Source organism: Aristolochia californica, unplaced genomic scaffold, assembly GCF_029961685.1.
Source record: "Aristolochia californica isolate CCGP_79_NKW_82.1479 unplaced genomic scaffold, dmAriCali1.0.hap1 SCAF_9, whole genome shotgun sequence".
Lineage (NCBI taxonomy): Eukaryota > Viridiplantae > Streptophyta > Magnoliopsida > Piperales > Aristolochiaceae > Aristolochia > Aristolochia californica.
The window spans coordinates 23,542,344-23,614,432 of record NW_027182290.1 but is presented as its reverse complement, the minus strand read 5'-3'; the positions used below and the strand labels follow the sequence as shown (position 1 = coordinate 23,614,432).

At 37.1% G+C, this 72,089-nt stretch overlaps 1 protein-coding gene across 3 annotated transcripts; it reads left to right on the top strand.

Moving 5' to 3' along the window:
• The first annotated feature begins 13,762 nt into the window (after window positions 1-13,762).
• LOC137941404 (uncharacterized) lies at window positions 13,763-42,059 on the top strand. Of its 3 annotated transcripts, none has more exons than XM_068786795.1 (15): window positions 13,763-14,104; window positions 30,323-30,457; window positions 30,590-30,663; window positions 30,791-30,874; window positions 31,162-31,249; window positions 31,408-31,571; window positions 32,377-34,324; window positions 34,581-34,891; window positions 35,061-35,370; window positions 35,478-35,633; window positions 35,710-35,851; window positions 35,975-36,051; window positions 36,815-36,954; window positions 40,342-40,450; window positions 41,575-42,059. In XM_068786795.1, exons 1-15 carry the CDS (start codon window positions 13,967-13,969, stop codon window positions 41,758-41,760), a joined length of 4,062 nt encoding a protein of 1,353 aa, XP_068642896.1. In that variant the 5' UTR covers window positions 13,763-13,966; the 3' UTR covers window positions 41,761-42,059. The 3 variants fall into 3 exon arrangements, with proteins under 3 accessions (XP_068642896.1, XP_068642895.1, XP_068642897.1); XM_068786794.1 differs by having other exon boundaries at window positions 30,584-30,663; XM_068786796.1 differs by lacking the exon at window positions 30,323-30,457 and having other exon boundaries at window positions 30,584-30,663.
• The last annotated feature ends 30,030 nt before the right edge of the window (window positions 42,060-72,089 follow it).

The window sequence follows — 72,089 nt, the reverse complement described above, 5'->3', positions numbered from 1 at the left end:
CTTCCATTGGAATTTTAGTGGAATTGTCTGCAATTGAGAGGCATCTCGCTGCCGCCGCAGAAAAGAAGGTCATAAGACCTAAAATCTTCGAGCACAAAAATTTCACAGAACAAAAGACAGCAGGCGCTGTCTCGGACTGGAAGCAAGGTAACGGGCCTGAAAAATTACCAATTTCAGCGCAGGGAATTCCAAAGCCAAACAGCAGGAACCCTGCACATCAGAAATTGGAGCCAAAGACATCAAATCCAAAATTGAACTCAAAACTTCCGAAAGCAAACGGCGGGAACCCAGATTTTGGGAAATCGAAGGGTTATTCTACCAAAACCTCGTCGGTAATGGCTGATTTGGGATCGACCTAAAAAAATCTCTTCTCACGGCTAGCAGATTGTTTCCCAGAGCAGAAGACAGAAAAATTCCAATCTGACTCTATCTCAATGAATTAGTTCGATCGTTCCTCCTCTGTCTTGGAAAATCTACAAGCAGCGAAGCCCTAAAGGGCTGTTATTCGCCACCGAAAAAGAGGAGGTGCCGACGGAAACAAATCCGGTGGGTTTTGGCTTCTAGATTCTCACTCTCAGTCTCAATCTCTCTCTCGGCGGTCCAGTGGAGAACCAACTTCAACGCATTCAAGGGTAAGCTTCTGAAACTCCATCGAATTTTAGGTCAAATTGGGTGTTCCATGGGGTTGATGGGGGCTCCAAGGGCCTGAGCAACAACAACACTGCTCAAAAATTGGGGATGGATGTTCTCTGTTCCATGAAGCAGAGAAACAGTGCACAATTGTTGGAATTCTGGCTTGTGTGTATGAATTCCGAGATGGAATTTTTCTGGGGATGCCAGGATTGATAGAAAAATTTTTATGGGGGCTGTTTTATTTTTCTATTACCGAGAATAGCAGCAGTATGAATGTCCCTTATCAATTTGGCAACCTTGCGTTTAATCTTTTGGATGATTTGTATGCTGCTCTACCACTGTTTGTCAAAATTCTTCAACCAGGTGTGACGTTTGGTGATGAAATTTTGTTGGGTATTCAGGGCAGGGTTGAGATAATTCTGTGGATGAATGATTTTTCTATTAATGGAACCAGCAACAGTGAGTTTGTTCTTGGTCAAATTGACAACGTTGTGCTGAAATTTTTGGGTCTCATGTATGATGCTCAGGCCATGTTCGTGCTTAATGGGATGCTTCTGAATGATAAGCAAGTTTTTGTTGGTCCATTCATTCGTAAACAAGAGCGAGAGACTTCTGTAAACAAGACAAAATTTAATAATGTTTATGTCAAGAATCTGTCAGAATCGACAACTGATGAAGATTTGAAGAAAATATTTGGCGAGTATGGAAACATTACAAGCGCTGTAAATTTGAGAGAAGGAGATGGGAAATCCATATGTTTTGGATTTGTTAACTTTGAGAATGCAAAAGATGTTTCTCTAGCTGTTGAGGAGCTTCATGGAAAAAAAATTGATGACAATGAGTTTGGTATGATTACTTCATACAAGGGTTATGTGGGATCCAAGTGGCATAAGTCAGAGTTCGAGATTTGTTGCTTTCTCGACTCCTGAGGAAGCATCTCGAGCACTGGCAGAAATGAATGGGAATATTGTTGTCAACAAACCACTATATGTGGCACTTGCACAGCGTAAACAAGATAGGAGAGCTAGATTGCAAGCACAATTCTTCCAAATGAGGCTAGTTGCAATGCCACCTGCAATTGCTGCTCCTGTTCCATTTTATCCCCCAGGTGCTCCAGATTTGAGACAACAACTATTTTATGGCCAAGGTCCTTCCGCTAATGCAGTTCTTAATGGTTTGTGCCATGCGGGATGTCTGGTGCAAGCATTTAGGCTGTTTGATTCATTAGAGAAAATTAATGTTCTTGCCTCTGTTGCTACATATGCAATTTTGATAGATGTTGTATGTAAAGGACTCCTACAAGATGTAGATGTTGGAGCTTCTGGCTTAGATGGAAGGATTTGGGAGAGGAGACAGGAGGAAGCTGCTGATTTTGCATCACTTAGGTTCTTCCACAAATTGTTTTGTGTTGCTACTGTGGCACTACAGCAACCAGTTTTGCCACCAGTGGCACTGCTGAAATCAATGCTGCCAGCCAGCAAGCAAACAATGTTGTTGTGGCAGTGCTATTGTAGCAGTGCAGAAATGTTTGTTTCTAGACAGCCAGTAACCACTGTTGCATTCGATGATTTTTATGCTTAGCAGTTTGGTTTTTCTGGAAATGGTGGAGAATCTATTGTGGAGAATGATTTTTATGACTATTGAAGGGAAAAAATTTAAATTCTGGGCGCTGGACAACATATAGGTGTTTCAATTTTGGATACTATTCTACATGAATACAACAAGGAGTCAAAGGGTGGGGACACTATTTCCTGTGAACTTCAATTCAAGGTTGTTGCAAACAGCACACAGTTGGCAGATTGTGATATTAGGGAGTCTTCCGTGGTCACCCCACAAAGTGCTATCAACACAAGCCTACACCATTTTGGTCTGTGGCTGCAGCAAAGACCTCAATAGCAGAAATATGTTGTTGTTTGTGCGACTTCATCAAGTATGGGAGCTTTGGGCACGATTTTATTAAGTTAAGCCGCATGCATGTTAATGAATCCATTGTAATGGATCATAAGGGATTCATAGATGAAGCTGCTAGTTCTGCAGCAGATGGGTTATGCACAATATTCCTAGAATTGTTTGGTACAATGGAACATCATGACGTTGGACTAGATGAGGTCATTTACTGACATATGCTTAGTGCTTACGGCATGGTACTTTCGTCGAGAATGTTGGGCAATTTCCTAAACATGGACTAGGTCCAAAGACTAAGGTTACTGGGGACATGCTGCATTTTTCCAATGAGGCAACGGTTGGGGCAGATCCCACAAAAGCTATTAATGTCGAAGCAGAAGTTACCAATTTGGTGCAGGTGATAGTTCAACTTGTTGTTAGGTTGCTTATCCATATTAGGGTACGCTACAGCAAGTGATGTAGGAAAAAATATATATATATATTTTGCTTATCTGGTTGGATGCTCCAATTTTGTAGTCCAGAGGGCTGACACAGATACCGCAGTTGATACTTGAGAACAAGTGGAGGCGTCGGCATGGGCAAGCAAACCCTAGCTTTGAGCTTGAAGATAAGCTCTTTCTCCCAGGGGGTGTAATGTTATGTACACAATAACATTATTATTTTAATTTTTTTAATTTACTTTATTTTATGTCAGTTAAAGAATTAATAGGCCATAGGGGCATTTTTGGAATATTTTATTTATAAGGATATTTTTGTAATATTTTATATTAAACCTTGTATGGGAGAACCCTATTTAAGGGGTAAGGGTAATAAAAAAGGCAAGCATTGATTTAGAGTAAACAAGGGTTTTGAGTTCTACTCAACGAGCTCAGGGGTGTGCGTTATCCTTAATGAATGTAGGGTTTTCAAGCTTCCCTTTGGCTTCATTTTTGTCTTTCTCTTCTTCCTCCCTACAAATCTATGTGTCAGATCCGGGACCATAACACTTAGCATCATATCTTTCTCTTTACCCATTACCCATTTGGCAGTCTTTCTCCTGCCATCCTATATTTGACTCCCACTTACCCTTATTGGCCAACCCTTTTTAAAGCATTGCTTTGGTTCTCTCTTTTATTCATATGGGTGTTTTAAGTCTATTGAGACTTTTTATTGGTACCCATGGGTCTTTTATCTTCGTCTTGTGAATGACAGACATTACCCACTTTAGTGATTATTGTCACTATAGTCGTTCGAAATCCTTGGAATTTGTTTTGACTTATGTTTTATCACCCATTTTTACCTTCTGAGAGTTTGTGTCCAGTTTTGTACTTATCCTTGGGACACTGTGATGTAGGAGATTATTATTACATTTACGATATTTGGTTCAAGCTGGGATCAATGCCATTACCTCCCAACTTGAGAGGGGGGGGGGGGTTGGAATATATGATGTAATTAGGGTGGCACTGATGTAATTAGTTTATGTTTTCTGTCTCTTCTTCACTTTTGTTAGGGTGAAGGGTATACTTGTAATATTGGTAATTTTGATACCTATAAATTTACCTTATGGGGAAGGGTTTGGATTAAGTCCACAACTTCTTTCTTCCTCGTGTTTTCTTTCTATGTCTTTTTCTCCATGACCTAAATTCATGGAGTTCTTAAAATCAACATGGTATCAAAGCAAGGAGTTTAAGATCCCACTTGATGAAGTAGTTATGAAATTTGTCAAAGAAGTTGGTAAAAGAAGGAGTTCAGCCATGAAGAGATAAGTTAATTCTCTTCTTCTTTACATTTTTTTTCTTCTTATTTACATACTCCTTTACATTTTTTTCTTCTTCTTGAACTTTGAATCACATGAAGTCAAGATAATCTTCATATGTTGTGAAGATTTATTTTTATGACTAAAATGATGTTATAATCTTGATCTTCTTGTAGATCAATTAAAAGCTTGATCAAGATCAATTGTTACTTGTGACTTATCAAGATTGATGTTTGAGATTCAGTTACCTTTATGTAACTTGGATCAATTTTATTTGAGGTGGAATTCTTGGACATGTTGCTGTAAATTCTCCCACTTGATGTTGCTCATGGGATTGTGTTATGTTGTTGTATGCCCGTTACATGTTTGATGAAATTACATAACTCACTTATCCTTATTATTTTTGTTGCTCTTGAACTTCAACAATTGCATTTTTTTACGTTGAAGTATTCCCATGAGTTGAAGATAAATTTCCTTCCGAGTGTCTTGATTTGCCTCTAAGTTTTTTCTAAATATTTTTTTGCACTTGGTTTGTGTTGGAGTTTGGATTAAGGCCTAAACAGTTGCATCTACCTTCTCCTCTCTTTTTTTCTTTAAAAATATAAGAAGAATTGAGTGATGGTTGGATCTTATTCTCACTTGCCAAAAGCACAAATTTGTTGATAATTTGGTGCTTACTTTCATGAAGAAATTCCCATGACCTCCACATTTGCCTTATCTCATCATGGAGAGTGGACACACCAGTAATAAGAGTGACATACTCCGCATTACTATGATTCTACTAAGAGGTCTGTCCAATTACCTTAGCTGGTCACAATAGGTACGGAGGGTTCTCATTACTTGTGATCTTCTAAATCATGTTATCAAAATCCCTCCTCCGATTGATGAAGAAAATGAAGTCTACTACAAGTGGGTTAAAAATGATAACATGGTTATTAGTTGGGTCATTAATAGCATGGAAGAGCATGTAGCTAACAATGTGGTCCACTTGGAAACAACCAAAGACATTTGGGACACTTGTGCTAAGCTTTACTTGAGTACTGCCTCATTACAAAGAGTATATGATGTCTTACAAAGTATGTTGCATACTAAACACAAAGATAACATTCAAGAATTTTTGGCCCAGTTTTGGGGCCTTCTCCAAGAATGGAAAATAACTCAGCCATACTCCATTGACATTGATTTTCAAGAACGACAATGAGAGGCCTTGGCAACAGCAATTTGCTTGTCAAATATTAAGCCTTACCTTGAGGTTATGAAGACCCAGCTTCTAAGTTCCTCCACTCTTTCATCCTTCGATTACATCAGTGGCACCCTAATTACATCATATATTCCAACAAAAAGGAAAAGAAGAAAAAATGGACTTTACAAATATGCAAAATGGTTGTGTGATGAACCAACATGGACACAACACAACATTGTAGGAAAATAGAAGTTGTGAGACAAGAAATGAAATACTTGCAAGGGAAGGGCATTCTTGATTCCACCCACACACCGAATCAATATCAATCATCAAGGCAGCTCACTTCTAAGGTGCTGAAAACATGGTGTGGATAATATCTTATTAATTCACCGGCTTGGACCATATGGAGATACATGAATGAGTATGGTTATATTTACTTGAGCCTGCTTTTTCCAATGAAAGGGAATCACATGCTTGATGGTTTCTTTGAATTTTGGGTACTAGATGGGTCCAACTCTTTTTTTGTAATGTTTAACCACTTGTCTATTTGTATTCCAAAGTTTTGTTACTAGCTTACTTTTTAAATAGAGCAAGTCTAATAATAAATTGCATGTAGGCAATTTTGCTTGTGCTTTTATATAGCTCAAAGGAAACCATATCAAATATGAGACTCATCCTAAAAATTTGGATGATTTTTTCCTGCCTCTCTTTTAGATATGTGTTTTAATTACAATCATGTAGATGTCCTATCTCCACCCCCAAATTTTTAGTACGTAGAAAATATTAACTTTACTAAAAAAAGTGGTATTATAATTTTTTAATCATGTATTTATTTTGTTAATTATACACAAGTACAAAGCCACGTTTAACTAATGATAGTGTGTTATAAAGCTATATCCAAGAATGCTAAATTGATGGTTGTTAAATTCTAGGCGTTTACCTCATAAATACTTCGGTAAGAGAAGAAGAAGAGTAAGAGTGGAGGAGGAGAAGAGAAGAGAAGAGGAAAGAAGGAAAATGAGAGCTAGGAGACGGTAGACATGTGGAAGAAAAGTAAGAGAAAGAGAGCTCCCCTCTGGAGCATACAAGAGCTCCTCTCTTTATTTTTGTTTATAATAAAATTTTAATATAATTATAGTTCTTCCCTTGGGTTGTAACTAATGAGATAAACTAAATAATCAAAGGTAAATCCATGGCTACTTCACTTTATGAAATTTCGGTTATGCAAACACATAATTATGCTAATGAAATTATTTTTATTGTAAGAAAGACCTCTGTGTTGAGAACTCAATAGCTCACCGAGTCACCCAAAGGTGGCGACAATGACTCACTGAGTTAATTACTTTTAAATTTCATATTTTATATTGCTTTAAGTATATTTTTTTATTAAGTATGTAACGATCCAGGTCACAGGGGCAGAATTATCAATTTCAGCCTCTAATGACGTCAAACCCTATTTAGTGGGTAGAGAAATAGAAGAAAGACGAGCATTGAATTAGATTAAATAGGGTTTGGGGTTCTCCTTGAAAAGCTCTAGGATTTTGGAGGTCTCCTTGACGAGCTCCAGGTACAGTTTCTCTCTTGATTTGGGTTATTTCTCTTCCCTTTTGAATTCTGTTTTGCATTGATTTTACCGAATCAAAGAGGAAAAGATTGTTGATGTTTCTAAGTTCACTCAAAGGTTGTAGCCTCCCCTTCATCCACAGCAGCAAGAGGGGGCTTCCCTCCTTCATTCCCAACCCGAGAGCAAGGGTATGGGTTTCCCCAATTCCCAACCCGAGAGCAACCTCTAAAGAGGTGCTTTAGCCTATAATCGAGCATAACAGGATTAGGAACTCCTAATCCCTCATACGTGAACATCAGCAACTTGCCAAGAGGGTCCTTACCCTATCAGCAGTGAGCACCCAAGGGTTCAACCCCTTCCTGGCTGAGAGCAGCAAGGGTTATCAACCCTTACCGAGAAAAATCTAGAAAGGAGGCTCCTTTTTAGTCTTACCGAGAACAGCCAAGAAAAGATCCTCCTTTGCATCCTTACCGAGAGCAGTAGCTCTATTACAGTGCTAGATTCACAAATCCCACACCAAGTTACTCGATCCATGGCGAGGGACTATAACAACTTGGTATTAGAGCAGGGTAACATGGGGGAGATCAGTAATGGTGAGTTAAAAGAGTTGATGATCAGAGGGCAGCAGGCACAGGAAGTAAAACAAGTAGAGAATGAAAGTTGGAACCGATACCAAATATTAATTTCCAGATTGATAGATTTTGAGGACTCTATAGCACACCGATTCACCCAAAGGAGGCGACAATGACTCACTGAGTTAATTACTTTTAAAGTTCATATTTTATATTTCTTTACGTATATTTTTTTATTAATTATGTTAGGATCCAGGTCGTAGGGGTAGAATAATCAATTTAATCCCTAAAACTCTAAGGATGTCAAACCCTATTTAGAGGGTAGAGAAATAGAAGAAAGACAAGCTCCAGCTATAGTTCTCTCTTGAATATGGGTTTATTCTTTCTCTTTTGAATTCTAGTTTGCATTGATCTTATTGAAGCCAAGGGAGAAGGGTTGATTTACTATTTATGAGTTCAATTAGAGGTTGTAGCCTCTCCTATGTTCACATCAACAAGAGGGAGCTTCTCTCCTTCATTCCGAGCAAGAGATTGGGGTTCCCCAATTCCCAAACCAAGCAGCAACCTCTAAAAGAGGTGCCTTTAGCCTCTAATCGAGCAAGGCAGAATTAGGAACTTCTAATCCCCCCTACGTGAACAGCAACACCTTGTCAAGAGGGTCCTTACCCTCGAAGCCATGAGCAGCCAAGGGTTGAACCCCATCCTGGCCGAGAACAACAAGGGTTCTCATCCCTTACCCGAGAAAATCAAGAAAAGGAAACTCCTTTTCAATCTTACAGAGAATAGCTAAGAAAAGGAAACTCCTTTTCATCCTTACCAAAAGCAGCAACTCTATTACAGTGCTGGATTCACAAATCCCACGCCGAGTTATTCGATCCATGGCTAGGGACCATAACAATTTGGTATCAAAGTAGGATAACACGGGAGCGCCAAGAAATGGTGAGTTAAAAGAGTTGATGATTAGAGGGCAGCAGACACATGAAGAAAAACAAGCAGAGAATGAAAGAATGTTTGCCATAATCATGGAGAAGTTGGAAAAGATTCCAAATATTAATCTCTAGATTGATAGACTTTCTGGAATGATGGAAAATATTATAGTTGAAAGAAATTCAACACTGGAGCAAAGAGGAGAGGACAACTCGTTCAACAGAGGGGGAGACCAGTTTACAAGGCGCACTACCTTTCCTGGCCTGACGGGAAATTTCAAACAAGGAGGTGGCACCGTACCAAGATAATCGTTCAAATAAAGAAAAAATTAGCATTATGATTACTTTTATGCAATTATACTTGTTCTTACAAGATATTACTTACATCATTGTAAAGAACAAATGCAATGCTCTTTTGGTATGGATGACCCTATATATTAAAAAAAACATTAGAAAGACCACTCGTTAGATTTCAAAAGGTCTATAAAATTAATTAGGTTATTTTTCTCAAAGTGGCTAGATTTTGAAGAATATAAGATTGTTATTTGATATGAGGACTATTTCAATGAAAGAACAACTTGCCTTTTTTCTTATTGTTGGTAAAAAACAATCAGAAAGTGTTGCCTCAGAAATGTTTAATAGATCAAATTGGACCATCAATACATATATTAATAGAGCATTAGATGCTATTATTACATTACAATTTGATTACATTAAATGACCTTCAAGACGTATTCTTTTGAATATTTTTGAACAATAACCTATACTATCTTTCTATCTTAGTTGAATATCAAATATATGTTTATATTGATTAAATTTGTGATATTATGATTTTATAGGTGTTATTGATGACACTCGTATTAAAGCACATATTCCATTAGACCAACAAAAAAGATATTGGAATATAAAATGGTTTTCTCTCACAAAATGCTATGAGAGTTATTTGACATGTAATTTACTTATATACTTCCTAGATGGGAGAGAACATTAATTGATTCATGTGTAAATGAGACGATATAAACTCTAAGTTCTTGAAGGTAAATGATATTTCATACTTTATTTAGGCCCTGTTACTGCGTAACATAAGTGAAATGTATATCACTTACACTGGGTAAAAGTAGCCAAAATTCGTTAGTGCCCAACGTAAGTAACGGGGGAAAGTGAATTCAGAGCGGTCGCGCTTTGAATTCATTTTCCCTCCCTCAGTTACATCTGGCTCAGGCTGTCAGGAAGGAAGGCTCTGTCGAACGAAAGTTTTGGAGATTTTTTTTTTCTCTCGCTCGCTCGCGACCTTCGGCGATTTCAATCGCCCTCTGTGCGACCTGTCTCTGGTGCTCGACTCCCATCCTCTTGCCGTCCCCAACGCCGCCAACCTTTGGCGACATCTCTCCCCTCTCTGCAACCTCTCCAGATCCTCCCTCGCTCATGACCGTTGACGATTTCAATCGCCCCCTTTGCGACCTCTCCCCGGCGCTTGACTCTCTTCCTCTCGCCATCCCCAGCACTGATGACCTTCGACGACATCTCTCCCCTCTCTGGAACCTCTCAGGCTCCTCCCTCGCTCGCGACCATCTGTGATTTCAATTGCCCCCTCTATGACCTCTCCCCGACACTTGACTCTCTTCCTCTCGCCATCCCCAGCACCGACGACCGTCGACGACTTCCCTCTCTGCAACCTCTCCGGCTTGATTCAGAAGAAAGTAGGATAAAAATTTCTTCCTGTTCATCGATGGTTAATTGGTCTTGTAGGTGTTTGTTTAGAGCATTAGCTATTAAAAATCATTATTAGTATTTAATAAAAGCAATATATTTTACATAGTTAAGAATGTATGGGGGTATGTCTCTAATTTGCAATAACCTGGTCCTCGTCCATGGTTGGCTTGACTGAACTGGGAATAAGGAGTTACGCTATGGTAACTTTTGTTTACTATATAAGTACTGATGCTTCATTTGCAGTGAAAATGAGTGTGTTTGTGGTGGAGAACATTGTGAAGATAACAATGGAAGTGAAAATGAAGACAATGATAGTAGTGATGATGTTGTGGATGATGTGGATACTCAAAGAAGTACTTAGAGGGAGTTCACAGTACAATCTGCATGAGCATCATATTATCGAGATGTTTTAGCAATTCAGATGTGGCAAAATTATTGACTATTAAGTTTTAATGCCACTAAATATTTCTTGTGTTGTACTTTTGTATGAACATATATAATTTTTTATATTAAAAACGTGATTGAGTTATATTTATATTATTTTTATTTTTATTATTAAGATGTTTGTGTAGTACGCTATGTAATACGATATTTGTATAATTATTTCATATTTAGATATTAAAAAATTAAAATTTGATTACAATTTTAATAATATAAAAATAAAAAATTAATTAATTATTATATTTAATATATTTTATTTATTAACTAATATTAATTTAATTTTCTGAAAGTCAGATATATCAAAATATTTTATTTAATAAATAATTTATCTGCATTTTACACCACACTTTACATTGTGCACACTAACACAAACAAGTACTTTACACTGTACTTTCCATTGCGCACATTAACACAAACAAATACTTTACATTCCATCTCACTTTCCCCTTGCACTTACATTGTGCACTAACCCCCCCTTAGTTTATTTTATCTATTATTATTTCAATTATTACATGTAGAATATATTTTTTTATTGCAGGTAAGTATTACTTAGTAGCTGTAAGATATGCAATTCTTCTAGGGTTTTGGACTCCGTATCGAGGGACTCGTTACCATTTATAAAAATTTGGAGGTAAGCCTCTTACAAATCGAAGAGAATTGTTCAATTGAAGGCACTTATATTTAAGGACAATCATTGAGCGTATTTTTAGAGCTTTAAAAACTTATTTTAAAATACTAAAATATGTCCCTTTTTTATTTTTGATATTCAAATAAAAATTGTAATTGTTTGTTGTGTCTAGTATAACTATATATTGCAAGAATGATTATATGGATATATGAAAATGAAGATGATGATTCCAACTATAAGTTTAGTAGAGAAGGTAATCAGGGTAATGATGTAACTGAAGATGAAGATAGAAATAATGGTGATAATTTTGACGATGACGAGGATCAAGAAATAAATACTCAAAGAGAGTATCTAGATGAAACCCCAAGAGGAAATTATTTTCGAAATTTATTTGCATGTCAAATGTGATACAATTATTGATTATTATATCTTAATAAAATTAAACATTTTGGTTGCATTTCACAATACTAACCTGTGGCATTTTATATAAAATATTTAAATGTGTTAGACTTGTGCTCTTTCATTGTTATTGTTTTGCTATGTTGAAAACATATAGGACAATGAATATAATATAATGAGAATTTTTTTTATAAGTTCTATCAACACTCATATAATTGAAATTGACTTTATATTAAATTCCCAAGATAAATAGTAAATATATTAATAGTGACAATAAAAATATTTTGGTGAATTTATTAGAGATAATATGTAAATGTTACATCAACAATTAATTAAAATTTCAACACGGGGTTATTCATTGTAATTTTATGTAATAAAATTGTGTTTTTGTCTTAATATGATGTCAAAATTTTTAATATTATATTTAATTAATAACTTAGAGTGATAATGTAAATGTTATAAAAGTAAACATTTGATTAAACATTTAGATATTATAAAAGTAAGCATTTGAATAAGTATTTTATTTATATATATATATATATATATATTTTAATTAAATAAATAACCTTAGTTTAAAGTCAAAATCCATCTTAATTTAAAGTATTTTATTAATAACTTTGTTCTCTAGTTTATATTATACCTTCTAATAAGTACACTAACAAGAAAAAAAAAATTCACTATACTTTGTATTGTATTTTCTAATGGGGAGGGGGGTTGTGAACTTTGAAAGTAAATTACCTCATAAAAGTGAAAGTGAAAGTAAAAGTGAATTATTTTTTTGTGTGAGTGTGGGCAATGGAAAGTATTGTGGAAAGTAATTTTTTGTGTTAGTGTATAGTAAAAAGTATAGTGGAAAACATATAAGAAATTTATTAATAAAATAACTTTTGACTATATAAATAAATAATAACTTTTGACTATATAAATAAAATAACTTTTATAAGATAGTTTTATTTAAATTTTCTATTAATAAGTTAAGATAGAGTTTAACTTGTCTAAATTAATAAATAATTTAAAAAATTAAATTAACTTTATTTATTAAATTAACATAAAAATAAATAAAATGATTAAACATATCCTTACTTTTATAATATCCAGAGGCTTAATCTAATTGTTACATTTGACTATGTAAATTATCACTCTTAAAATAGTAATTAGATAAATAAAAATAATTATTAAACAAATCCTTACTTTTATAATATCTAAATGCTTAATCAAATTCTTACATTTGACTATATAAATTATCACTCTTAAAATAGTAATTAAATATATAAAAATAAAATAATTAAACAAATCCTTACTTTTATAATATCCAAATATTAATCAAATTGTTATTTTTACAATATCTAAATTATCACTCTTAAAATAGTCATTAAATATAATATTAAAATAAATAATTTATGTAAATAGAAAAGATGATATTTTATTATATACAATTAGTTCAATAGATTTAAATTTTATTTTAGATAGTTTTATTTGACTAAAATAATTTTTTTAAATTAATAAATAATTCTTAAAAATAATTTATAAGTATTTAATTAAATATATGAAACTTAAATAATTAAACAAATACTTATTTTACAATAGTCAAATGCTTAATCAAAGTGTAACTTTTGTAATATCTAAATTCTCATTCTTAAATTAGAGATCAAATATAATATTAAAATCATGAATTTATATAAATAAAAAAAGAGAGTATTTCATATAAAATTACTATGATAGATTTAATTTTTATGAGATAATTTTTTTTATATTTTTAATAAATAAGAGAAATTTTAAAGGGTTTAAATTTATAAACAATAAAAAATAAATTTAATTTTTTAATTTAATTAAATATATAAAATAAAATACTTATACAAATACTTAATTTTATAATACTCAAATACAATAGTCCGGGCAGAGATCACACGAGTGAAGAGTGGAGTCACTAGACGAGAGTGATTTCACTTTTTTGGGTAATTCATTTTTACCGGCCACGCAAGTACAGTAACACAAAATTTACATATTTTAGAGAAATTAGATTAGTCATACGTGTACTTTCCCTTTGCTAGATGAGATGATCTGATTTCCGGCTGCACTCACCTATCGGTGTTCGTCGGAAGATTGGCTAATTGTGTACTCTCCCCAGTTTGTCTGTAAATGAACTATTATTGAAGCTTATCATCTGGGATAATCTCTTCCACCGACTTCTGGACAGCGAGCAAATCTAGTTATTGCTTAAAAAGCCCTAGACATTTTAAGTTTTTTCTTTCACTGAAGACAGGGAAATGGCGATGTCGGACGAGGATTCGAAACCAAAGAACGTCCATTACCTTGCCAAATGTGTTCTCAGGGGAAGCGTCGTTCTTCAGGCCGTTTACGGACACTTTCGATCCCCTTCCTCTCTAGATGTTGTCTTCGGAAAGGTAGGAGAACACTTGATGTCTTTGATGGTTTATTTTTCTATTTACTTGTAAATTAGGTAAAATTGTGTGAGCACATTGTGCTGGAAAAGCTTGGTTTATGTGACCTCAGAATCTGATTTTTACCCTTTTCTCATATTTGCATACGTTCTGAGGCCGTGTCTACCTAGTTACCTTAGTTGAATCCCTTACAATAAGCAAACCAGTGAAAGATCGAATAATCTTCATTCCACATAGAAGAGCACAGAGCTCCACCTCAGTGGAATCACATTGCCCAAATAGTTTGAGTACATATGTAGAAAATCACCTTATGATCTTGGAAAATCCCTACCTCCTATGTGTCCTAGATTTTCTCTTGAACTACCAGAAAATAATTAATTAAGGGAGGAAGCCACTGAAACTTAGAAAAATATTTTGGAGGAAGACAAAGCACCCATATCCATCCAATGCCTTGGCAAAACTACACTTTCGACATGCTTGAACGAAGGGTATTTACTTCTCCAAAACTACGTACAATGAATTATAAAACTTTACAACCCCTCCAATAGAACGAGCTTTATTTTTAAGGTTCCGTCATTTTTATTCTAAAGGGCTCAAATTCTTGCATCAATAAAAATCCTTCATAGAATCTTCCTTGGATTTGGCAAATGCTTTTAAAAAAATGAAAAGGAGGTTTAGAAAAGATGTGGGGAAACAACATTTGTAACCAATTTTCCATAGCATGACACCTCAAATGGCAAAAGCACAGAAAAAGGTGATCTTCAGAATCAGAAACACCACTGCAGAAAATATAATTGGCATTTTCTTTGATTTGATCCCTTCAAAGCAGCTGGTTCACAATTTTTCATTTTAGATGCACACCGTAATAAATGTATAATCTTTGGAGGAGCCATAACAGTGTTAAACTAGTGAGGACACCAGGTGATGAAGACAATATCAGTCTCTAAAAATGTGAATAAAATGACAAAACAGAGAAAATTCTCAAGGAATCAATTCCAATCTAATTAACATCCCTATTTGAATAACCTATTCTTTAAACGAGAGATCAACTGAGCCACATACTTGATCTTGCCATTCCTAAGACCTCTCCTAAAATTGAAGTCCCAATTTCATGAATGGGAAGCATCAGAAATCAAGACATTCTCAACATTATAGGCATTGTGAATTTAATAGATAATAGTGAATCTCGAACCCATTCATCAAGCCAAAATTTATGCTTTGGAACAAACTGAAAATGGAGTCAATGCCTTGAGAAAGCAATGACTTGAGGTGATTAATTAATAGCATTCCAGAGATTGGGTGTGGAATGCAGTGGTGTGCTGGTTGGACAAACAATCAGGAGAGAGATCCTACCTGATAGTAGCAAGTCTTCTCCATAGAGCATCTATCTCAGTGGCAAATCTCCACAGTCACCGGACAAGGAGGGCTTGATTTGTAACCAGCTCAGATTTGATGCCTAGCTTGCTTTTATCTTTAGGCAGGGAAACCTCCTTCCAATTAATCAAGTGATATTTGTTTGGAGTGCCCTTGCACTGAAAACATCTTCATGATTGATTCAGTTCCAGAGAGCAAACGATAATAGGAGGGATACTTGCTAGCATGGTTTTATGAGAGTAGTTTTGCTAGCAAGACTAAGAAATTTACCATTTCATGTACTTGAATGCCTCGGAAGACATTCGATGATAGGTGTCCATAGATTCTCATGAGGAGTGGCCCAAGATAATAGGAAGGAACAGGAAGATAAAATACTCTTAAAGTCTAGAATCTCTTCATCTGAGATTGACAAGAAAATGACAAATTTTAGCCCTGTGATTACAGTTACATGTTACACATCCTCTCCCCCCCCCCCCCCCCCCCCCGCCCAAAAGTAACCAAACCGTGCAGCCATTGAGTGAAAGACCCAGTCCACAAATTTTACCCCTAAAAATTGTGGATTTTGACAAATTCATTTTTAGAATAGATGTAATCTCATAGATTGACAATAAAAAATAGATAGTACCTGGTCAATTGAATTGCAACAAAGAGTTACTAAAATGGACCAAAGGAGTCAGATAAAGCTGTAGCCATCCCGGAGATCGGGCAGTATGGAAGTTGACTGCCAAAGCTTCACCTGCTATATTAAATAGCACCGGTGAAAGTGAACAATATTTTTTAGTACCCAAGTACTGCTAAAAAACCTAGAGTAGAACAATTGACATGAACTGAGAAGGAGCTGATGACAAATAACTTTTATCTAAAACATCGTTTTGAAGGAAAACACTATCTTTTACAAAACTAAATCCAATAAAGATCAACTGACTCAGTCAAAAGCTTTTTCTAGTGTAATCATAGATTCCAGAGTTGCTCATGAGTAGGTAGCTCATGAGTTGGGAAAGCTGAACCAAAATTTGCTTCCCATGGACAAAAGTATTCTGATTGAGACTAATTACTGAATGGAAAAATCTCTTTAACCTATTTGTCAAGACTTTTGCAAGTAATTTGTAGGCATTAGACAATGAACTAATGGGTCAAAGTGGGGACTCTTGATGCCCTCCTATTAGGTTTGAGGGCTGTAAAAGACGCAATCATTATTTTGCTAGAGGATACTCATAAAAACCAGTGAAATAACTAATAGATATCATGTTGCAAAAGGTCCATTTTTTTTTTTTTTAAATTCAGAAACGAAGTTATAGGGTCTAGGAGCCTTACTAATGGGCATGAAAAGTTTGCTACTTCAATTTTCTCTTGGCTGAATGGTTGTTCAAGAGATTCTTCCTTCACATGTGATAGAGTATTAAAGCTGAGATTATTCTCGAAGATATGTTTGGGAGATCATCATTCTATTACTTTGGAAAAAAATCAACCAGGGTGGTGGCAGTAATATTTCTGTTTGTTGACAAGTTACGACCGCTTCTTGAGGGAAGAGATGCAATTGTGTCTTCTGCATGTTGAAGCAACTGAATAAAAGAACTTTGATTCACTTGAACAAGGTCTGGATTGAAGAAATTATATTGTCCTTGTTCTGTTTGATGCTATGGAATGAAGTTTTGGGCCCAGTTTAATCTTCTCTTTCAACTTCTTAAGCTTGAAAAAGAATTTGAAAGAAGGTGAACCAACTACCATGATGCTCCTCCTCCAGGTTTATATATGGTTTTGGAAGTCCTGAATTTCAAACCAAGCTCGCTTGAACAAAAAAGGAACAAGACTATTGAGAATCACAATCAAGAAAAATGGGCCTATGATTCAAGACTAATCTACACAAATTGAATTGGGAAAAACCACCAACCATTCAGAAGGGACCAGAAAATGACCTACTCTAACAAAATAGGTTGCTGTTGCCCATTCGCCCAAGTATATTTGTTACCCGAGAGAGAATCCAAGTTAGACAAATTAAATTACAAAACCAGCAAATTCTCTCAAAGGAGAAGTGTTTTTAATTTTATATTTCCTTCAAAGTGCAAGATAGTATTAAAGTCCCCTATGAACAGCACTAGAGCATCCCATTTTTCACTTGTAAGCATTGAGCTCATCCCACAAAATTTCTTGATCACTTCTTGTAATTAATGAAGATTTTACTATCAAACCTGTTTTTGAAGCTATCCAACATCTCTAGTAATCTTGTATCCCCAGCTATAACAACACCATTGGAAGCTCCTGCCAATGCTATATCAATCCACTTTACCCCTTGAATGAGAATATTTTTTTTGAGAAAAAGGTGCGAATGTATTACTAGAAGAAAAGTACAAATGCATACCTTACTGTACAAGGCCTTCCTCCACAACAAGATGTTGGAGAGAAACACCTAATTTAGCCTGATTATCCGCTAAGTGATTAGCAGATCTAAGAATTTAATTCCAGTTACATTGCTAATGAGAAATTAAATTCCTTTGAGATTTTTAAATTCTTTCCGCATGAGGATCTAGGAGGTAACTTGCCCAACAATTCTATTGTTCAAAATATTGTTAGGAAGATATTTTCTATTGAATTTTTGATTATTTCTTTCTTTCCATAAAGCCCAGACGATATGACCAATGCAGCATGAGATTAATAATTTTCTGAGCTTTGGGAGATGAGCATTTGTGACCGTGAGTATAGTAGATGTGAGATTTTGAGAGGGGCAGTATTGCAGACAAATTTTGCTGATGAGTCCGGTCCAGACAGAATGAGCATAATCACAATGCAACATGATATGGTTTGCGGTTTTAGGAGTAGTTTGGCAAAACGGGTACAGGGGGTCCAGAACATTTGTTCCTCGTCGAATTAACGAATTAGATGTCAGGATTTTTTTTTGACACACTATCCAAATGAAGAACTTCCCTCTCAGAGGCATGAGTAAAGACCACACAATGGCAACTGGATGGCTGGATTGAGTAGAGGGGGGAGGGAGGAGGAAGTTGTAGGCAGTAGAAGTAGAAAACACACCTTGAATGAGAATATTGCTACAATGTGTTAGGTCCTATAAAGTTAAATTTAGAGGGGGTGAGAGGTGAATATGTTTATCAAAATTTTAATGGCTAAATTTAAATTCTCAACAATCAATTTTAACTTAGCAGATTTATAGTGGTTCACAACCCAAAACCAGGTTGCTATGTCCACTCCTGTGGTATTTGTAACTTAGAGTTGAATTTACTAATTAGCAGCCAAACGACATTTATAATAACAAAACCCAAAAGGTCTAATTATAGTAATTCCCCAGCACTTGGGTATTGTGGTCAACAAAAACTAGGTACAACTAGTGATTGAGGACAAAATACAATGATACAAAGCAAAAAACACTGGATTGCATGCAAAACTCAAAAGATATGTCATTGCACCCTAAGATTTCTTGTAACTGGATGTAAACTTGCTGTTGCCAAACTTATGTTTATCTATTTGGCTAAGAGTCTCTACCGATCTTGAGGGGTGTTGAAGAGTAGATATGAAAAAATCTTACATGACTCTCATAGCAAGAAGTCTCACAAAGCCAAAATTATTACAGTGAAGTCTTACAGGAGTCTTGCAAGAGGAGGTCTCATAGAAGAGTCTCAGTTAAAGGTGTTTTAGTTATGTTAGTCTTCTATTTATATTCTTTTTTTAGAAAGGTGTGTATATATATAAACAAGAAAATACATAAATTACAAAGAGGAGAGCATTTCCCTAACAACCAGGGATTGTAAGGTAGCTCTGTTTTTAGCAAGCGCATCGACTGCCGAATTGGCCGATCTCGGAATGTGAGACCAAATACAAGATAATAATGAGAAATTTCTATAATCTCCCAAAAAATGTCCCAATGGCGTCACGGGGGAGGAGGTGCACGCTCGCACCATCCAATGACCACCTTCGAGTCCCCTTCGATATGGAGGGGATCAGAGCACTTATCTCAAAAAACGCCGAGCTCATTGAGGAGACTGTGAAGCTTTGCCGACGTAGAGTCTGTGATTCCTAAAGGGCCGGCATATGAGAATAGTTGGTTACCTAGGTGGTCCGAGATAACCCGTCAAATCCTGAGAGTTTGGGGTTACCCAGAGAAGAACCATCAAAGTTCAACTTAAGGTAACCAAGATCAGGAGGGGTCCATTCCTGCATAGTCCGGGCATTTGACTTCAAGTGCATACTAGCCAAATTAAACTAGTTATCACGGATAGGAGTCCCCACAAATGAGGAGAAAGACTTCTTCGTTAGGAGAAGTGCATACTAGCCAAATTAAACTAGTTATCACAGATAGGAGTCCCCACAAATGAGGAGAAAGACTTCTTCGTCAGGAGCCAAGAGGAAATATGCCCTACCACTCGGTCTGCCACCCGATCTACAGATTCGATTTTACCTTCAAACCTTCTACAGTTGCGCTCATTCCATAAACCCCACAGTATAAAGCTAGCACACCCCGAGAGCATCACCTTTCCGAGACCAGGAAGGGACATACCAAGAAGCGATTTACTGAATGAGATCAAATCGGCCGTCATACAGAATTGAATCCCCATCATGCTGAGAATGGATGTCCACACCTTCCATGAGAAGATGCATTGAAGCAAAATGTGACTAGTGGACTTAGCTTCAATATTGCATAGAGGACATAAGGGGTCTACTGAGGGATGACCTCTTCTTCTAAGCACGTCAGCCGAGAGAATCTTGTCGTGATAGGCACTCCATATGAAGAATTTAGTCTTAGGAGGAGCACGTAGACGCCAAAAAAAAAGACCTCATGATTCTGATGAGAAGTATTCCAACCATTGATGAAACTGAAAACAGATGATACTAAGAAGATGCCTTTTTTCTCTGGCCACCAAACGAGCTTGTCAGCCACCAAAGGACGAATTTTTACCGCAATTATTGAGTCCATCAGTCGACTGGCCTCTAAAGCCTTGGAGTTCGAAAGTCCTCTTCTAGGATGAAGGTTCATACCGCCCCCCTCGAAAGCATCGACAACTGATATATTCCTATGGGTGGATAGGAGAAACAAACTTCTGAAGGCAATCTGTAGCGGCTCCTGCCCCGGTCATATATCATCCCAAAATTTAAGGGACCTACCGTTTCTAACATAGAATCTGCAAGCAGCTGAGAATTTTGGAACGAGTAGGTATAGTGCTCTCCAAATTGAAGATAAACCTCTCTGATTTCCTCCTAACATTCACCAATGAGTCATACCTCCAAGTTTGGCAATAACCATTTCCTTCCAGAGATTTGAGGATTGAGTATTGATTTTCCATAGCCATTTAAGGAGCAGAGCTTGGTTCATATCTTTGGTTTTCTGAATCCCCAGGCCGCCCAAATTTTTTGGCAAACATACTTCATCCCATTTGACCAGATGATATTTAAAGGTGTCACTCGATCCTCTCCATAAGAACCTTCTTTTGAGTTTATCAATTGTCTTACATATGGATGCAGGATAGGGCATAAAAGATAGAGAATAATTTGGAATACCTGCAATGCAAGATTTGAGGAGGGTGAACCTCCCTGCCTTACTAAGTAACCGCCCTTTCCAAGTTGCCAGCCCGGATTCAATCCTCTCAACCACCGGAGTCCAAAGCCTTTTACAGATGCGGTCGTTGAATAATGGCAGGCCAAGATATGTGGACGGTAAATTTCTTGTTGAACAACCATATAAATTAGCCATCTTTGCAAGAAGCTCAGGACTAACATTAAACCCCATTAGAGAGGTCTTTCCTCAATTGACTTTCTGGCCTGATGCTACCTCAAAAAGACCCAATATTGCTTTAATATTTCTGGCTTCTTCAATGTTACTGATCCCAAATATGATAGTGTCGTCTGCATACTGTAGGATAGGGACTTTAAATGCTTCTTGAGGGCTGATTGGAGGGAGCCATCCAAGGCTAACTGCAGAGTAAAACATAGAAGAGAGGAATTTGCCGATCATGTTGAAAAGGAGGGGGGGAGAGCGGATCACCTTGTCTAATACCTTTGGACCCTTTGAAAAACCCACAGACTGTGCCATTTAAATGGAGAAAATATGAGGCCAATCCCACGCAACTCCTGATCCAAAATCTCCATCTGTCTCCAAAACCCATCTGACCCATGATCTCGTCAAGAAGAATCCAATTAACTCTATCAAACGCCTTCTCTTAATCAAGCTTCAACACAATTCTAGGCTCATCATTCTGCTGGCAGTGGTCGATAAGCTCATGTACAGCCATAGTAGTCTTTTATTTATATTCAGTTGTTCAAATGTTCTAGGACTTATCTTTTATTGTTTAACTTTGGGTGTAATCGAGACAAAATATTTTAATTGTAATTGGATTCAACTTGTTTTCTCTATTATAAATAAAGGCTCATGTACTCAAATTACATAAAGTTAGTGAAGTATTTCTCCTTTCCAGAAATTCAACATGGTATCAGAGCAGGTTTTGTGAGATGACTCAGTCAACCCATAGAGATAATGTGATCCTTTTTTGATCTATCATCTCAAGTAGTTTAGCTTCGTATTCTATCTGTTTTCTTTCTGATCATCCTTGTACCTATTGTTTTCTTGCTGTTCTCACCTCCATATTGAGCTTTTCACATTGCAAATTATATATTGACGGAAAGATCTTTAAGTCTAGTTTCCAATGCAAAAAAAAGTTTGGCAATCGGAGTTGTCTAAAAAGAGAAATCAATATTTGAAACAGTAAACAACAGGCTACAACAGAGGTTCAAGCAACAGCAGAAAACTTCGACTTTCGAGCCATTTTATGCCATTAAGAATGAGACTTTATACGAAGAATTACATGTCAAAAGAAAGATCTGTAAGTCTATTTTCTACCTCATCAAACCAATTCTCAATTTGAGTTTTCTAGAGGGAGATATCAATTTTGCAAGGGGCAATTGTCACGCTGGCCAAAGAAGAAAGAGTACTCAATTCGACCAAATTATAGAGTCCAAAATCTATCAGATTCTTTCTCTAAAAAGAAGTATATTTTACGAAGAAAAGTTATACTTGGATGAAAGGTATCAAAGTCTAGTTTCAGAAGGAAAAAAATTCATATCAATTTGACCTATATTTAAGGAGATATTTGCATTGGAGTCGGCACAAGTCAAACTACAAAACGAAGAAAATCAAGAGTTCATAAAAGATTAAAAAACGAATCTTTGAATGTCAAATTAGGTATCAAATTAAAACTCTTTGTGTCTAGTTTCTTGAGCAACAAATCGTTTGTGATCCCGAGCTATATTTTTGGAGATATCGCTACCAGAGGTATCTAAGGTATGTTTTGCTGAAAATTTTTTCCCCCAATTTTTTCTCCTATTATCTTTCCATGCATTGACGTGAATTGAGTTTCCTTCTCCTAAAATTTGAGTTTTTTAGCTAAAATTTTCTTCTAATCAGAGAGTTTTGGTCAAACTTAATCATTCCATGATGTGGTCATTCAAGGTATGCAATATTTTGCTTTGATGTTGCTTTTAAGTTGTGTTTTTGTTACTTGGTTGTGTATTTTCTGCATAGTTAACTCCGAAAAATTGTGGTTACCCTAAAAAAAGTTATACTTAGTCAAATTTATTAAACTCTACAGTTATAGTTTCTCCTAGTTTTTTTTTTTTTAAAGAAGTCACTTTGGAAGTATGAGTGTTGAATAATCATCTTCTTCTGGTTAAAGTTGTTTTCCTCTAGTATATCTTTAGTTTATCATCATGTGTTTTTATCACTTCAGAGCAATGCCCAAACCCACTACCTAAAATGTATAGGAGTGTGTCCAACATCCAGCTTGAGTCAAGTCTTTTGTTCTTCACCCAAGAGGTGATTTGTGTTTGAGCTACATTTAAAAACTGAGTAGTTTCTTTGTTAAGCCCTTAAGTTGGGCAGTTTTTCTACCTTTAAATTGAGTAGAGTGTGTTTTAGATTATGACCGTTGTGACTGGTGTATGGAGCTTTGTTGTATGGCTAGAAGTGAGTTTCTTCTCCAAGCTGGGTCTATATGTCCTTTTTATCCTCAACTCGAGGGGGAGAAGTAGATGAAGAAGTACAAGAAAGAGGTATTTTCTACCACATGTTGTGGTAATTTTTGTGTGACCAAAATATTCAAAAAAGGGGGAGAACAAAAGATGAAGAATTTTGCATATATGAAGAATTTTTTTTGGCAAAAGAAGATTGAAGACCAATAATTTTTTTCTTTGGAACTTGAAGTTATAAACTCCACCTTGAGGGGGGTGTTGAAGAGCAGACATGAAAAAGTCTTCTATGACTTTCATAGCAAGAAGTCTCACTGAGCCAAAATTATTATGGTGGAGTCTTACAGGAGTCTCACAAAAGGAAGTCTCACAGAAGAGTTTCAGTTAAAAGTTTTTTAGTTATGTTAGTCTTCTATTTATGTGCAGTTGTTTAATTATTCTAGAATTTATCTTTTATTGTTTAACTTTGGGTGTAATTGGGACAAAGGTTGTTTAATTGTACTTGGATTTTACTTGTGAATTCTATTATAAATAGAGGCTCATGTACTCAAATTACATAAAGTTAGTGAAGTATTTCTCTATTCCAGAAATTCAATAAGGGGTAGGTGAATATGACTCAAGGGGCTTCTTAGATCTCCTTTGGTAAGTGGTCATGTCTGAGAAGTCCATTGCCATTTGAAGGAAGAATAATGAATTCCCGTTTAGGGGATTTCTTCGAGGTTTTTCATTTTTCTTTTTAATTATGGTCTCGTCTGTTTCAACCCTATTTCTCTTTGGGGTTAATTTCTTTGCAGGTATCTTCCACTTGATCTTTTGTGGTTAAAATGTAACACCTACCTCCAGACATTTTGAAGTACCCATTGTTGGGTGCTCTACCATTACAAAGTTCATAAAGAGTTTTGCCTAAAGATGACCTCAAATATACTTTGTTTACCATACACAATTACTGTTAACAGCTTTAGCTCAAAAGTATTTTGGGAGTTGAATTCATTTAGTATTGCTCTATTTATTTCTTGGAGGGCTCTATTTTTCCTTTCAACTAATCTATTTTGTTGTGGAGTCCTAGGTGCTAGAACTTCATGCTTATAACCTTCTCCATTGTAGAATTTTCAAATTCTGTAAGAAGTTTACCATTGCTATCACTTCTAATGTCTTTTCATTTTCAACTTGAGTGACCCATTTCACCAGCTCTTCACATGCATCGCTTTTACGAGGTAGAAATGAAGTCCAAGTATATCTAGAATATTGTTAACTATTACAAAACAAAACGTTTTCCACCAATAATTACTACTCCTGTGCCCCATGGAAATCCATGTGATGGAGTTGTAGAGGTTTGTTGGTGGAAATTACTTTCTTGGGCTAGAGTGAGTTTTTCAAATCTTACTTTTCATGCAAGCATCACATAGCTCTTGATTTTTACAATTTAGCTTTGGAAGACCTGGACAACATCTTTCTTTAAAATCTTTTTCATGATCTTGATGCCCACATGTCCTAGTCTTCTAGGCTATAAATTTTAAGTCATAGAACATGTAACTTCTTGTTTAACAAGATCATTTACTTGCAACACATACATGTTTCCTTTTCTTTCTGTAAAAAAGGATAGGATTTATATTGTAAAACTCCTTGTATTCATTTGGTCCAATCTCAACTTGAATCCCTTGTCACACATCTAACTAATGCTCAAGAGATTGTAATTAAGACTTTTTACGTAAAGTACATCATGTATAGTAGGGTGGGAAAGCATACCTATAGTCCCTACACCTTTGATGTGGCTTTCCTATTTCTAATTGTCACTATTCCTCCATCTTTGAATTCTAGATGTGTGGATAGCCTCTTGCCTTCTATCTTGTACCTCAAACATCAACTATCTATGAACCATGTTCCCCCTTTTCCATAACTTTTGGGACACATTTCTTTCATATTGACATGCATTCACAAAAACTCTGGTTGGCATGATTCCCATTTTGTTGGGTCCTTCATAGTCAGACCAACCATTCTTTATTTGTCACATTCTTTATGCGAAATTTCTTGGCAGCCTTGATTTTATGTCAGCTTTCATCGTTGGCATGTCCTCTCTTTCCACAATAGGTACATGACACAAATTCGTAGCCAGTGGGGCTGGTCGTATTTATTTGATTCCTAAATCTCTAGGACCATTCATTTTACTGTTTTTCACATTTCTCCTCTCATTAGACACTCCCTTGTTCTTGGTCCCCTTTGAAGTTTTTTCTTGGTTTCTAGAGGTACCAGGGATGCTAACATTCCCTTTGGTTGGGGTAGGATTACCACATATATCAAAGACTTTCAGGTGTTAGGCCTCAATAAGTAATCTTTTGGTTACCTAAGTTGGTAATTTCATCATAGCATAGACCAACCACAATATGTGCACCTTTATGTGATTGGATCAATGTGTTCAATTGGATCGACTTAAAGATTTTCTCAAAGCCTTTTTTTATGCAATCTTTCTCAATCTCTAGGGAGTCATTCTTGGCCTTTAAGGCCTTATGCTTTTTAATGCTAATGCAGTCTTTATACATTTCTCTTTCTCTAAAAGTTTGTTACTCTTCCTGCAGTTCTCATGCACTTTGACAAATCTTTCATGCTTATCAGATAACTTTGAGACTACCTCATTTCGAATGATATAGTTAAAATTTTCTTCTCAATCTTCTTTTGGTTAATCATCTTGGTCAACTTAAATTAAATTTCTACATCAAATTCATCATTCTCAAGTTCAAAGCATACCTCAATCTCAAGACCCATTGGTGCCATGTTAGCAACTTCTTTTTTTGATTCTTCTTGTTCACTTTTTGAGCATGAGAGGGCTTCATCTCAAGTTTCCACTCTCAAGGCCTTACTTGACTGATTTCTTTGTTCTTATTTTCACTTGTTTCTTTTCCTCTTTCTTCTTTAGGGTTATTTAGCAACAAAGTGATCTTTGTTACCACATTTGTAGCATTCATTGCTATCCTTTTAAATCCTTTGACTGCTTTGTCCTCTCCTTGGGGCTTGGGTTCCTCTTATGAGAAAATCAGTTCAAGGGTATTTTGGTCATTTTACATGATAGAATATTTTATATTATGGCATTATCTTCTTCATCATGTTTTTTAGTCAGTGTACAAATTTTTATATTCATAGGAAGAGTAGAATGGGAGTTATAAGGGAATAAGTGTTTTTAATGTAAGAGTGGCATTTTGTCATTGCTTTAATTTATGACTTAAAACCTAATAAATAGCATTGGGGGTCGTGCAAAAAACCCAACACAACTCATTCAGAGCTTGTGCTTCTTCTATCTTCTTTCTCTCTCTAGTTTTTTCATACTTTTCACATGGCATCATCGCATTAATCATTGCTGGGAGTACATCTCAACTAGAAAACCTTCTCTTTATTTGGACGTCTTCACAAAATCAAGGTTTTTCAAATCTCCTCGGTGACTGGTTGGTAAAAATTCAATTGTTTTCTCTTTTCTTCTGCCATAACCTTAGGGTTGTTGGTTCTATCATCTTTTAAAGGATTATTCATGCTTTGATTGCCCAAAATGGGCTCTTTTTTGAGAGATTTTGGGATGTACGTCAACTATCTTTAGACTTGTGCCTACATCATCAATCTGTAGCTGATGTCAACCCTAATTGTGGGCTATTCTTGAAGGATCTTCTATCTATTTAATATATGGTGTTGATTTAAACATATATCACTTGCGCGCATCTCATCCCTGCCCTAACCCAAATTTTTATGAAGTGTGGCCCACGTCTTGGAATTTTCAAAAGTAGTTGGATACTAAAATTGAATATTTTTGGTGACTCTATACTTACTTTATGGCTGATTTGGGTGAAGTTTATGTACCATCTAGTGATATGGGTGGATCTGATGGTAGAGATGTAGTATTTATGACACCTGGAAAGTTGATAGGACCAAATTATCTTAATTGGGCCAAGTTAGTGAGAATGTTCTTGAAGGGAAGGAGGATAAAGTACACCAGAGATGATCCTCCAATACCAATGACTGATGATTGGGAAGTTGAAGACAACCAAGTTATGACGTGGATTGTTAACAATATTAATTGAACATTAAGGAATCAAGTGATGCATTGTGAAACAATAAAGGCTATGTGGGTTTCTTTGGAGTATCTGTATGCTCAAGAGAGCAATTTATCCAGAGTTTATGAATTATACACCAATTTCTTTGCTTTGAAAAGGGTAACAGGATTGTTACTCAATATTACAGTGCATTGTGAGACTCTGGTAGGAAAGTAATGTATATTATCTATTCACTATGGATGAGCAAGAATTAAGAAAACAACATAACCAACTTTTGGTGGTGAAGTTTCTTGATGGCCTAGGTGGGGAGTTTGACAGCATTAAGGCACAAATCTTAGCTTCAAAAGAAGTACCTTCAACACCCACTACTTTCAACAGAATTGTGAGGGCAAAAACAACTTTGGTATCTAAAGAAGAATAAGGAGATAAGGTGACAGATGCTGTTGTACTTAATACTTTGGGCCCTAATCCTATCCCAACAAACTCATCTCTAGGTCGGAGAGGTTTTGGGCGAGGTAGAGGTAGAGATAGTTTAGACAGAGGTGATGGTAAGTCCTAGAGGAAGTGTGTCTATTGTAGACAAAATAACCATTACTCTGATAAATGCTGGATAAAATTTGGAAAACTTGCCTTGGCAAACTCTACCAACCATGAGACTAGTGGAACAATCTCAGAGGTTGTTGCTTCTGTCCCCGCAGGGGGAGCTGATGAAGTACAACTATTTCAGCAACAATAACAAATATGCAGCGTCTAGCTCAGTTATTAGTTGGTTCATCCTCGACATCTATGGTTCATGCTCCTACTCCTATATACTCCAGATTGAGGGGGAGTGTGAGAAAATCATCTCAAGGGTATTTTGGTCATTTTACATGATTGGATATTTTATATTATGTCACTATCTTGTTCAGCATGTTTGATTTAGTTAGTGTAAAAATTTTTATATTCATATGAAGAGTAGAATGGGAGTTATAAGGGAATAAGTGTTTTCTATGCAAGAGGGACATTTTGTCATTTCCGTAATGTATGACTTCAAACCTAATAAATAATATTGCGGGTTGTGCACAACCCCAATGCAGCTTATTTAGAGCTTTTACTTCTCTTCTCTCATCTCCCTCTCTCTCTAGATTTTTCATACTTTTCACACCTCCATTTTGAAACCTGGCAAACCAATTAAACCTATTAATAAACATGTCAACATTATTATCATCCAAATTAGAATCACTAGTTGAGCAATCACTATCATCACATACAAAACATTTGGTTTCTTAGTCTTAGGTTCTTCTTTCTCATTCTCGTTACGATTCATCTCATGGGTAAGAAGGTTTTTTAGGCGTAGGTTCTTCTTCTCATTCTCGTTAAGATTCATGTCATGGGTGAGAAGGTTACCCATTAGTTTTTTTGGGGTAATGCTCTCAACTCCTCTAATCTAATTTATGACTGTTACTTTGGGTAGATTCCTAAGGACTTTATCTACCTTTTGTTTTTTTGTGTAGGTGGTGTATAGAAGAGCTAATTTAGTTGAGATTCCATTGGATTTTTCACTCATGATCTCAATTGTCTCACCTGGTTTCATTTTGAAGTTCTCATATTTTCTAAGTAAAATTTTCACCTTAGCTTCTTTAATTGAAGAAGTACCCTCATGTGTTACTTCAAGTTTATTCTACACTTCCTTGGCACTAGATGCACCAATTACTCTAGAGTGCGCTGTTGCACTTAGAAAACACAAAAACATGTTTAATGCTTTATGGTTTACTGGCACTTTTTTCTTATCTTCATCTATGTGTTTATTTATATCCTTTTCTACTTCCTTGTCTCTATAAGTTTTCTTAGGGATTTAAGGTCTTTAGGTGGTAATTTCCCAAAGATCAAAATCATAATCTAGTTGGAAGTGTTTCATACTACTTTTGCCGTGTGTAATTGTTTCTCTCACATAGGGGTGGCCTGGTGACAAGCATTCCAATAGAAAACTTGAAAATGACTTGAGCCAACTATTTGTGGATCTTTTATACTCTAATTGAGACTAGACAATCAGAGTACACTTGTTTTGATTCTACTTGATAGCTCCTACAAGGATAAATGTAGAGGGGCATGAATAGGTTTATCAAATTTTAATGGCTAAATTTAAATTCTCAAACTGTTAAATCAAACAAGTCAGACAATAATCGAATAGCCACATTCAACACAACATGTATAGTGATTCGCAACCCAAAATTAGGTTGCTATATCTATTCTTGAGGCTTTTGTTCCTTAGAGTTGAATCCACTAATGAGCAGCCAAGCGACATAAAACAACCTCAATATTGTACCTGCCTGATACTTTGGACTTATGGTCAACAGAAACTAGGTACAAAAACCTAGACCGTCATGGGTTTTTTTAGCAACAACTACCAATCAACTTGTCAAAGTGTTGATTGATTCATAACAAGAATCACTTGCTTTACAATTGAGCTCAAAACCTCTAATTCAAACAGATATTACAAAATCAAAGTAATACAACCAAAACAATTAGCAGTTCAATTCAATCTCAAATACATAATTTTGAAGTACACATGTTGAGATTTGAAAAAATCAATAAACGGAGTTTGAGAAGTTATGGAAAGGCCCTAAAGTAAGAGTCTAGTGAAGCAGGCTCTCACTGTAAACTAAATAGAACTTGGATCAATTAATTGCAAAATAAACTCAATCAAGTTCAGTACGAAAAATATCCAGTACACACTGAATTTTGATATCAAGGTCAGACTTCGTTACATCAAGCAAAGGAATCAAATACTAGTTACTAAGTAGGCAGGTCTACAAATAATGGTAATCCTTCTGGTAATCCTTTATTTGTTTCCTTGAAATGGTTTCAGGAAACTGCAATTGAGTTGGTAACGGTAGATGAGGATGGAATTGTTCAGTCAGTTTGCGAACAAGCTGTATTTGGCACAATTAAAGATCTTGCTGTTTTACACTGGAATGATAAGTTCATTGCAGCAAATTCAGAGGTCAGGCCATCATATATTACTCTTTTTGGAACAGAATAGCTGCTTAAGATATGCCTAACATTTTTGTTTCTTCAGAAAATGAATGGTTTTTCATCTTCTTTAACAAATTGGTTGTTTCTTCTGTAGACACAGGGCATGGATATTTTAGTGGTTCTTTCAGATTCTGGAAAGCTGTCTTTTCTCACATTTTGCACTGAAATGCACAGGTTTTCTGATATCTTTTGTGACAGTTAGTGTTTGTTTCACTTAAAATTGAAAAGCTTCCTCCTATGTTAAGCGTGCTACATTAAAAGAATGTAGTACTAATTGAGATATTGTGGTCGATGGATTTAGGTTTTATGCTGTAACACATATTCAGCTTTCTGAACCGGGCAACTCAAGACATCAACTAGGAAGAATGTTAGCAGTTGATGCCAGGTAATTAATTTTTTTTTGAAAATGATGATTCCAGGTATGTATTGATAGATTTTTTTCTTTAATTTTAATGCTTGACAGTGCATCAATATAAATTGGCGTGATAGGTTGGTATTTTCAGCCTTGTCTTATTTGCTTATCTTCTGGTTGAGGATGCTTAAAATATTAGAATGTTGCGTTTTTATAAAAAAATAAAAATAAAGTGATGATGTTTACTGGGCTATGTTACTATTTCAACTTTTCTTCTTCCAATAGCCACTTTCCTAACTTTAGTGAGTTGTTCCTTGCAGTGGGAGTTTTGTTGCTGTTAGTGCATATGAGGATCGCTTGGCATTGTTTTCTGTATCTATGTCAGCTGGTGCCAATATCATTGATAAGGTCTGCCTTTTACCTTATTTAACTTAATCTGGTGTTATTGTTTTCACGGGACCGAGTGTTAGAGGAAAATGTTGTAGGCAGCTACAGTTCTCTCTTGTCTAATTTGTAATAGCACTTATTTCAGATTTTGAAGATCTTCCCATATGTCATAATTTCAGAAAATTCTTTACCCGCCAGAAAATGAAAGAGATGCTTATTCTGGAAGGGATTCCCAAAGAATTGGTATCAGTGGCACAATCTGGAGCATGTGCTTCATCTCAAACCGTGTCAGTGATTCATGCAAGGATGCATATTATCCCATATTAGCCATGGTTCTGCACAGGTGCATTTATGTTACTTCTATGTCTTGGCTAGCCCTCTCAGTTCTTGTCTTGCTGAATCTTATGGAAATGTGGTAGTACTGTTTATCTTGAAATGAAGCCCCATCTTGGTTTGCCCTTGATTGAAATGCAGTATTCTCTGTTCCTGTTCTGGTTAGCCCCCTTTTCTTGACTCGCTCTTTTGGAAGATTGGCTTTGTTTGTATTTCTCTTCTTTTCTTGAATATTTGGCATTTTCCTTGTAAAGAAAAGGCCAAATTCAAATACATGGGTAGTATTCTTGGCGAGGGATTAAGGGACATAGTAACTGTTGAAATATGCAAAGCAGGCAGCTCCTCCTTCTGAAGAGAAGTAAAGATGATCTTGTCCTTGAAAAGTAAGGACGGATGAGCAGCGAAAACACCTTTTACGCAGAAAACAAGCAGTCAGTACACAAATAGGCTCAATTAACATATTCTTTTGATGGTAAAAGAGTTGATAGCCAGAAATTCACTCCTTGAAGATTTTTACATATTCATGATGAGATTGTTCAGTACAGCCAATATCTTGACATTCACTGGGTTTATCCTATGTGTAGTGCAAATATCATCGCAGATTCTTTTGAGACATGGAGTTGATCTCTCAGATGTTTTAATTGCAAATTCCTTTCTTTGATGTTCATTAGTTTGTATTCTTTCATTTCATTTGTATTTTAGCAGCCTGTTCCCTTTTTTATACATTCTCCTTCCCTTAACGAATTTTTCTCTTTATTAGAAAAAAACTACATTACAAGAAGCACCAGTTTTTACTAACAACCATATTGTTGCAGGAGTGATGCTGTACTAAATGAACTGTTACTCTTGGGATGTGACACTGGGGCTCACACTGTTCATGTTGTTTCTCAGTATACAGAGGCAGGGCCCTTAGCTTTGAACATTGTAGAAGTTCCTCATATTCCTGGCTTTGCATTTCTCTTTAGGGTTGGAGATGCCCTTTTAATGGATCTTAGAGATCCTCACCATCCCTGCTGTGTTTATAGGACAGGCTTACAGTTACCTGCTGCAGTTGAAGAAAAACATTTAGCAGAAGAATCATGTAAAAATGTTGATGTTGATGATGAAGGCATCTTCAATGTTGCTGCCTCTGCATTACTGGAATTAAGGGATTCTGGTGTGGACATGGTTGGTGCAAATGATCCGATGAGTATGAGTATTGACAGCGAAAGTGCCAAAGTTGCTACTACCTCAAAACTTATATGCTCTTGGAGTTGGGAACCAAGTAGCACAGGGAACTCAAAGTTGATCTTCTGTTTAGATTCAGGAGAACTATTTATGATGGAACTTTATTTGGACCTTGATGGGATTAAAGTTTGTTTGTCAGATTGCCTTCACAGGGGTCTACCTTATAAGGTTCTTTTGTGGGTAAAAGGTGGTTTTATTGCAGCACTAGCAGAAATGGGAGATGGGCTGGTTCTTAAGCTGGAGAATGGGAGGCTGAACTACAGAAGTCCTATTCAAAATATTGCACCAATCCTGGATTTTTCCGTGGTGGATTACCATGACGAGAAACAAGACCAGTTGTTTGCTTGCTGTGGGATGCATCCAGAGGGATCATTAAGGATTATACGTAGTGGTATTAGTGTAGAAAAGCTTCTGAGGACTGCCCCTATTTATCAGGGTACAACTGGTACATGGACCCTTCGAATGAGAAAAATTGATCCTTATCATTCATTTCTAGTGTTATCATTTGTTGAAGAGACCCGAGTTTTAACAGTTGGATTAAACTTCACTGATGTAACTGATGCCATTGGTTTTGAGCATGATGCTTGCACTTTAGCATGTGGCACAGTGGCCGATGGATTGCTGGTTCAGATCCATAGGAATGCAGTAAGACTCTGTTTGCCTACAACGGCTGCTCATCCAGATGGTATTCCATTGTCTGCTCCAATCAGTACATCATGGGCACCAAATAATGTGACAATCAGTTTGGGTGCGGTTGGACATCGTTCGGTAATTGTGGCTACTTCAAACCCTTGCTTCTTGTCTATTCTTTCTGTGCGGTCACTATCAGCTTACCATTATGAAGTCTATGAGATTCAACGTGTGAAACTCCAATTTGAATTGTCTTGTATATGCATACCTAGCCTTCTTGCTGATAAGCATTACGATTCTCTCCCTAGTAGAGTTCAGATTGAAAAGATCTTTGCTATTGGAACACATAAACCTTCAGTAGAAATTGTGTCATTTGTACCAGAAGAAGGGTTTAGAGTCCTTGCAACTGGATCCATTTCATTAACTAATACACAGGGGGCTGCTATTGGTGGTTGTGTTCCTCAAGATGTGAGACTCGTACTGGTTGATCGGTTATATATCCTTTCAGGGTTGAGAAATGGAATGCTGCTCCGCTTTGAGTGGCCTGTTTCTTGTAGCTTTAGTAAAATGGATTCTCCTTTATCCACTGTAGTGAACTCTGTGGCAGGTGGTTCTCACTATGGCACTTTGAATGTGGTTGAGAATTCTGACAACACTCTGCCTATACCTTTACAGTTAATTGCTATACGTCGGATTGGGATAACTCCAGTCTTTTTGGTGCCTCTTCATGAATTTCTGGATGCAGATGTGATCGCACTTAGTGATAGGCCGTGGTTACTGCAAACTGCGAGGCACAGTCTTGCTTATACATCTATTTCGTTTCAACCTGCAACTCATGTGACACCTGTATGCTCAACTGATTGCCCAAATGGCATTTTGTTTGTTGCAGAAAACAGCCTGCATTTGGTAAGTTCTTTTATTCTGTTATTACTCTACTTCATTTCAGCCTACAAGTCATGTGTCACTTGTGTGCTCAATTGATTGCTCAAATGCCATTTCATTTCTAGCAAAAGGCAGCCTGCATTTCGTGGTAGTAGTAGTGAGTGTTGTAATTTTCTAATTCTGTCTAGACTAGCCAACTTTCCTCCTTTCATTCATTTTTAATATGTAAGTAAGAGTGCTTATTTGAAGCTGATTCTGCGCAATGTTTTGAGTGCTGCAGGTGGAAATGGTTCACAGCAAGAGACTTAATGTGCAAAAGTTTTCTCTTGGGGGCACCCCCCGGAAGGTTATATTTCACAATGAGAACAGATTACTGTTGGTGATGAGGACTGAGCTAAGTGGTGATTCTTTTTCATCAGACATCTGCTGTGTGGATCCTCTAAGTGGTTCATTTCGTTCATTGCGTAAATTCAGTAATGGGGAAACGCCAAAATGCATGCAGTTAGTGAAGGTGGGAAATGAACAATTCTTGGTAGTCGGAACAAGTCGATCTTCTGGTCGTGCTATGATGCCTAGTGGTGAAGCTGAAAGGTTATTTTGTGGAATACATCTTGGCTTGCCAATCTTTGTAAATGATTTTTTAGTTTAGTCCAGGTTTATTGTTTTTATCGTTTTTTTTTCCTCCAAAGAACATGAGGACTTTTAAACAGTAAATTTAGTGTGTTAAGTTGAAATAGTTTTTTTCTTTAATGTTTAACAGTACAAAGGGGCGCCTACTTTTCTTCTTCCTGGAGCATATGCAAAGCTCAGATAGCAGTTCGTTGGTCTTTGGTTCAAAACCCAGCTCATCTCAGTCCCCTTTTTGTGAAATTGTTGGCTATGCAACTGAACAATTGTCAAGCAGCAGCCTTTGCAGCAGCCCTGATGATAACAATAGCTCTGATGGAGTTAAGCTAGCAGAGATTGATGCGTGGGAGTTGCGTTTAGTTGATGAACTCATTTTACCTGGCATAGTACTGTCTGTTGCCCCTTATCTTGGTCATTATGTATTGGCCTCTGCAGGCAATAATGTGAGACATGCTTGCCTTGCCTTGATTCATTGAAATGATTCAAATTGTTTTACCAGATAATTTCATAGTGAGCGCTTCTTATGGAAATTTTGATTTTGTATTAACAGCTTTATGTGTATGGGCTTTCAAACGAGGTTCCTCAACGGTTCAGGCGATTTGCTTCTGCAAAGACTCGCTTTATAATAACTTGTTTGACTACACTTTTTACTAGAATTGCTGTTGGGGATTGTCGAGATGGTATACTTTTCTATTCATATCAAGAGGTATAATCCTTTATCAATAGTGTGTTCTTATCAGGTGATTATTCTTAATTCTGATTGTGTTCTACATTTCTTTTAGGATCTCAAAAAACTTGAGCAGCTATTCTGTGATCCGATGCAGCGGTTAGTTGCTGACTGTGCTCTGATGGATATGGGCACTGCTGTTGTGTCTGATCGCAAGGGAAATGTTTCTATTCTTTTACGGACAAATCATTTAGAAGGTAAAGAGAAAAGTTACTCATAAATTTGTACCTTTAGTATGCAACTATGCTTATTTCGATTATTTTGTGGTGATCATGAGAGTTGAAGAGGTGTTTATAATACTTTGTCACTCTATTTTGCAGATAATGTGAGTCCTGAATGCAACTTAACCCTAAGTTGCTCATACTACATGGGAGAAACTGTCATGAATGTTAGAAAGGTATGTCTCAATCGAAAAGATGTCTTGGACAATTTTGCGGTCATTATCATTGTCAAAAAAAAAAAAAAAAAAACACAGGTGGATGGAATAACTAAAATCACCAAGCTCTTTTAGTTGAGTGGTAAAATTCACATGTTTGGCATCTAATGAAAATAACTAACCTAAAAGGAATATTGAAATGTGATATAAAACTACACCTCTCCTAAAAAGAAAGCAGAATTTGTCATATTAATGAAAGACAGTAAATTTCATTCTGGAATCCATCACACACACACACACACACACACACACACACACACATATATATATATATATATACAGATATATATAGAGGAAGATGAGAATTCATTGAAACAAAAAATAAGAAATAAAAAACTGGTGGACAAAAATCCAGGCAAGTTACAAATTTCGCCATAAAAAGAAAGTAATCAACAATTATACACTTTGCAATTATATTCCTTTGACAATTGTGAAAATCATGTTTAACAATTACATCAATCTTTTTTTTGTTCTTGAGGTTCTCTTTTGGAATGCTGACTAACTGGGCATAATTGCTTATCACCATAAACTTCTTTGGATAAGAATCTTTTCAATAGATTTCATTCTAGGGAACTACTTGTTAGAGACTTCCGTTCTCTGTCTCTCTCCTCTGATTCTGTCTCCTCTCTCTCTCTCTCTCTCTCTCAAGTACATCCAAAGAGCTTGAAGAGCTCTTTTTAATGCCTTAAAATGATTCTAGCTTGTTTATTGGTTCCATTTTCAGGGTTCTTTTTCATACAAACTTCCAGTGGATGACATGTTGAAGGGAGGGGATGGTGTTGAGGCAATAACTGATTCTGCACGAAATAGTGTTGTGGCAACTACTCTATTGGGAAGTGTAGTGATCTTCATTCCTATCACAAGGTAGCATTAAAATTCATATTCTTGCTAAATAGATGAGTTCTATGTTATTTTTCCAAGTCTCTTGTCAATCTTTGCTGCCAGTAATTCTCGCCTTCTAGTTGGTCCTCCATGGGGATCAGATATCTATTGAAGCCCAAAACCATGGGACAATGAATGACAATAAAAGACATCATTGTAACCTTGAGGACGAGGTTTGTGGAGAGAGAGAGAGAGAGAGAGAGAGGGAGGAGGGGAGGGGGGGGGGGGGGGGGGGGGGGGGGGTGCGCGTAATGATAGAACACGAGCAATAGGGGGTATACTTGTAATTAATAATTAATTTTTAAATAGAAGGGTGAAATTAGAAGGGGAGCTCCATCTACGGGACATTTGTACTTTTTTGCAAGTTCGAAGGTAGAATTGGAAGAGTAGGAGTTGCTTCAAAATAGAAGTTTTATTGAAGTATAAATTTGCTATTCTAGTAACTTCTTAGTAGTTTCCTAGCTTGGTTAGACCTAGTTGTTTCCTCCTTTGGAGAGTTCCTTGTTTGATTAGGCTTGGACTATGAGTTTCTCTTCCATTCATGTTATGTAAATATTAGCATCTATAAATAGAGAAGGCTGGTAAAGGAGGAACACGTCCCCAAGTCTTTATTTTTATTTTACTGCTTTCTTAGTTGTACAGTTAGTTTTCTCTTAAATGGTTCATATCATAAGACAATTATCTGGGCTTCCCATATTTGCAAAGTTTATTAACAGCGATACTAACATTCATACTCCTTAATATTGTGAGAGATGGATGAGATATTAAGTGCACAAGCTTGCAGGAGGTGTACCTCTAATTTCTTCCTGGAATAGGCTAAAAAATTGCAGCTTTTGAAGCTCGTTTCTTCATTTCAGTCCATTTGATGTTCCAACGTATGAGGCTCAGAAATCTATAGATGAAACTTTATAGGGGTGGCACGAAGACGTTAAAATAGGGCACACCAAACTTGGATAACAACAGCCGTAAGTGGTGGGGACAGCTCAAAGAGGGGCTGCCACAACGATGTTATACACTTCAAAATTGGCAGTGACATCATTTTAATTTCCTCTTTTTTGCATGTCTTGTAGTATAAGGCTCAGAGATGAAGTTGGTATCTCGGAACACAACAACTTGATAATGGCCTCAAAAGTTCTGACAAACATCATTCATCAAAACCCTTCAACTGAAGTAATTGGAATGCTCAGAGATGCCATCTTTCTGCAACATCAATACTGCGTTATTTGGTAAATGCGTGAAACAGCACAAGCCTCAGACCACAAGTGGGAGGTGTAATCTGCTGCTGCAAATGTACGACGAACAACTCTCTTCGCAGTCTGCAGTTTGATGGAATACTGTGAGGAAATTATCTAAAGCACTTGGCAGAATATACATAAACAGACGATATGATGCTTCATTTTCAGAGATTTTAACAAAAACAGCGTTGTTTTCACTGATCACACTTCTAAACAAACTGACACTTCCATGGCAAAATGCAAAATATTACAGATTATACTCCCTCATAATCTTCTCCATTTTGTCTAATCTGATGTTTTGATTGCAGTCATTGAGAAAAGCTTTGGTTGCCATCTCTGCTAACCTTCTGGTTTCCAACAAATCATCTCTCCTTCCCTTACCTGCACTCCCTGACCCCAAATCTGTTTCCTCTCCAATTGCTGCATTAGCTCCACTCATAGCTCCCCCAATAGTCAGCCCAGAAATATGGAGATTCCCATGGACAACTCAGTTGTGAACTTGATTTCATGTCAGCTGATCTTTGTTACTCTTTTAGGCCATCATTTGCATGCCCGAACTATTTGCGGCATGAATGCCGCTGGTGGCTTTTTGCCATCTTCACTCTATGCAATTCTTGACTAGCCAGATCCCTTAGCATTGCCCTTTCTCCTGTGTGGTAAATCCTGGCTGAGCCGAAAAGTTTCCATTTTCTCCTGTGTATAGTAACAGGCGTGATCTTTACCCTTTGACCAACTTTTATGGTTGGGGTATTAGATTCAAACTAGAAATTGCAAATTTTGTCATGATGCTGAGAAGTCAGTGGATTGCTTGCTCATTCACTGCCTTTTTTTTGCCTTAGAAATTTGTGGTGCCATTCTCAAGAAATTGGCTTCTTCTGCCATCCTTGGTGTCCCTGTCAGTTGTGTTTCAGTTTCAAATCAACACTGTGAAGATCCTTTGGCACCTTTCCATGCTGTTGTCGCCTAGTGAATTTGGATTGAGAAAAACTACAGAATGCTTGAGAGGACATGGTCAAGCAAGTCTTTCTCCATATTCTTTCCATGGCCAAGGAAACCCTTTTGAGTTGCTTTTTAAGTGGCCTTATCAGAGAGTTGAAGTATAGCTCTCTGTCTGTTGTTGGGGTGTAGCTGTCCTCGTTGTTGAGACTCTTGGAGCTCCATTGTGGGACCCCCCTGATAAGGGTTCACTGAAGCTCAACTTTGTTGGGAACTCTGGAGGAAGCTTGAGCCTGCTGGAGGAGCCTCTCTTTGAGGAGAATTTGGCTGGTTCTTTGTTCCCTTTGGGCAGGCAACCTCTATAGATGTTTGTTTGAGAGATCTCTAACCTGGGTTGAGACTTCTAAACTTTATTTCTTTGCTCCTGGTAGCTGCTTCCCTTTTCTGATGAGAGTGAGGAGTTAGTCCCTTGGTTAAATCTTCCATGTGGAGTCAATATTTCAAGGGAGACCAACCGGGTTGTGGACCCTTATTCTGGACAGGTTCCACCAACAATGCTTTGTGGTTTAGCACTCTCTTCAATGAGGGTTAGTTTGCTGCTGTCCCAGCTTGTTTCTTCTTTGTTTTCAAGGTTTACCTTTTAAAATGTCAATCTGTGATTATATGGACTACGGTTCCCTTCGTTACTCTCTGAATTTCCTCTCGTCTTTAATATTTTTTAGAGCATCTTGCTTTCTCTTTACAAAAGAAGTGTGGAAATCTGATAACAAGAATTCTCTGGGTAAATTTCAAAAAGCTAACAAAAAAAAAATAAAAAAAAATCTATGGATAAGTATAATTCGGGCACCTGCATACTCAGGAGAATACTTGAGTATGAATGATTTTAGTAACTAGGAGTGGGCTCATCCCTCATTTATGTGAACTGAAGGATTCCCAAATGAATGTTTGCTTGCTTAGGTGAGATTGTGTCATTATTGGTTCAGCAGGATAATTTTCATGCTGGTGAAACCTGAATATTTATTTTTGATTTTCAACTGGAATAAGTGCTAGACTCTTATCTTTTTAGGTTTTTGAGTAAAATATGTGGAAGATGATAAAATATATTCCTCTTTATTGTTTTGAAGATTTAATGCACTTGTGAAAAGTTGTATGGGATGAATAATGAACTCTCATTTCACTGATCTTTGTAAAATTGTAGGGAGGAGCATGAACTTCTAGAAGCTGTGCAAGCAAGACTTGTCACCCACCCCTTGACTGCTCCTGTCCTTGGGAATGACCACAGTGAGTTCCGTGCACGTGGATCGCTGGTATGACTAATTGATCTCAAAATGTGGTTTTGTAGAATAGCATTAAATTATTTATTTGTTGAATGTTGATTACATGCACACCCTTTATCCCTTTGTGAGACTTGAACCCAAAACCTTGCACTAGAAACCCCCATGTGACCATTCTGCCATTGTTTGCATATTTTATTTTTCAGTATTCTTAGATTCCAATCTTAGTTGTTTAAAAGTGTATTTGGATAAGTGAGGAGGGGAGGGGGTGGTTTGTTCCTAGCGTGGGGTCTTTTCTTCAAGTCTGAGTTAGAGTATGTTTGGAACCCTCAGAAAAGAAAATAAAATAAAAAAATTACACCCGCACACTACACCCAATTCCTAAGTGTCTGTTTGGAATCCCGTGGAAAAGAAAAGAAAAGAAAAAAATGAGAATTTCCCAAAAATAGTTAGTGAAAATGTGATAATGATCAAATTCTCATTTTCACTAACTATTTTTGGGAAATTCTCATTTTCTTTTCTTTTCCATGAGGTTCCAAACAGACCCATAGGAATTGGGTGTAGTGTGTGGGTGTAATTAGACATCTAGTTTTTGAAACTCTTAACATATCCTTTATAATATTAAACCATATTTGTACAGAGTGATCCTTGATTGGATTTCTTCTCTCTTCTCTTTGTTGGATAATGGAAGTAGATTTGACTAGGAGCGCCTATAGGATTGCTGTACTGTGCATCTCAGTCGTTATCCCTTTAAATTGTAAGTGACACGCCTAGTCAAAATGTCTGTTCCAGAAAAAGGAAAATGTGCAACAAAAGGCCAACATGCTTTCCTGAGCAACTATTACCTTTAAAGTCGTAGAGAAAGTGCTATTGTCTCTCTTTATGGCAACTATAGCTTAAATAAACCCTGACCATAATCCTGAGATTTCTTCAGGTTCTTTCCGGAAGTGCAACTATTACTTGGATTCTAATCTTATTGCAAAAATCCTATTTACATTTGAGTTAGGGGATTTCTGAGCTAGTTTGTTACCACCAAGTACATAATTTTAATAGGGGAGAAATTGTAGCAACATGGCAAGAAGAAATTTTTGTTATTTTAATCTTTTAATTGTTGTTCATCAGATTAAAGCATGGTTTTTACTTCATTTTTGTGGCAGAGTGGGGTGCCCAGGATACTTGATGGGGATATGCTAGCTCAGTTCTTGGAGCTAACCAGTGCACAACAAGAAGCGGTTCTATCAGCCTCACCAATGGGAAGTTCAAAATTGAGTTCATATCGCTTAGCCATCCCTGCCAATAGAGTTGTTCGGTTACTTGAACGAGTCCATTATGCTCTGAATTAGACCTCTTCTCCTAAGAGAAGCTACGTTGAATGAATTTTAAGCATTGGTATCTGAAGAAAAAATCTGTCCACATGAAGGAAAAATTCCTAGTTCACCTTTCGTGTCTGTAAATTTTGTATCTGATGCATTGTTATCATAGTCTGATAAAGAGGATTTCTGATAGTGTGATAAAGAGGATTTCTGGGCAAACAAAGTAGGTGAAGGTTCTAAAGACTGATGAGTCTGGGAAGACGAACTTTTGTAATTATCTTTTTTTTTTCTTTCTTGAAATGAAACCTTTGTAGACTTGTAGTTGGTTCTATTCCAGTAGATGAGGTTGCAATATCTAGGTTCTCATAAAAGTCGGAAGAATGCTGTTGGTTATGGTCTGACATTTCGTTTGCAGCTTCTGCGGTCTTGGTTTTTGGAAGTCTTCACCCTATAATCCGTTGTGTGTAAGTTTGATTTTAAAATGGTATTAGAGCGTAGGTTTAAACGTCCTACAGAGCCAAGTATTAAACTTGGTCTTTACAGAGAAGTCAAAGCTTAACTTTACTTCTTTCTGTTTAGGTATACATACTCCCAAACAGGTAGGACCTAAACCGGTCACATCCCATGTACCATTGGTATACTACAAATGTATTAATATACCAAAGACTCCAATTGGTAGGTCAATGGAACTCAACGGTCCTTATGACACCGTGTTAAAAATTGGACACACAAATGTTTATCCAATAATACGCTATCTACATGGATGACATGATTAGAATAATTCAATATTAAATAATATAATGGATTTAGTTGGTGATATGTATCACAACTTCTTTATGACAAGATGTTGGGAAAAATACACCGTAGAAAATGTTGCTTTCTTTTGCGTCGGAATAGAAAGTGATGTCAATGAACAAGTACAACAAGTACAAAAACTCAAGAGAAAAATTAATGCCCATCTTGAGGTACTTAAAAAAGGAAATATTGAAGAAACAATACGTTTCCTTACAAATATACAAAACTATGTAGATAAAGAAATAAATCACTCTAGGATCTTAGAACCTGTCCGAGAAGTGAAAACTAAAATGGTTAAGAACAAACCATGTAGAAAGGAATTAGAGGAAGTTATTTGTAAAATAGTTTCTGTAAAAGCTCATCACGGAACAGATAGAGATCGTCTTATACGAGATATATGTGCCTTAACTCAAAATGAGGAATTGAGAGAATTAGTTATACAACATATCTCTCATTTCATCACTTTGTATCAATTGGAATGACTGATCGAAATCTTGTTCCAAAAATTAAAAGAGACCTCAACTCATCTAAAATTCCTAAATGTCTGAACAAATAAGAATAAAATGTACTTCTCTCCAAAACAGTGTTCATATACATCATGAAACACAAGGAGAATACGATGAACATCCTAATCTTATGCAGGATGGACAAAATTGGACAATAAGTATCCCTAGGATAACTGAACTCTACAACAAAGATTGGATTGAGTTCCAAAATAAATTCTTCGTTTTCCAGAAGGAACTATCTGTAGAAATACAGGATACCGACTCAGGTACGTTCTGCTACAGATTATTAAGTGAATCTGATTTAGCCAAGCTAAAAAGATTCGAATATGTCCATTATGGACTAGTTCGTATAGGATTAGACCCCTTAATACGAATCAATCAAAATTTACCCTTTATAGCAGCTATAGTAGATAACTCTGTGAAGAATAATTTTGAAAAAGCCCTACTCGGAGGAGTTAGAGCTAACTTAGGATTAAGCCCAGTCTCCTTTACAACATGGCCCGATCTACAAATAGATTTAGAAGACAAGCACATCCAAGATACTTTGTCTCGAAAAATCTATACAGACAACTGGTCGAAAAATAGAATTCAACCAGGAAAAAGAGTTATGCGCATACTTGTATGCATAGTAGCCCTAAGAATCAACACTGGAAAGGTTCCAGTTAAAAATTCAAAGAAACTCACAGAATTAGCCAAAAAAATTGGTTATTCTGAAAACTTGACCATAGATGAACTCGACCCCAGAGAGTTAACATGGCCAACAGAATGGGTAGTCCAACCTTTGGTACCCAGACACCTTCCCCTTTCCCGAAAAACCATAAAGGAGATAGAAGGAAAACTAGTGATCACAAACACTAGATCCAGATTTTCCATCGAACAGGATAGGCCCTCTACCTTAACAAGTAGAACCTCAAATAGTTCCCATTTCGAAGGAATAGGAAATCCAAGGCCCAATGCTTATGTTCCTCTTCACATCGATGATGGCACATAACCCATAAAAAGCCTTAGGTCCACCAATAGGAAATAGTGACATCGTCACCAATTCCAATCAAACCTTAGAGTCTTATGGTAAGACCCTTAATAGGTTAGAAAGAACTGTTGAGAATCTCCAACAGAAAATAGATTTCCTCTATGATGAACATAAACATAGAGAAATAATAAAGTGTCAAAACATCCTAGAAAATATTCTAGAAAAAATTGACCATGGAAATTGTCCTGTTTTCTTCAAAGATTTAACAAAACTAAAACAAAGTTTAGATAATCTAAACAAAGATAAAATGCAAGAACTTTTAACAGAAGTCTTAGCAATAAAAAAACATCTAGGTTCAAAAGAACGTCTAGGTTCTCCAGGTCCATCTAGGTATAAAACACCTTTTACACCTTGGATACTAGAATGATCTATAAAAAGAAACTTTTAGATCGTTTAAAATTAAAACGAGAAAGCCTTGACCTCGCTTTACTCCAAAGAAATACTCTTCAACCAGAAGATAATACAATCTCAGTAATGGTATGGTATTACTATTTTCGGGAAAGATATACTGATCGCTTCTACAACCTTAGATGCAAGATCAAGAAAATCAAACAAAAGCTAAACCTTTTAGCTTTTTAAAATGATCTGTAGAGAAAAACTACTAGATCAAATTTGTCTGGTACGCTCAATGAAAGACCAAAATTGGCAAGCCAGAGAAAATCTCAGACCAATGAATGAAACCGATATAGCTTATCAAGCATATCTGATTGAATGGTGGAGATTAACCTGTAGAGAAATTCTACTACGGTATATGATCAGAAGACTTCAAAGGAAGCTTCAAGAAATAGCTCTATGATAGAGTTTTTCTATTTAATGGATATGAAAACTCCATTACCATTAGGCCTTCCTGACATCACCAGATGACTTAAAAACCCAGTGTACTTTGCAACACCTTGCACAACACCTAGAAAAAAGGATCCAACACCAGCTGCTTTTAGGATCGCTTCCAAAGCATCATCCTCCACAAATGATGAAGTTTACGTAGAATATAATACTTTCTGTTGCCAATCGATTTATTATGTTCAAAAGGAAAAACCTTCCTCTAGTAAACAACAAGAGCAACACGACAGTGAATCAGAAGCCTGGGAATCTGATGAAGTTGCAGAAGAAAATACCACGAAAACAAACTACTCTGCTAAAGACAAAAAGGCAGATGATCTTGGTAAAAGATTCAGAATGCTTCGTGGTAGCAACCATTTTGAAGCAGAAACATCAAGGGTACGAGACACCTACATGGAAGATAGCTCTCAAGATAACTTCCAAAACCATACTGTGGTTTACCCGCAAGAACGAGAAAGTTTCTCCCACTCAAAAATATCCCTGGGAGGACAAAGGTATTCGAAAAAATAGACAAATGTCGATCCTTCAAATGCAACTAAGGAACACCAAACCATAGATAGCATAAACCCTTTTGGATTTTATCTCAACTTGGATTGCCCCAAGGATGGAGAAAAAGTCCTTAAAGAATGGGAAAGAAGCATGAACAATGCTGCAAATATGCATGAATCTTGGGACAAAGATTCAGTATTTAATTTCTTTACCCATGCTTTACAGGGTAATGTAGCTCATTGGTGGGACAACCTTCCCGAAGACCAAAAACGAGCTAATACCTCAATATCGATAGCCAATATCTTGAAAGGATTAGTGGCTAAGATATCAAAGGAATTTCTAGGATTACATCCAACCTAGAAGCTTACAATGAGAGTACTAAACAAAGAAAACGTTTAGAAACTCTTCAGAAATTAAACAAGTTACAAATCTGTAACATTTGTTTCTATGAGAAGTGTTATTGCAAATTTGCAAGTTACTTCTATAAACTGCAAAAAGAAGATCAGAAAACTTATCTGCCTATCTTTTATGTAAAATTGCCAGAACCTTTTGCACATGTAGCTGAAAAGACTACATTACAAAATATTGGCAAAATAATCCAGAACTTGGTACTTTAACCATGGATAATTTCCTAAAATTTGACACTTTAGGAAGAAGACACAGATTTGTGCAAGACATGTTGGCAAATCTTTGTGAAGCCCAAAAACTACAAAAGAAAAGTAGTAAGGAAAATAAACAAACATTATGTTGTTCAAACCAGAACAAAAATGTAGGACCCTATGGTTGTAAAACCACCTCCCAAAAGCAAAGAAAATATCCTAAGAAATTTCAACAGAAAAAATTTAGGATACAAAAAAGTTCTACAACTAGGTATACTCCCAAAAAGAGATACTTTAGAAAAAAAACAAATTCTGGCCCTACCACATCCAGTAAAGGATCAAATGCATATTGCCTAAAGGGGAAAACCCCACACAAATGCAAATACTGGATATGCCAGAAAGAAGGACATTTTACAAAAGATTGTCCAAATGATAAACAACAATGGCGATAGAGTATTTATATGTTACTAGCTGAAGAAAATGGATTGGAAATCATCCATTATGATGACATCCAGTCAGATGATGAAGTATATGAACTTCATCTAGAAACTGAGTCTTCCTCCTCAAAAAACTCAGAAAATATGAGTGACTCTTCAGGCACAATCTTTGCCTAATAGATTTCTTATATTCGGTTATGCTTTAGCCTTCCCGATATATGACGCGGTAGCATGCGTGGTGATTTATATCCCACTATTGACTTAGAAAATTTCTCTGCTACTGCACCATGCATTTAATAGAGAACTCATTTAATAACATGATACTCTTACTACTCAAAGATTTTTTTTTTATTATAGACAGGTAAAATGGATCCACTCAGCAGCACACTAAAGGACCTAGCAACAACAATTGCCACACTCACGGTATTGCTTTCAACCCTACAGTCACTATTCGACAGTCTTTTAGTTCTCTCAAAATGAGGAGACATACATGAGAATTGTGCCCGATACGGGTTAAGTGGAGAACTCTTACAAATCAAGGTTAAGGAATTAACCAAAGAGTTAAAAGAACTCAACAAATGGCATGATATGCCAAGCTCCTTCGGGACTTCTACCGGATCTCCATCGTGAGAAAAGGAAGCCACAACGTCAACTAATCAGTAGACGGATGACTTTAGTGTTTTGATAAACACAGTTCGACCCGGGATTTCTACCGGTCATGCCAGGCATGAGAAGGAAATCACAACCCAATCTTCTTTGAAGATAGGGGAATCAAGGATTTCTACCTACCAGTCTAGAGCTGGAAAGGAAACCTTAACGATTTCGATGAAATCGGAATCAAGGACTTTTACCTGTCAGTCTCGAGCTGAAAAGGAAGTCTTATTGGATCCATCCCTGATGGAAACGGACTTGTTTAGTAATGAGAAATCATTGAGAAATCATTCAAGACAAAATTGGTTACCCCATCTGAGTTTACAAGGTTGACAAGCCTAAATAAACCAGATAAAACCAGTTTTAATGAGTTTGAGTTTTTAAAGAAATTTAAACCTTTAAAATTTTTGGACATTATGTCTGAGGAACCCTCGCTACGCCCTCAAAAGGTGGACAACGTTAGTTCAAAGATCGAATCCGATCATACTGTTCAATTCCAGAGATGGAATGAACAAATTGGACAAGGGATGAACAGTCCCTTATTCACCACTGAGTCTAGCAACAACTGGAATCAAGTGAAGCTGAGTCATGAACTAGACTCAAAATATGCATCCATGCTTTATTCATATGGATTCATAAAACAGATGGTACTTCACTCCACCGACTTATCAGTTTTGGAGAAAATGCCAAAAGAGATTATGGAGGCTTGCAAAAGTTTCATCTCCATAACAAAGAGAAAACGAATTCGACTTCATTTCGTTTCCTGTATTGCTGAAATTGTTACTGACACAAAGCTGTTTCCGAGCATTTCTGTCGTGACTCTTGAAGGCATAAAAGAAGGTGACGTGAAGGTGGAATATGATCCCAGACATGTTCCAAAAGTTAAGCCATGCCCAGAAGCAGTCTGGCCAGCCAGGCGTATTCACGGGCTCAAGAATCTGATACAGCTCATACAACAGCTAATTCAGAAAAAAAAAGTTTTATCTACAAGACCTTCGTCCCACTGACGATCATCTTGAAGAGCTATAAAGAGACTCCGGCACCTGTCCAGACTAGTCTCGAAGCAACGTTGAAGAAACTCCTCAGAGGAAATATCCCCTTCAGCAAAGCAACCAAGGAAAACTTTTGCCAGATGGCCCAAAAGACTTTTTCAAAGGAGCACTCCTGTAGATTGTGCACAAAAAGGCAGCTGTCCAAATGAGCAGTCAGCAGACAAGTCAGCAACCATTAAGGCCAAAGACGAAATCAAAGTCAGCAAAGGCGGCTACACAAAGTCAACAATGGTGACTCAAAAGATTCCTGCACGTCAGCATCATGACGTCACAAGAGGAAAAGACATTTCTGCCTTTGCTTTTGGTGTCGAAAGATAATAATGCAAGGGCAAAAAGGAAATGCCAAAAAGACAAAAGTTACCCTTTGTCTTTAAACACACACCTTTCAATTAAGGGTAAAAGAGGAAGACATGAAAGATCTTCAGCTATAAATTCGAGGCTCCTCCAGAGGTTTAGACATTCGAAAAACAGAGAAGCATTAGCTAATTCGAACACCGACGAACATTCGAGAAGAAGAAGAAGGCGATTGTTGGCGAGCATCCTCCGACAAGTTCCTTAAAGCACGGTATGTGCTTAACAGCCGCAATGACTAAGTAGAAAATAAGGAACCGACTGGTGGCACGGTTGGTAACTTCGGGAGTTATGTAGATAAGTAGTTTTTCTTTCCCTTTTTTAAGGGTATGTATTTAGTTGTTTTATTTTGTTTGAACAATGTTTTTATATTTTCCGCATGTTTGTAATATTGTGATTCGTACAATATTATGTTTTTATATTTTTCGCATGTTTGTAATATTGTGATTCGTACAGTTGTTGTTATCACTATTCATTTTTACCATTCATGGTTACTATTCATGTTTACTGTTCACTCGTAAAAAAGAAATAGTATCGAAATAGTGCCAAATAGGACAGAAGCTAGAGACTTGGAATTATTTGGCTACGCTCCGAGGTAGAAAACGAAACAGAGCTGTGCTCTACCCTGCTGAAGCAGCCATGAAGCCACAACGGTTAATAGGAACGACTTGGGGCCCTTTGGAGACCGTGAGGACCGCATTGACGGATTACCCACGTGGTGGTAAGCCGACTGGAATAGGGTCAAACCCCGAAGAAGTTCTAAGTAGCAGTAGAAGTCATGTTGAGCCTATTAGATAACTATCAAAGTAGACACAAACGAGTACATAGCAGTGACATGTGGTAGGAAGCAGGAGTAATATGATGGTGAAATGATAGGTTGTATGAAGTGTGATTGTAGGAATAGTATTATGTGAGTCATCGTTATTTTTCGCTGCCTGTAATCAGTGTGTAGTTGTGATCCCAAGGATCTAGTTCCGCTGCCCTTATCCCCAAGTTCACCCTGTCATCTGCTGTTGAGTCTGCTAGAGACTTGTTGTGTGTGTTTATTGGTATTAGGCAATAGTGCTTTCGGTATCATAATCCGTTGTATATCTATTTTGTTTTTAAAATGGTAAGGGAAACTATTGCATGCCTTTGTCACATAGTTCTATAACATTGAATTGGGCACTCTTATGTTAGCTAGAAGAGGTTGTTTGTTTGTACAAGTGGAGGTCTGGTTTTAGCTATCAGAAATGGGATTGAGAAGAGGCTAACAAAAGTGAATTTTATGGAAGATTTAAATTTCAATGAGACCAAGTGGGAGGAAGGTGGTTGCATGAGACTCGGAAGGTGGAAATTAAGAATGGAACAGGTCTTTGATTCATAGTGCGTGGGAAAAAAAAACTGGTTATTTTTAAAGTCATCTAAAAATTCCAAAAAATTTAGAAATTTTTTGGTTATACATCTTTTCTTCAATTTATCATCTTTTGTTTTTCCACCGTTTTGGAGTAATGCTGATAGATTTATTACATGCATAGAACAAGAGTGTTTAACATCTAGAGTGAGTTATAAATTTTTTATGACACTCTTAAAAGTGGGTAGTTTCTTTTTAAAGGGCTTCTTTTTTAGCCTTTGAAATTGAGATTGGACCGATCATTTTTAATGGAGTAAGGATTTTATCGTTTAGTTAAGAGTAACTTTTTTTCCTATATTTGTTTTGTCAAAACTGGGTCTTTGTGTATTTTTTATCCCAACTAGAGATTTTTTAAGGCGACATACGGACTCCCCCTCAACCACATATCTAGGTGGTCGTTGCATATATATTTCTTCTTTTATATCGCCATTGAGAAAGGTGTTTTTGACATCCAGTTGATATATTGGCCATGATGAATTAGTTGCCAAGGATAATAATATACGTACCGAGGTCATTTTTGCCACTGGATAGAATGTCTCATCATAATGAATGCCATAGCATTGAGTGTATCCTTTAGCAACCAGTCGAGGTTTCAGTCGTGCAATAGTCCCATCCGGATTATGTTTAATTTTATAAACCCACTTGCAACCAACGGGTTTTTTGTCTGTTGGTAGAGGAACCAGTGACCATGTATGATTCTCATTGAGTGCTTCATTTCTTCATCTATTGTTGCCTTCCACCCTGGATGTTGTAGAGCTTCCTGATATGACTATGGAACAGATATGGAGAAAATAGAAGAAAGAAACTGACAACATAGAGGTGAGAGGCGATGATGAGACACAAAATTGGAGATAGGATGAGAAGTAGAAGGTTGAGTGCATGAACAAGGTTCTTTTCTTATAGCATTAGGACGAGTATCAAATTGAGGATAAAAAACGACTGGTGATGAAGGACTTACCTCTGGTGGATCCGACAACTCGGCAGGTGTGGTATCGGCCACTGTCTTTGGGGGCTGAACAATCTCTGTATCACGAGGCTCAACCGGTCAAGGAGAACTTGGTACTAATGATATACCAGGTGGAGCGCTATCAGAATAATATGAGTCTTCAAAGAATGTTACATCCCTGGACACAAATAAACGTTGCAAAGAGGGACTATAACAAACATAACCCTTTTGTGTTCGAGAGTATTCCAAAAAGATACACTTTATAGATTTAGGGTCAAGTTTGCTATGTCTAGGTAAAGTATTATGAACAAAACATTGACAACCGAAGACTTTCAATGGTAATGCAAATGGATCATCATGTGGTAAAAGTTTAGAGTAGGGGAATTTATTCCCTAGAACAGTAGATGGTAGATGATTTATAAGAAAACATGCTGTAAGGACAACGTGGGGCTAATAAAAATATGGAACTTTCATGGCATATAAAAGACCTCGAGCTACCTCAAGAATATGATGATTTTTTCATTTGGCTACACCGTTTTGTTGAGGAGTGTAGGCACATGATGTATGATGGATAATGTCATTCTCTTAACAAAAGGAGTCAAGGTCTTTTGAAATATACTCTTTGGCATTATCAGATCAGAGGATTTTTATCTTCTGACCAAATTGTGTGAGTACCATCACATAAAAAGATTTAAAAATAGATGGTATCTCAGAACGCTCTTTGAAAATAAACAACCAAGTTGTGCGAGTGAAATCATCAATAAAAGTGATAAAATATTTGGCTTGAGAAATATTAGAGACACTCAATGGCCCCCAAACATCAGTATGAATCAATGAAAAAGGAATGTTACTTTTGACTTCTGGACGAGGAGAGTATGTACTCCTTTGATGTTTACTTAACTGACATACCTCACAACTGAATTCTGACCTTATCTTAAGAGATGGAAACATATCATGAAGAGATTGTATGGAAGGATGTCTCAACCGATTGTGCCATAATCGTGTCTCATTCTCAGTAGTAGACACCATATTGACCTTTGGCACATCCAAGTAGTAGAGCCCCCCTTGTTCATGGCCTCCACCAATCACCTGCTTCGTTATAAGATCCTAAAAAAACACATGAAGTAGGTGTGAAGGTAACCGAGCAATTAAAATATTTTGTAAGCTGACTCACAGAGAGCAAGTTTAAAGGAAAGGAAGGAACAAAAAGAATATCATTGAGCGGAAGTGATGGGGTGACAGAAGTTGAAACTTTTCCTTGGACTTTGGTTTGAGAACCGTTAGCTATGGTAACAAACTTGTGTGAAAGACTCGGAGAAAAAGAATGTAATAAAATTTTGTTACCTGTAAGATGCTCGGAGGCTCCTGAATCAATTATCCAGGATGAAGAGGAGGCAGATAGCATACCTGAAGCAGTAGTGGCAGAGGGGCTAGGAGAAGATCCTAGCATGGTCTTTATCTTCTGAAATAATTCATACTCTTCATCAGTAATAATTTTTTGTGCAGTTGGGGGATTGTTTTCTTGTGCATTACTTATGAGGGCTTGATTAGCCCTTGTCAATTCTGACTTTTCATTCGCTTTGTAGCATATTTCTTTATTGTGGTCATATATCTACCACAGTAAGTGCATGGCCTATAACAACACTGGTCTATAGTGTGGCCCTGAAATTTACAATGAGTACATTAATATCATTCGTTTGGCCAACACTATAACCTCTTCTTTTTCTCATATTCTCATCAGCCATGATAGGCTCTTCTTTTTTAAAAAAACTTCAAATAATTTCACCAAGTAGCACTTCTTCAATCAACTCGGTATAAGTAAATATAGCATCAATGCTAATTATATATATTTTTTCCATTAATACACTCATAAGAGGCTCAATAGCAATCTTCAATATCAGGGAAATCTTATCCCGTGAGAAAATTTCTGTGGTGACGCAAAACAATTGGCATAAATTCGGATTTTTCAATACAATAGAATACTAGGATGACCTTTGATTCTGCCAATTCGAATATATCTTTCAATATAGATTAGATTGACATGAAATTTTTTCCCTTTGAAATTAGACTTAAATAAATTTCATCCAAGTATAGCATCTCTTCATAAAATATAATTATAAGAAGATAAATAATCTGATAGGTTTCGATCTCTATCATCTGGCCGAACTAAGTTCCGTTTCTCCTGTTTTTCCAGAACGACCATAGACTCATCCAAGATCAATATCTCTTTATAAAAAATTCATACCGAGAATTGGTTGAATAGTTCAGAAAATAGACTTACAAATATTTCTTTTGATGTATATTTCTTCATTTAAAGTCTAGTTCCTGAGAGCAAAAAATACCTCGGAATCTGAAGATTGCTGCTGCTGCTCGAACCTTTTTGCAATCTGACCTTTGCTCTTTCGAATATCTATATCTCTCAGTAGATAACTCCGATTGGAACAAATAATTCTTATTTGGAAATTAGACTGAAATATCTTTCCGCCAATATATAATTTTCAATATAAAAAACTCCGTGAGTCTTCCTTCACAAGAGCCTTCTTTGAGTGGTGTTGATCATCACTTTTCTAGAGCAATCTTTTGTCGAGGGATCCTAAATATGTTGCTTTGATACCATGTTGAAATTAAGACCCCTTTTCCATAATCACGAGCAAAAAAAAGAAGAAACAAAAAGAGAGAAAATGGGAGAAGAGCTCTCGGGTAGAGCAAAAAAAATTAAAGGGGAAAGGATGAGTTGCGCCAAGCAAGGAGAGGGAGAGAGAGAACCAAACTCGGGATTTAATGTGTTGCTTGTTTAATTCCGAATTACAACCTATCTATTTATAGGAGAGGAGGAGGTAGAGTCCTCATACATGTTGTCATTAAATCCTAATTACATTCTAACTCTAACTCTTCAATATAAGTAAGTCTCAATATAAGTAAGTCTATTCAAACTATCCTAGAAGGATAATTGGAGTAGAACTAGAAGTTCTTTATTATCCACGTGAATATAAGGGATAAGCCAGCTCATGGCCTTATCCTAGTGGGTCCCTCATGATTCTCCAGTGCACCTTGATAATTGTGCCAGCTCGTGAGATCTTGTGAGCCCTACTTGATCTTCAAGTCTTCTAAAACAACTCAGTTTGTGCTTCTTGATTCCTTTACTCGAGCTTGCTTTGGGAGAGGACTCTTCTTGGTGTCCCAAGTCCTCTAGGATTCTTCTTGATGACCTACGTCCTCATGGTGGGTCCCACCAGCTCGAGCACCATGGTGGGCCCCACATTGTAACATTTTTATCCATTGGATTTCATAAATCTAATTACTTAGCTTCTATGCTAAGCTTCTCCATCAACCGAGTTGTTTGAAGAACTGTACTCAGTTTTGTGATTTTTTGGAGAATGTTTTGAGAGCCACAAGTTGGCAGATTGTTCTTGAAAAATTAAAAATAGAATATTGTGTTTTACATAAAAGGAAGCAAGCATAAAATAAGTAAGGAAGTGGTCATTTGGAAAGTCTAGTTGGCGCCAATCTATTTGAAGAAATATTGTTGTTTTTTGAGATCTCACATTCAATCAATATCTTCTTGATTAGGTCTGATTTGTTTGTTTTTCCATGAATCTTATCTTGCCTAATTCATGAGGAACTGAATTTAGACTGGTTTATTCCAAGCTGGAGTCCAATATATTTTTGGAATGATCTTGAAAAGATCTAATTCGGAATTGCCACATCACCTTACTTGATCTCATGCTTATTGATTGATTTTTGCTATTCTCTACAAGGAAGACTATAGAATTGTTTATAGAATTTTTGGGCCAGCAAGTTTACTGGCCTAAGAGGTTTCCCTCCTTGCCTAAAGGCTTAATAAACTCAGGTTTTCCTCCCATCTACTTGGGCTAGTCTTGGCTGCACTTGAATCTCCAAGCCGCTTACTTAGGCTACTTCAAATTTGAGTACAGTAATACCCTTGAATTGCCTCTTATGGCTGAAGAATACATGGGTAGCAAGAATGATATTTTCAAGATTACTACAATACCTTTGCGAGGGATATCAAATTTCTTGAGTTGGTCCACATCAGTTTGACGGTTCCTTATAACAAGGGACCTACTTGGTCACCTCACCAAACTTGGGCCACCCATTGATGAAGAAGATGTTGCTTATGCTAAGTGGTTAAAAATGATACTTTGGTAATTAGTTGGCTCATCAACAACATGGGAGAATCTGTTTCCAACAATGTTGTTCATCTCGACATCGCCAAGTAAATTTGGGAGACATATGCTAAATTGTACTCTAGCTCCAATAACTTACACAAGCCATATGATATGTTGGAAGGTGGACTCAAGCCCAGAAGCTCAAGACTAGAAGCCCACATGCCAAAGGAGTGGCAAAGTGGTTATTTATTGTATGTTCCATAAGGATGGCATAAAGATGTAAATACGGTATCTTATTATGTCTTTTAATCTATTGAGTTGTAACCCTAAGAGTTTTGTAACACTATAAATAAGAGGTAAGATATTCAAGCATTCTCCTCTCTTTAAGAAATCGTCCAACCACCCTCTCTTCTCCCTTGATGCATTATCTTCTTCCCTTAATCCAAACTCACCACTCTCACATCCTTCTCCTTTCTCCTTCTTCTCTCTCTTCTCTCCTTCTTCCACATTAACCTAGAGTCCTTGTCATGGGGTCCTAACTTCTACATGGTATCAAAGCATGGAGTTTAGAATCCCTATTCAAGTAGTTATGCCCTCCATTCAAGAAGTTGTCTATAGAAGTTCTGCCATGAAGGGATAGGTAGGTAAAATCTGTTTTTTTTTTCATATTCTCTATTTACGGTTTCTATTTTTTTCCTTCTTCTTGAATGTATTAGTCACGTCAAGTCAGATAATCTTAAAAAACATTGTGAAGATCTATCTTTTATGACAAAAAAAGATGTTATAGTCTTGATCAGCTTGTTGCAATTACATGATTGATCAAAAGTTGTTTGTCCCTATTTTTATGATTTGAATTCAATTATCTTTATGTGACATGAATCAAACATTGTTGATTTGGGATTCCAGCATATGTTGCATTGTTGTCAATTCTATAATCTAATGGTACTCATGTTGAGTTCCCTCGCCATGGATCATGTCACTCGATGATCTCCCCTTGATTCCAGATTGGACTGCTTCGTTGAGGAGGCTTTAGGGTTTCTTCGAATGACCAATTGCGATAAACTAATGGGCTTTCAAAGGAAGCTCCACCATGGACCTCGTCAGAGAGAGAATCCGACCTTGTCTACTCTAATTTGATCAATACTAGGTTTTCCTTCATTAGCCGACGTCCCTATAATGATTAGGGAACACACCAACAAAGACCAACGAAAGGGCCATAAGTTTGAAGGAAATTACATCAATACCTACTAAATGAAAAAGCTGGAAATTACATGAGCTACCTTCTACGTCTACTAGTTACTCTAGATGCTATAGAGTCCATAACATCACCCCTCTCCTGGAGAAAGAGCTTGTCCTCAAGCTCAAAGATGGGGTAGAGGGACCGGAATTCCTCAAGTAGTTCCCAGGAGGCTTCAAGTAGATCTGTGTCAGTCCACTGGACTAAAATCTCCCATGACCCTGGGCTCTGCGAGCATGCAATACTTTCTGTGAGGTTGGAAGAGCACGACCCTCGTGAACTGGTGGCAAGGTTGTGTGAAGCATCGGTGAGTCTCAACGAAATGACTTCAAGAGAGAGACATGGAAGATGTCATGAATCTTGGCCTCTGGTGGGAGCTATAGACGATAAGCAACCTGCCAATATGAGCCAACACCTGAAAGGGGTCATAATATTTGGGAGAAATTTTGTGGTGTTTGGCTGCTGTAATGGAAAGTTGGCGGTAAGGTTGAATTTTAGGCCATACATAATCTCCCGGAGCAAAAGCAAGGTCACAATGACCCTTGTCATAATAGTACTTCATAGTGTCTTGAGCTTTCTACAAGTGAGCTTTGACCTGTGCAAGCAGAGTATCCCGTTCCCCCAAAGCCTGGTCTAGCATTGGTACTCAAGACGAACCAGGTTCATAAGATAAGAGACGAGGGGGGTCGTGCCCATATACCACCCTGAAGCGTGTGGTGCCCAGTGCTGTGTGGTAAGAGGTGTTATAACAATACTCCGCCTAGGCTAGCCAGTGTACCCAACGATTGGGAGTGTCCCCCACAAAACATTGCAAATAAATCTCAAGAGTGCAGTTGACCACTTTAGGTTGGCCATCTGTTTGAGGGTGGTATACGGAGGAGAAAGCCAATTTGGTGCCCTGTAATTTGAATAGTTCTTTCCGGAAGGTACTTGTGAATACTGCATCTCTGTCACTTGTGATGGACTGTGGTAAACCATCCAGGCGGACAATCTGGTCCATGAAAATCTGAGTGACATGTGTCACCATATAAGGATGCGCCAGGGCCAGGAAGTGCCCATATTTGGAGAAACTATCCACCTCTACCAAAATAATAGATTTTCCAGAAGAGTTTGGAAGACCTTCTATAAAATCCATGGAGATGTTTGCCCATACATGTGAAGGTAGCTGAAGAGGTTGCAACAGGCCTACTAGGTGTAAGGATTCTGCATTGTTCCATTGGAAAACTTGGCACGCAGATACATAGTCAACTATCATACGTTTCATGCCCTTCCAATAGAAATCATGACTAATACGAAAATATGTCTTCTACAGGCCCTCATGAGTGCTTCCGTGAAAGGAAGATATAATGCTGCTGAGTAGAGCGGAAGTGTGATGGAGATAAATGCAATTCTTATACAATATGAGGTGGTCTTGAATTTCCAAACTATTGTCCATAGTGCGTTGCTCGATTTTTGATACAATTCCATAAGCTCGGGATGTTGCTGAATTTCAACTCTGATTGAATCGAGCAAAAGAACCTGGGGTTGACTGATAGCATGTAGTTGTGGTTCCAACGTATCCCAGCGAGATAGGGCATCTGCCCCCCTTTTAAGGTGGCCTGGTTTGTACTCCAACTGGAAATCAAACCTCATCAGTTTACTCAGTTAATGTTGCTGTGGGGAAGGAGTGATACGTTGTTCCAACAAGTATTTCAAACTGCAGTGGTCTATCTGGATCATGAAGTGTCGACCCCAAAGATAGGGCCTCCAATGCTGAATGGCTTTGGCTAAGCCAATAAGTTCCCTTTCATACACAACTAGGTGGTGTGGGGCAAGGTGGCGGCTGAATTATGCTATGGGATGGGCGTACTGCTGTAAGACTGGCCAATGCCCCCTCTGGAAGCATCACATTCAATAACAAACGGGTCTTCAAAATTTGGTAGTTGGAGAACTGGTGCAGAGGCTAAAGCTTGTTTCAACTACTGAAAAGAGGAATCTGCTATCTCCGACCATGTGAAGGTATTACACTTAAGTAAGTTCGTAAGCGGCGCCGCGATCTGGCCATAGTCACGGATGAACTTCCTATAATACCCGACCAGACCTAAAAACCCCCTTAAAGCCGTGATGGAATGCGGAATAGGCTAGTCAATCACTGTTTTTATTTCTCTAGTATCCACTTTAACCCTGGAGGCTGAGATGACATGATAAAAATAAGCCACCTCTGAGGTACTCATAGCGCATTTGGATTTATTGAGGAATAAATGATGGGAACGCAGGAGGTTGAATACCTGACGCAAGTGCTGAATGTGCTCTTCCCAATTCTTACTATATATTAATATATCATCAAAAAATACCATAACATATTTGTGTAAGAATGGGAAAAATACCTTGTACATAAGTGCCTAAAAGGTGGAAGGGGCGTTGGAAAGCCCAAATGGCATAACCAAGAACTCATAATGACCATGATGCGTACGAAATGCAGTTTTCTCCACATCATCAGGGTGTACCCAAATCTGATAGTAGCCGAATTTCAAGTCTAGCTTAGTAAATAATTCTGCCCCATGTAACTCGTGCAATAGTTCTTCCACCACCGGTATTGGAAATTTATCCTTTACCGTATGAGCGTTGAGCTTTCTGTAGTTCACACAAAAGTGCCAAGAGTTGTCATGTTTTTTGACCAACAACAATGTCGAAGAAAATGGTGAGTGGCTGGGCTGAATAATTCCTTGAGCTAACATATGTTGACATTGGCGCTCTATCTCATCTTTCTGAAAATGTGGGTAGCGGTATGGATGCACCACTACTGGCTCTGTGCCCAACTTTAAACGGATACGATGATCACATGCTTGTATGGGCGGAAGTGCAGCAGGCTCCTGAAATAAGTCAGCAAATTCTGTCACGAGTGAGTTTAACTAACAACAATTAGAGTCCATAACTTTGATATTCTGGAGAGTGCATGGTAACTAGTCATGTGTGCCATGTAATGTGAGTTGTTGGTGAGCTTGCATAAAACTCATAGTAAGGGACTTGAAATCCCATAAAATCGGACCCAACTGCAGCAACCATTTATTACCCAATACCAAATCAAACCCTGCAAGTGGAATGACCAAAAAATCTGCCTCAAAGGTGTGTCCTTCAATAACAAATGTAACTGCTTAACACTACGTTGGTAACCTTTTCCCCATTAGCGATAGAGACTGAAATGCCAGAATTGTTCTGAAGTGGCAAGCTAACTGTTGGGCTGCTAGATGGCTGAGGAAATTGTGGGTGCTGTCCGAGTCTACTAGTGCAAGTAACATGAGGTTTTGGATGTCAGCGTGGACCTGCATAGTGTTGGTGCTGTGTAACACCGTCATGGCTTGAATGGAAATTGATGGTTCTTCCACTTCCGTGTCTTCCTCCTCCATTGGTTGTGTGATATCCTCTGGATCCTCCACCTCTAACCAAAATAGCCTTTTGCATAAGTGCCCCAACAGGTATTTTTCATCACAATTAAAACACAACCCTTGAGCCCTTCTCTAGTCCATTTCTGATTTGGAAAGGCGCTGAATATATTGTGCGGGGCGTGTGGACTTGGTAGTCTCTGATGTATGGGAATGAGGTGGCCCTGGTGTAGAGGGGGGTGGTGGGGCACCTGGTGCCACTCGGCCTAGTCAGGGGGGTCTACGCCCCAGAGATTCTTTCATAATTCTTTGCTTGGCATCCAGTGTATGTGCCAAATTCATAGCATGTGCTTAAAATGGGTGGTCATGTAATTCAACTTCTAGACGAAGTGCCTCAACCAGGCCAGTAAACAAATGATCATATTGACTGGGACGCGCAAACTGGTACAAGCCTTTCCTGAAACTATTTATGATAATTCTCGATGGAACCTGTTTGCTTAAGATTGACCAAATCCCCGAGAGGATTGCTGCGTGTTGGTGGACCAAACCTCAACGTAAAGTAATCTTTAAAATTTTCCCAATCATACACATAATGCTCAGAATTAAATTGGTGATACCACAGCTGTGCTACGTCGAGCATGTGGAAGGCAGCTAAAGGAACCCTGTCCTCGAGCTGGGTTTGTTAGTTCCAAAAACATTGGTCACACCATTGTAACCATATCAGTGGGTCCGAGGACCCATCATACATTGGGAAATCGAGTTTTGTATACCTGGGCACGGTGGAATGGCTATTGCCGTGAGTTCCCCCTGGAATTGGCTGAGTTGGGTGTAGAGGAGGCGTTGGGGATGGAGTAATAGGTGGATGATCAGAATGTTTGTTGGAACTTCCCGGCAGTGGAGCATCCCGTGGAACCCATTCACCGAGGTGCATATTAATTTGAAGAATAGCCTCCTTGATTTCTTGCATTTCAGTTCGAATGGCTGCATTGTCATTCCGAAGTGCTTGGGATTCAAGCCGAATCTCTTCAATGGAGTTGCGCAAATCAGCTGGAGAGGAGGAATCGCCGATGGTGGTCCTGTCTGATATCAGGTTGTTGAGTTCCCTCGCCATGGATCGTGTCATCCGATGATCTCCCCTTGATTCCAGATTGGACTGCTTCGTTGAGGAGTAGGGGTGGCATCAAGCCGAGCCGAGCCCGAACCTGCCTATGTTCGAGTTGAGCTTGATTTAAATATTTTGAGCAGAGCTTCGAGCCGAGCCTCGTCTTGAGCCTAAAATTGTTATCGAGCTCGAGCCCAAAAATTTTAACCGAGCTCGAGCCGAGCTTCGAGCCGAACTCGAGCCTCAACATACATTTAAAATTTTTTAAAAAATATATATCAAATAAATTATATATAAAATTATACATACATTTTACATAAAATTGGGCATGACCTCTACATAAAATTAAGCATAACCTATATATATAATACATAAATAAGATTGGGCATAAATTTTTCTTAAAATTGAGCATAATCTATGTACATAATACCAGTATAAAATTCGGCATGACCTCTACTTAAAATTGGGCATAATCAATATACATACAACCTGCATAATACCTGCATAAACACTCCATAAACACTCTATCAAATTATCTATATATTCCATAAACACTCCATGAAATTATTTATACATTCCATAAACTAGTCTAAACACTTCATACATTGCATAACATTATAAATAAGCTCCATACAATAATCAAACACAACAAAATTAAATGAAATATCACTATCAATTTAAAATCACCCAAATAAAAACTATAAATCCATTATAAAATTACAAACTATAGTTGTTTCTCTTAATGCTAGAAAATAATATGTGTCCTGCATAAGCAAAATCTCCACCTATGACAAAAACGAAAAAATAAAATTAGTTATTGTCATATAAAAAAAATACTCTTCTACTACTAGTTACTTAATGTCGTTAAAAATATTAAAATTACCATGATGAGAGGAATATGAAAAATCATGTAGCTTGTAGCATTATCTCTACACTCTTCTTCTCAGGCTGTAATCATAAAACAAAATTTAATAAATAAAACTAAAAAATAAACTAAATTTTTTTATACTAAATAATTAATCAAAGAAATTCACCTTTTGATTTTTCTTTACACCGTGAAGAACCCGAACCCAATCACTGCCACAAATCAAAGCTTGAACTGTATTTGGTGCCAAGGAAGAACGATATGTGTCTATTACTCTACCACCAACACTAAATGTGGACTCTGATGCTACTGTGGATATGGGAATTACAAGGATGTCTGCTGCCATCTTAGATAATACCCAAAATTTCATATGATTCACTTTCCACCATTCTAAAACATCAAAATTATATTGTGAAGTTTCCTCACAACTATATACACCTTCTTCAAGATAAATTTCCAATTCTGACCTTGGTGAATTAACTATATCCTTTTGTTTCATATAACTCATTAACTTTGACCAACCTGAACTTGATGAAGGCCTACGACTTGTGGAAACACCCATAGAGCTAGTACTTGAAACAATCTCTTCATTTCTAATATCCACATTATAAAAGGATACATATTCATCGTAGATCTCATATAAGGTGCGTCGAACTAAATTTATATTCATTGTAGCTTCCTCCTTAGAATATATCACTGGAAAACACATTTCGATCAACTTTAATTGGACCCTTGGATCCAAAACTGAAGCAACAACCATCAATAAATTGCATTCACTCCAGTACTTCTCAAATTTCTCTTTCATTCTACTAACCATTGTCCTAATGAAAACATTTTCATTTGTAGAATGAAAATCCAAAACTTCTTTTACCCTATATACCTCACTAAGCTACAAATTAGAAGTAGGGTAGTCACTCCCAGAAATTATATTAGTAACTGCATTAAAAACTTCTAGGATATCACACACCATGTCAATCTTTTCCCATTCATCAAAACTTGGCAAACAATCATAAGTTGGTTCTCTAACTTTAAATCTAGAAAATGCATCTTTGAATTTTAATGCAGAAGATAACATGTCATAAGTGGAGTTCCAATGAGTTGGACAATCAATAACCAACCTCTTTTCACCGAGTTCTAATTGTTGTACAATTTCAGAAAAAGTGCGAAGTCTAGCCTCAAATAGATTTATGAATTTGACACTTTCACGCACATTATCAATGATATCCTTAATCTGAACAAGACCATCTTGGACTAATAAGTTCAAAATATGAGTACAACAACGCATATGAAACAACTTTCCACCACACACCAAATTTTTTTTGCTTGAAAAATCTTGTTTCAAAACTCTGATACAAACATCATTATATGCAGCATTATCAACTGAAATACTAAAAACTTTATTTTCGATCTCCCACTCTTTCAAACACTTGTAAATAGCATTTGCTATATCAATGCCACGACGAGGAGGAGGAACATGCACAAAACTCAAGACTCGTTTTTGTAGCTTCCAATTACTGTCAATAAAATGCCCAGTAATAACCATGTATTCAATCTTTTGATTTTGGGACTTCCAAAGATCCGTGGTAAGACTAATCTTGTTAATCTCTTTTAAAAAAAAATTCAATTTTTTTTTCTGCCTCATTCACCTCCATACACTCCTTCTTAATGGTCTTACGGGATATTTTCTCATAATTCATATTTGCCATCTTCATCACAAAATTAAATCCCTCCTCTTCTACTATCATGAATGGATGCTCATGCATAAGAATCCAATGAGCAATGAGTACTCTCATTTTAGCTTGATCATATTTTCCTCCAAAATCCATAAAAGGAAGTCCAGATGGACTCTGATCAACATTAGACCCCGCTCCCACTGGTTGAAAGTTTAAGGTTTTTTGTTTTCTCATTGCCACTTTTCTACTAGTGCAACGTTTCAAATGTCGACTCATATGTGTGGTCACTCCACTACTAATAACACTCAAATTGATTTTACAATGAACACACTGAACCTTTTTTGTACCATTAAGTGATACTTCTTTGAATTCCAACCACACATGAGATTTTTTTTGTCTTTTTGAAGTATGGGTAAAGTCACCTTCATCCTCATTTATGGTAATTTCATCTGGGTCCACTTCTATGACAGAGGGTAGTGACTCTGGTGGAGTTGAGTCACTATTTATAGTCACACTACAACTAGTGTTAATTATTGATGTCAATTGAGGAGGTGTTGACTTTCTTACTTCTACAAAATAACAAAATTACAAATTAAAAACATAGAGAAAAGAAAGTTATCCAAACAACAAAGATCCTACACATAATTTAAGATATTTGTCTATTCTTAGAGGAAGGTACGTGACGTTGTGACAATCGGGAACGACCCATGTCTTTCAATGCAGCGGGGTCTCTTTGAGCCAGTAGCCCTGCACCCAATAGTTTCCAGTCCAATATACCGATCCTTTTTTATATATAAATTTAAAAACTTCTAAGAGAAGGAAATAAGCATACCAACATTCTCTTCTAATATTCTGATGAAATACAACCTCAATAACAAGAAATTAATGATAAAAATGAAAAAAAAAATTCAAACCTTACAGAAACAAAAAGTGTGTTCGCCGTTCAGGGATATCTCCAAAAGCCTTTCCAAGAATGAAGGAGCACTGCTGAAACGAAACGAGAGTTAGAAATTTTGTAGGGTAAGGACGGCGACGAAAAAAAAACAAAACATTAAATAAAAATCTTACCTCCCGTCGGACCATCGCTTTCGTCTCGTCAGCGAGGAAGAACTTTGGATGAAGAAATTGAAGAGGAAGGATAAAAATCGATTGCAAAAAAGAGAGATAATTTACATCGGTCTGTATCTAACGTATCAATTCAACGAAGTATTGGGTCTAAAAATAAAAATTATGTACTGTATTCTGAAATGTTCTGATCTAATATGTATAATGAATACATACTTACTAGACTTGTTACTAGTCTAACATAACATAATTGGGTTGAGTTCCATATGCATAAAAAAAAGTTTTGTTTTGGTGAACAACAATTTAATTATTATGGTTGTTTTATGGACCACAATATTATATTTAGGAAGAGGAAGAGTTCCATAGGAATAAGAAAAAGACACATGAAGAAGGAACAAGCTCTGATCACACCAGATAGGGTTTTTTTTTTTACAATTTTGCAGTTAGGACATGATTTTTGTCTATACAATTGATTCAAAGAGCATGTTATCATAATTTTAATTCTCTCAAGTCATTGAAAAAAAAAAAAAATAACAGAACCAACTCACAATAGAAGCTGCAGAAAAAAGGTAAAGACTAATCATTGCATTTTGGATAAAAAATGTCCACTAGTAGATAAAATATAATTAATATGGACACAATCTATATGAACAAAGATCAATATAAGTAGTGAACTAGCAAAAGTAGATGTGCATTGTACATTGAAAATGTTGATAATTCACATATTGTGACTAGAAGAAGGGTTTTGAGACTTTGTCCACAGGAAAATCGTATAGGATACCAAATGTAGGACAACATATGAATGGCGACTGTACAAAATGCAATGCCGAGCAAAGGATGAATGTTCCTTTTCAGCTTAAACAGATTCTTAAGAGAGAATAGAAATTTTATGCATTTAAAACCAATACCGCTGATAGCAATATAGATGGAAATTGGAAGGTCAAAGTTTAGGCCTGTGAGTAATAAGATAATAATCAACTACATGGTCTGCTAAATTCTCTTCGTGCTTAAAAAAAACCACATGATAGAAAACGATACGAGTTAAACTTATTGATTGAGGAAAAAAGGTAAAAAAATGATTAAAATGATGTATTTAACTTTATCTGGAATATATACAACGAACCCCAGAGTCCTGTCAACCAAAGGCTAACTAGACTTACAGAAGATAAAAATGAAAAAAAAAAATCAACACTGAAATCACTGAGGAAAAAAACGTACTGAAAAAAAAAAATCAACACCAAAATTTCAGAGGAAGAAAACGTACAAAAGATAAAAATGAAAAACAAAAATCAACTCCGAAATTGCTGAGGAAGAAAACATACAGAAGATAAAAATGAAAAAAAAAATCAACACTTACAGAAATAGAGAGTGTTCGCCGTTCGGGGATATCTTCAAAACCTTTCAAAGAATGAAGAATCACTGCTTAAACGAAATGAGATTTAGAGATTTTGTAGGGTTAGGTCGGTGACGCAAAAAAAAAAACATTAAATAAAAATCTTACCTCCCGTCGGACTGTGGCTTTTGTTTGTCGGCGAGGAAGAACTTCGGATGAAGAAATCAAAGAGGAAGAAGATAGAAGAGGAAGAAATCGCAAAGGAAGACGAAAAAATCGAAGTCTTTGATAGAGATTGAGGAATCGGAGAGGGAGAGGGAGAATGAGAGATTTGAAGACAAAAATCCCCCATTTCCCATGAATACCCGCCGACGGATAGTGATTTTTGCGAGAAAATCATGCTGAAACGGCATGGAAATGGTAGGAAATGGCAGAGAAGTATGGTTCCAGACGGGTAGGACAGAAGGGAAGAGACGGGACAATCTGTCCCGGATTTTTTTTTTGAACTTCTCCGACTCCCGAATTGCCACTCGTTAAAACGAGCCGGTTCGTGAGCCAACGAGCCGAAGCTGGCTCTGCTCGGGTTCGGCTTGTTAATATAAACGAACCTATTTCTGAACTCGAGCTCGATATAAAACTAATCGAACCGAGCCGGAACTGAGCCGAACTCAAGCGGCTCGCAAACCGGCTCAGTTCAAAGCCACCCCTATTGAGGAGGCTTTAGGGTTCTTCGAACGACCAATTGCGATAAACTAATGGGCTTTCAAAGGAAGAAGCTCCACCTTGGACTTCGTCAGAGAGAGAATCCGACCTCGTCTACTTTAATTTGATCAATACTTGGTTTTCCTTCATCAACCGACGTCCCTACAAAGATTAGGGAACACACCAACAAAGGCCAATGAAAGGGCCATAAGTTTGAAGGAAATTACCTCAATACCTACTAATTGAAAAAGTTGGAAATTACATAAGCTACCCTCTACGTTTACTAGTTACTCCAGATGCTATGGAGTCCATAACAACTCATGGGATTGGGTTATGTTGTTGGATGACCGTCATATTGGTTAGAGTTCCAACATTTATTTATTCCTAGTGTTTCTTTCTATTTTTGAACTTCAGCAATTGAATTTTTTTTGTGTTGAAGTATTCCCATGAGTTGGACATTTTTTACCAAGAAATTGCTATCGGTTTGCCATGAAAGGCCGTGTCTACATTTGCTCTCATTTTTGTGGTTAAGTTTGGATTAAGGATAAGAGTTGCATATATTCTCTTCTCTCTATTTTTTTATAAATATAAAAGAAGTTGAGCAGTGGCTGGTTTTTTGTTATCGCTTGGCAAAAGCACTAATTTTTTTTATGATTTTCTGGTTATTCTCGTGAAAATATTCTCTACTTATTTTTGGTGGTTAATTTGGTCTACAGGTGCTTCAAATTACATTGTGTAAGTGTTACTTGAGCCATGGAGAGTGAACATTTGAGTAATAAGAGTGACATACTCCAAATTACTATAATTCCACTAAGAGGCCTTTCCAATTACCTCAGCTGGTCACAATCGATATGGACGGTTCTCATTAATCGTTACCTTCTTAGTCATGTTATCAAAATCCCTCATTTGATTGATGAAGAAGATGAAGTCTACCGTAAATGGGTTAAAAACAAGGACATGGTTATCTGTTGGCTTATTAACAACATGGAAGAGCATGTCGCTAACAATGTGGTCCACTTGGAAACTTCCAAGGATATTTGGGACACATGTGCTAAGCTCCATTCAAGTACCGCCTTGCAAACAGTCTATGATGTTTTCCAAAGTATGTTGGCTACTAAACAAGGAGATAATATTCATGAGTTTATGGCCTGGTTTTGTGGTCTTCTCCAAGAATGGAAACTGGCTCAACCATACTCTATCGACATTGTTGCTCAAGAAAAATAGCGCGAGGCCTTGGTAGTAGCTATTTGCCTTACTAATATTAAGCCTTATCTAGAGGTGGCTAAGACTCAACTTGTTAGTTCCTCTGCCCTTCCTTATTATGATGACATAAGTGCCACATTATTACGGATTCCTAATCCATCTCCTCCTTCTCCGATTGATGCTCCATCAGCTATGTTCTCTGGTAATCGGGGTACATCATCCCAATTTTGAGGATGTGACAGAAATAAAAGAGGAGGCCGCAATAGAGGTGGTCGAACAGGTCCGCCCCATTCCCGTACTGAGCCTCGTGTGTGCACTTACTGTGGTGGTCTGAACCACTTTGTGGATTCATACTGGAAACTCCATGGCAAGCCTGATTGGGCCACAACCAATCAAGCCTCGGTCACTATTGAGAAAAAGGAGGATAGGACAGATTCTGATTTCGGGAATGGGACTATTTATGCTGATGACTATGCTACAATTCAAAAGTTGAAATCCTTATTGGATTAGTCGTCTACTCCACCAGAACCTACTATTCCACTATCATTGCCTGAGGTATGTTTTCTTCCCCTTCAACCCTTCCTCTTGGATCATTGACTTCGGTGCTTCCGAGCACATGTTAGGTAACAAACACATGCTTCATTCATTGTCTCCATATCTTCCTCATAAATTTGTCACTATTGCTAATGGTTCCCAAATCATGGCGCTTGGCAAGGGTTCCTTCTCTCTTTCTGAGTCTATTCCTCTTCAAGATGTGTTGTTTGTTCTTCAATTTCCGTTAAATTTGCTCTCTGTTAGTCAATTAACCAAACAATATAAATGTTCTGTCACCTTCTCTCAATCTTCGTGTATATTTTAGGATCTAACTTTAAAACAAGTGATTGCTGGTGGCCATGAAAAAGGGGCCTTATACTATTTTACTCTTCCACCATTAGCTGCTATTTCATCTACTACATCTGAGGCTCAACTTTGGCACAACCGGCTTGGTCATCCATCTACCTCATCACTTTGTTCTTTAGTTCCATCTCTTAAATCTCTGTGTAATTTTAATTGTGAGGCATGTCAATTAAGTAAGCATGTTAGGAGTCATATTCTCCTTGTCTTACAACTACCAGTGCTGCTCCATTTGCATTAATACATTTTGATGTATGAGGACCTTTAAAGGACTCTAACATTTCTCATGTTCAATATTTTATTACTTTTGTGGACGATTTTACCCAAGTGAAGTGATTATTTTTTTGTTTAAAGAACATTAAAAAATTCTTTCTATTTTAAAAAACTTTCATGCCATGGTTCTGACGCAATTTGAAAAAAAAATTCAAAAGCTTAGATCTGATAATGCGAAAGAATATAACGAGTTTAAATCATTTTTTGAGGGTAATGGGCTTCTTCATCAAACATCATGTGCTTATACTCCTTAACAAAATGGTGTTTTTGAAAGAAAGAATCGTCACTTCCTTGAAGTTGCTTGGGGCTTCCTCTACTCGATGAAGGTACCTTACTTTTATTGGCTTCATGCTATTCTTACTGCATGCTTTCTCATCAATAGGTTACCTTCATCAGTGCTTAGAAATCAAAGTCCGTTTTCTGTTTTGTTTCATGGTGAAGATCCGTTTTTGCTTCCTCTTAACGTATTTGCTTGCACATATTTTGTTCATGATACTTCACCACATAAAAGTAAACTTGATCCTCGGTCTCTGAAGTGTATGTTTTTGGGATATTCTCGAACTTAGAAAGGATATATTTGTTATAATCCTACACTTTGGAGGTTGATGGTATCTCGAGATGTGACTTTCTTTGAAGACAGTTCCTTCTACTCGTCACATGAGGTTGCTCCAGGATTTATATTTACTCCTACCACTCCATGTCCGCTTGTCCCAATTAACGAAGATCTTACTCATCCCCCTAAAGCACCGGCCATCCCCTCACCTGTGGATTTGTTAGATCTACCTGACGTAAGTCTTTCTCCTCCTCCTCCTATAATTTGATACTCGGCCTATTGTGTTACTAAATGCAACCTGTTTGTGTACTACATCTCATCCAATTGCCAATTTTATATCTTCTCATCGCATATCTTCTGAGTGTATTCAATTTTTTTGCTTCTCTTTTGTCTATTTTCATACCACAGCCTTGAAGAATCCAAGATGGAAGGCGACTGTGGATGAAGAAATATATGCACTATATGAAAATCAAACCTAGACATTGGCATTGCTCCCAAAAGGGGAAAGACTAGTTGGTTGTAGATGGGTTTTTTCGATGAAACACAACCTTGATGGGTCGGTTGCTCGCTTTAAAGCACGACTAGTTGCAAAAGGTTATACTCAGTGCTATGGGATAGATTATGAAGAGACTTTCTCTCCAGTTGCAAAAATGAACTCGGTACGTATCATCCTCTCTATTGCTGCCAATTCATCATGGCCAGTAGATCAGATCGATGTAAAAAATGTATTTTTAAATGGTGATATACGTGAAGAAATTTATATGGTCCAACCACCAGGATATGTGGTTGAGGGGGAGTTCATATGTTGGTTAAAGAAATCTTTATATGGGCTTAAACAGTCCCCTCAGGCCTAGTTTGATAAATTCAGTCAAGTGCTTCTACGATTTGGCTTTCATAGGTGCTCCGTTGATTACTCAGTATATGCTAAAAATACTATCAAATGGAAGATATTATTGGTTGTGTATGTTGATGACATTATCTTGAATGGGAATGATGCTCATACTATACAAGAAGTGAAGAATATGATATGTCAAGTGTTCAAGACTAAAGATTTGGGTCAGTTCAAATATTTTCTAGGTATAGAAGTCCTTCAATTAAAACATGGGATAATATTGTCTCAAAGAAAATACGTCTTGGATCTTCTTGAAGAAACATGAATGAAGGGTTGTAGACCAGTTGATACACCCATGGATGCAAAGGAAAAATTGTGTGGTACAACTGGAGAAGATGTTGACACTGGAAAATATGAAAGACTCGTGAGAAAATTGATCTATCTCATGGTAACCAGGCTAGATATATCAAATGTTGTGAGTGTGGTAAGTCAATTCATGCACAAACCACAAGTTACTCATTGGAAAGCTTTGGAGAGAATACTACGATACTTAAAATGTGCTCTAGGAAGAAATTTTCTATATAAAAAACATGAGCACTTCAATATAGAAGACTTCTCAGATGCAAATTGGCCTGGATCACCCAATGATAGAAAATCTATGTCTAGGTATTGTACCCTTGTTGGGGGGAACTTGGTCACATGGAAAAACAAAAAGCAAAGTGTGGTTGCAAGATCTAGTGCTGAAGCAGAATACCGAGCTATGACCCACACTATAAGCGAACTTTTATGGATAAAGACTCTTCTTACCGAATTGGGATTTTATAAAGGAGGCTTCATGGGCCTACATTGTGATAATCAAGTAGTTATTCACATTACGTCAAATCCAGTCATCCATGAAAGAACTAAACATATTGAAGTGGATTGTCATTTTATACGGGAAAAGTTTCAAGCAGAAATAATTTATCTTAAATATGTTTCATCTCAAGGGCAAGTAGTTGATATCCTCACCAAACTGGTTACATCCAAAATTATATCTTATATAGGTGGCAAGTTGGGTATTTAAGATGTATTTTCTCCTCTAGCTTGAGGGGGAGTATTGGAAGATGGGCTGAAGCCCACAAGCTCAAGGCTAGATGCCCACACGTCAAAGGAATGGCAAAGTGGTTATTTATGGTATGTTCAATAGGATGACATGAAGATGTAAATATGTTGTCTTATTATGTCTTTTAATCTATTGAGTTGTAACCCTAAGGATTTTGTAACACTAGAAATAAGAACATTGGCTAAGAGGTAAGGCATTCAAGCCTTTTTCTCTCTTTGAGAAATCATCCAGCCACCCTCTCTTCTCCCTTGACGCATTCTCTTCTTCCCTCAATCCAAACTCACCTCTCTCATGTCCTTCTCCTTTCTCTCTCTTCTCTCTTTCTTCTGCCACATTAACCTAGAGTTCTTCTCATGGGGTCCTAACTTCTACATGATATTCTCCAAAGAATGTTAAATACTAAACAACGAGAAAATATCCATGAATATTTGGCACATTTTAGAGGCCTTTTTTAAGAATAGAAGCTAGCTCAGCCTACCTCCACCGATGTCTCTATTCAAGACAAGTAGAAGGAAACCTTAGTCACTGCCATTTTCCTAGCAAATATTAAGCCATATATCGAGGTTTCTAAAAGAAAACTCCTTAACGCATCTATTATTCTCACCTTTGATGATGATTGTGCCACATTAATCTGCATTCTAGACTCTTCTTCCCCTTCTCCTACTAAAGTGTCATTCGCTATGTACTCGGGCATAGTGGAACATCAACCAACTATGACCAAGTCCGTGGAAGAAATTATAGAGGAGGACGAGGAAGAGGTGGAAGGAATGGTTTCTTTATAACAGAAGGCAAAGACTGCACCCACTGTGGGAAATATGGCCACAGTATAGATCAGTGTTGGGAAATCCATGGCATGCTGGAATGGATTAAGGATAATCAAGCCTTAGTAAGTGGTACAATGGAGGACCAGTCTACCCCACCAACAAGAAAGAAAACCCTTACCGATG

What these genes read in the sequence shown, in the direction of transcription:
- LOC137941404 (XM_068786794.1), top strand. Translation starts at nt 13,967, where the DNA reads ATGGCGATGTCGGACGAGGATTCGAAACCAAAGAACGTCCATTACCTT. An exon ending in GTGCCAATATCATTGATAAG is followed by an intron (nt 31,250 to 31,407) that starts GTCTGCCTTTTA and finishes TCATAATTTCAG; the next exon opens with AAAATTCTTTACCCGCCAGA. An exon ending in CTGTCATGAATGTTAGAAAG is followed by an intron (nt 36,052 to 36,814) that starts GTATGTCTCAAT and finishes TTCCATTTTCAG; the next exon opens with GGTTCTTTTTCATACAAACT.